Raw genomic sequence first — 72089 nt, forward strand, 5'->3', positions numbered from 1 at the left:
TTTATGATTTTCCGATGATACTTGCCTCACTGGACCGACAGGTACTCTCAAGATGAAACAAGCGTAAGTTCCTCTGCTTGTCGTTCCTGTATCGTGGTCCACCCATCGGCCAGGCGTATAATTGTCACCTGTTCCACCTCATCCGCTGGAGCCCTGCCTAAGGGACCCTTGACTTACCTTTCATGCCGAGCAGCCTGTCATGAAGAAAGGCAAGCATGTAGGTACCTACTACGAGAGCTACTGCAAGAGTCGGTTTAATTTTCATCATTTATGTACACCAACTTGGCTCGTTTTTTTTACGTTTTAACATTTTTATTGATATACCGCCTGCACATACTTGAATGATACATGAGACCTTAGTTTTGCTAGTGTAAATATTAACCGTCCGCTCTCGGAGCAGCGTTTTCTTTTGAACTGGTGGATTTATCCCGTACTGGGGACCTATTCCATACGTTTTGACGAAGAGCTGAAACGAGACAAGAGAAACATTTTCGCTCATCTCCGAAAAGCTACTTTTTGCATAACGATGGATTTATTTCATGCAAATATCTCCAGTCCCTAAATGATTTCACCGTACATTGTAACTCCGAGTGTGTTAAAGTGGACGTTTTACAGAATGTATTGTGAAAATTTCTCTTTTTTATTGCGTACATTGTATTGTAGTTGTGTCGATAAGGGGTTGGTATAAGACGTACAGTACAGTTTATAGAGGAAATTGAATACGTATTTAAAATTTTTTTCAACAGTAGTAAAAAGTTTTAACAATATTTCTTCTTTATTAATATTTTTTTGATAGGTGTAGGTACTTTTAAATGTTCTATGCTTGAATTTTTTAAGAACTCTACTTTTATTGAATTTGCAATTAAAAGGCTAGAAAATAACTTTAAATTTATAATTTTTCAAAAAAATAAAGCATTTATTGAGACCATGAGGAATTTTTCGAAATTGGAACCATACTAACAATTTTGCAGAATAACGAAAAATTATGTTATACTGTTGTTCTGTATTTCGGACAGAAATATAGTTATGCCATGTTAAGGCAAAAAAAAAACAAAAAATCTTTGTCTTCTACGACCTTAAAAATTTATTGTATCTACCAATAAGCTATACATCACTTAGCAACTAATAAGCAAGGCAATTACTTTTTTCCACTTATCATTACGAGCATATAGCTTGATGGGCAAGCCTGAACGTAGACGTGAGATTAATAGTTTTATGTTATCGTTATTTTAATTTTGGTTTAATTGCTTTTTAGTTTTTAATTTCGAAAAAACATTCCAAGAAATAGCTTGATAGCGTGAAAAATAAAATCAAGCAATAGAACAAATTGTCGTCATCGACAAAATCATCATGAAATTGAAACATTACCAATATACGTGCAACACAGCCATATATTATTAGTTAAATCGAATAAGAAAGAAAAACAACTAATGTTTGTTGTTTGTATGAGCAAACACAACTGAGACCATCGTCAAGCCGTGTCCTATAAAGACGTCAATTCTCGCCTTGGAAGTGACATACGCCCTTCTGATCCGCATCTACGGCTCGACAATCTTTGTTACAACATGAAGAAATGGCTAACCCCCCGGGAAATACTGCACTGAGCAGCTGTACAACTTCAAGCTTGCCGAAGAACAATCAACACCGAAGAAACAAAAAAGGCATAATACTAATCGGACTGCAGAGAAGGGCGCGAGGTGATCTCTTGCTGATGCGTACTAAAAAACGTTTTTGGGGTAAAAAAAAGGGACGACACAGGGAAAAATGAAAAAAATGACACTCAAGTACACGTACTACATCAAGAATAATGAGCATAAAGTGTTTCGAGGAAAAGGATACAAGCGTGTATTGTACACGCGTCAGGCACTCGGGCAACGGACCGTAGCTGGTTGTATTTTACGCATTGTTTTCAGCAAAAGGGCTTAGGATTCCCTCGATGGTCAAGCACCTACAGTAAAAAAAATGAAAGTAATAGGTACCGTGACCTTCTGACGGTTTTCACGAAAATTCACGGACAACCAGCCCCAGCGCCGTGACCCGAGCGTTCGATTTGCCTCGAACGTTATTATATATAAATACACAGATAGGCCGGGAGAGAGAAAGAAAAAACAATTAATGGTTCTTATTCTGATGCCCATGCACGCATACTCACTCTATATACACTTACTTCGATCTCACGTTTACCACTCTACGAGGACATGTTTCCTCTTTCTCTCGCACACGCAATATTTTTATTACTCTACTCTTTGTGACTTTTTTTCAATGAGTTAAAAAACACATGGGTAAGGGTGTTAGTATTTTTAATGGTGGCTATTTTGTTTTCTTAGTAATTACTTACTCATAATAATTATATCGTCATTGCTATGCTCAATCATCTTGTGCTACACAAGTTGAGCCACTCATATTGTTTGAGACTTATGATGTATTTGATCGGATTTCGCAACAAAGAAACAAGCAAATTAATAATAATCGACGGGACACGTATGACCTGCATCAAAACTAGCTGTATAAATACTTAATACATATTTTAATAGTTGATCTCGCTCTACTAAGGTCTTAAGGCATTTTCATCGCTCACTAAAATATTAAAATGCCAAAAAAAAAAAAAAAAAAAAGTATTATTGAGCTTTTTTTAACCTGTAGCACTTGACAGTCATTTTAGGTGTAGGATATCAGTTGCGTGCCAATTACTAAGTAAGGTGTAGTTATAACTGTTATCATCACAACAAGTATCGTAATAAAGTTCAGCAATTAGTTTTTATATTCTGTAAGCGGCATAAAATACGAGTATCACACGCAACGTGAGTCTCAGATGCGAGGCAACGACTTCGTGAAGCTTTTTTTTTAATTTTATTTTGAAATCGAACAAGTTACATTTTTCCGTAATTTTCAAGTACGACTTCTTTTCTATGGAAATGTAGAAACAACCCGTTGATAATACACTATTGTCAGTATTTTTTCTTGTTATGACCTACATACTTTACTAAACAGAACTACTTTTCGATGGAAATATTAAAGGTTAAAGCAACACGTTAACAATATACTATTGTCTGTTACGTAGTTCTGTGGTTCCAGTTTGGAAAGGTTTTTCTTTTTATTCTTATCTTATCTTACTAATATACAAAGCGAAGTTACTAATACCGTTGTAATCGCTAACCGTGAAAACTTCCGAACCAATTTTGCTGAAATTTTGCATACCGATTTATTTTTGACACTTCCTAAAAAGTTTTAATTTAATTTTTATTTTGGAAAATTTCATAACAATAGTAAAAAATAAGATCTAAGATTTGCGAAAATATGCCAGCTTTTCACGTTAGCTCAGTATAATCCGCTAGATGGCGTCGATATAAAACTCGAAGCTACCTACAGTAGAATTAAATAAGTGTAGTTATGATGCGTCAGAGCGTCTAGCAGATTTCTGCAGCCGTCCATCGGCAGATTAATGAGAGCTGCATCAACGATGTGGATGATAGCCGTGTAGCTAGGTATCCCAGTTACCGACGACACTTTTGTTTAATGAGTCATAGACATTGTACTCAAACGCTAATTTGCCCGCCAATTAGAAGATTGCCCATTGCTATGACAACATAGTATCTTCATTTACTGTTGAGATAGTTTTTGAGAAGATTCTTAAGAAAATTCTTGAGAAAATTTTTAAGAAATTTTTTGACAAAGTTCTTAAGTAAATTCTTAAGGAATTACTCAAAAAAACTGTAAAGGAAATTCTTGAGAAAATTCTTGAAAAAATTAGCGTTAAACATTCCCATTTAAATATGATACAAAGTTATATAAAGAGATCAAATGTGGATAGTAAATAGTTATCTATGATTTTTTTGGTATGGACAGTAGTAGTACTGCTGGTTTGTGCAATTTTTATCATGATCTCCAGTTTTGGATGATATTGTGGTCAAAGATAAAAATGGTACATTATTTTATTTCACGGAAGAACAGCAAAAAGTTTATTATTTTAAAATGTTTTAAGATAAATTAAAATTGGTCTCTTATATTAAAGGAACAGGTTTGTATTTTTTCAGGTTCTGAGCTTCTAGTTTTGTGATAACATTACGATAAAAATTGTGTTTTCAGCATGGCAAAGTTAGCAAATATCGTAAAAAAGCATGTTAATTCATTGATCGTTAATATAGTACATTAAGGATATTCGGTAGAGATAAAATCCTGTCATAAATCTTTTTAAAATTATAACCAGATATTATTATTGTTATTACAATGAATCTGTCAAAATTTCAAGAGGTTCGTCTGTTTCGTTTCCAAGATATTAAATTTCAAAGTTCAGTCATTTTAACACGACCGCTTATGGGGTACCTATAAAAATTCAGTTTAAATGGGTGTGGCAGTACACCCCCACACATAGGTGGTAAGTGGGTGGCCCCATTGACTAGGCCAGTAGTCTGTCATGGTAACCTGGAAAAAACAAAAGTTTTAGGTTATACTTACTAATGTGGATTTACTGGTCGGAAAAAAATTGTCTGACGTCAACGTATTTTTTACCGTAATTTTACCGTAATTGACAGTAAGGTATTTTTAGTTTTCTAATTAAGACAAACCGTAAAAAATTTTCTGACTAGTAATTGGTAAATTAACCTAAAAATTAAAGGAAAATTTTGTCACACCAGGAAAAAATACAGTGAGTTTGTGATTGACTGATTTTATTTATTTACTTAATACTTAATAGATCAACGTGTTTTTTAAATTACAGTGTAATATAATTATATATTACAAATTAAATACTAGTTTTAATTAAAATACTGACTTTTTTAAAGATCCTTATAAAATAATATAGAATAACAAAGTAACTATGTTTTTTGTTTTAATTAGAATACTTAAATTCTTTTTCATTTGTTGTTAAATGTTATCAAGAAGATTTACATTGGCTAAGCCTTCTTGGTTTATCATTCAACTTCATCTATCTCATCTTTATCAGAAGAACATGACGGGTCGGGCTTCAAAATTCTTAAATTATGTGCAACGTAGGTGATTTTAAAAGCTCTTTTATTTATTAATCGATTTCTTATAATGCTATGGATCCAGGCATGTATACTAAAAAAGCATTTAGTAGCCGCAAAACTACTTGGCAAATTCTAAATATTTACCGCAATTTCACCTTTAGAAGTTACTTTACATGTCCTCTTTCACCATAGTACATTTGGCAAAAAATTAGGAAATTCTTTTACGAACTGGAAATTCTTCAATTTTTCGTTTGGGTAAATTAAATTTTTTTCGCTACGTTTTGTCATTAATTCAGCTCCAAGTTAGTATTGCCTTTGATTTAAAAACTTGCCACGGAATTCGGGTTCCAATAAATGAGATCTAAAGCCATAATTACACGAGAAACTAATTTTAGTTTTAAAGTTAGTTTCTTTAGATTTCAACAAAGGTAAAAAACTATTTGACTCTCACGTATATCGATGCGAGAGTTTTACAGTCACAAAATTTTTTGACTGGTCAGCGTAAACTTGCGGCTGTGTGACATGGGCACCTGAACTGTTTCTAAAAATCTGCAAAAATAGCCAAAAAATTGCGCGTAATTTCCTCGAATTTTCGCGACTTGTTAAACAATTGCGCGTGACATACTTTTGTAGTAATTAATTATTACTTGCGGGTGCTGGGTAAATTTTCAGTCATCCATTACAACAAATCTATCACTCGCAGCTTAATTACAAGAACGCCATTAATTTCCGCGTAACATGCAGAATAAAATTGACTCTTAAGTTAATATAAGCTATTAACAGTTTTGTAGTGTGCAAATATTTATTTATTTACGTATTACCATATCAACTATACTATATCTATATGTTGAAATACGCATGCGCAAAAAATTCACTCCAACAAAATCGTCTGCATCTGGGATGTTATGAAAGCCTATATATATATATATATATATATATATATATATATATATGCAGTAATACATACACTGATAGGTATACACACTATAGTGTGGACTGTTAAAAGTTTTGGAGTTTGGACCTTGGAGTGTTTGCGTTTGGACGGTTTGGAGTGTATATTATACAAATAAAATAAATATACGGCTGTTGTCAAATTTCGGTTTTAATTAAATAATTTGTATTTATTATTGTGTCTAGCGCCAGTAAGGGTGGCATCACTCATACTGCAAACTGCGAACTGCGAGTCCTGTGTATTTTTGCCTGTAAGTCCTCTTATCAGTAGTATTGGAAAAATATATCTTGTATAACCCATATAACCTCTTTTCAGAGGACAAAGTTTGCCCACCGACTAAGCACCGCGTCGTCTCTATCTACCTATTGTTCTTGAAAAAAAAGCCAGTAAGGTATCGCTTAAGGCTTCGTAGACGACGGTCCTCCGATTTTCTTGCTCTCAGAGACCCGTACAGCGAGTTCAGCTGGCTACGTTGACGAATAGAAAATGAAGAAGTTTGGCCGCTTCGGGCTGCTTAAGCTCATGCAGGCTGATCCCACCCTGATCAGACGCATAATAACCCTGACTTTTGAGCTGCACATCTTCGAGGCTACTGCCAAGGATACCATTGGCATTGTATCTCACGACAGTGATACTGGGACCAAGTGCTGTATCGCCAGGACTGAGAATCAAGTAATAACGTATCTGAATCTATTTTAAAAATAAATTTAATCCTACTTGGGTTTACAATATCTCTGCGCACATCCATTTCATAATTTTCATAAAATGTGAAGTATAATTTTTTTTGTGTATAGTGTTGGCAGAGATAAATTCGCAATAAGCGATTTATCTCTTCTAATAAAAAAGTAGTACAAATTGTGCGATCTATGGTATGTATATTTTTTATTTTGTTTTTTAATTTTTCACAGTACAGACATCGATCAAACTATTTATAAGACTAATGGGTCTTAGATGTGACTAAAGGAGATGTGCGAAGATTGGAGACTGTTATTTCTAACAAGAAAAAAAAGCCTTAAGTTATGATGTAATAAGTTCAATTTTTATTCACAAAATAAGTACAAAAATATTTTTATCGACTATAAAAATGAACTTGTAGACAGCCTTGATATTTGTTTTAATAGGACTCGGAGCATTACTGATTTGTCCTGCTGTCAATGAAGAAGTAATCTCTTTGTATTTGAATAAGCAGAATAAATAATGTGAAGATGATTTAAAATATATTAATTATTTACCCACAGGTTCTGGTCCAGATGCTTGTGATTGTCCAGCTAGTTTTCCAACTAGCATATTATTCGTGACTGGATGTCTACCAGACTAGACCATTTGAACATCAGACTAGAATCATTGATTGATGCGTGATAAGCTAATATTTTTGCAAGTGAAGTAAAATACAAAATTCTAATTACATGTACCTATACTTCTTTTCCATTGCAAACTGCGTTGATCAATGCATTTATATCAGCAGGACTACTAGTCTGCATGTGCGTGGCTCTACTTTAAGTTTTATTTTCTATTTTTCTCTGTTTTTTTTTTTAGCATCTATAACCATACCTAACACTTTATTATGTTTCTGTAAATTAAAATCAATATTTAAATCAATATGGTAGTTTCAATTTATAATAATTTTTTCCAATTGCTGAGAAACCAACTACACAATTGTAACATAATCGCAAAATGATAAATAAAAAAAATACTTCAAAATACTAATGAGCAAATGGAACAAAAACCAAAAATTACTGCCAACTACACTTGCAGTATTTTACATTTAAATCGTAGTCGTATTTATAGTTAGCATACACCAACAGAAAACATAAAGTTGTATTGTATATTATTATAGCATAATCATCCAAGTTAAATTTTTTTTGTATCTTGTAGTGTACAGTAAAAACTGAACATATAGATGTAATATTTATTACACATGATATGCAATCAGTCATTCATACTGTTTTAATCTTTTCTATGCTTTTTTATGCAAACGTAATAAAAATAAACTTAGCCTGATCAAAATTTAAAGTATATTAACTTTTGCCTTATAGGACAGCAATTTCTGCTAAACCTGTGAGTCTGATTTTGTTCTTTAGGCGTTGACGAATGAGAATTTTGAAGTTTATTATAGATCTTCGCTATAATTGTTCCATTTTGATATTTTTTGTGGAAAAATTTCTTTAATGTTTTTAAAAATATTTATCTAGGAAACAAGGTTGGGTGATTTTGAAGTAAAACAAAAATAGGTTTAGCCAAACAAAATAAAGTAATTAGGTGGGTATGTAAGAGGAAGCTTTGCGCCAATGAATTGTATATAGTTTTTTTATTCGTATTCAATTCATATAGTATATTTACTTTCAAAAAAATAAACAAGTACATTTTTTGATAGAATAAGTAGACTCAAAATAAAAATTTTTTTAACATGGATATCGCAAGATAATCGTGATTAAAAAACTTTTAAGTTATTATCGTCGATATAAATAGCGAATATAAAAAATGGTTTGTTTTTACATCTTACAAGAAATATTCACTTGAAATATCAAAGTACAGTGAGAGTTTTGCTTTGAGAATAACAACCAGAAGTATAATATATATAAATTCAAGGCAAAATGATGTAAAAATACTCATAATTTGTTACTTTAAAAGTAAGATATTTACACTGTATAAATTATGCTCTCTTGTACAGAACAAAAATATATAATACGTGTTAGAGGTAGCATTAAATTCGTTTCTTAACTGACAATTGTTTAATACGTCTTTCATATATACTTTATAAACAGCTATAATAGGAATTCATAGAATGTATAATGATATCTAATTATGAATTTTATTTCTTAGGAACACTATGCATATACAACAACAATGAAACGTTTGTGATTTCTTTATTTTTACCAACGCCAAACACTTTCTTTCCTAAACTATCATATTTTTTCCAATGGCCTGATAAAAACTGGCAGTATGTTACATAATGAGTGTGACTGTATGTACTTTTTGGATGAATGTTACTCATAAAACCTGATAAAAAAAATGTTTTCTGTTTTATACAAACACTAAGTGGAATTTCAGACAGTTTCGTTGAGCTTTCATTATGTGTTACTATCATGAAAAATTTTTTTATATCATACTCAATGACTGTTTGTCCTGAACATGTATTACATTTGCCATGAGATTTTTTAAAGTTTAGAGATTCTAAAGTCTTGGTTTAAGTATGTAGAAATTTATCTATCCGACAGTAAAGTATGCGATCTGACTTTTCAAAATGGCACTTTTGACAAGTGGTTTTTTTTAAGAGACTAGAACAACCAGTCATTAAATTTCGTAAGTAATCAATAATATCATTATTTAAAGATATAGTGTCCCCGTTCAAAATACCGACATCTGATAATATTGATACGCGAGACTCGTACAAATGTTTTAAATGTTTTTTATCTACATACTCACATACTGATTTCAAGAAAACATTAGAATTTAATTTTAATAAATCGTTTACGTCTGACTGAAATAAATTGAAAGTATAAATGAAATGAGCCAACAGTTCCATCAAAGAATCAAAAATACTCGTGTTATTGAAGTAATATTCTCTATTAGCAATTTTAATTGGTAATTTACTCCCATTAACAATTAGCTGCTCTTTGTAAGAGTAAGTTTGTTTCTTTGCATAAAACGCTTTGAGTGTCGGCTGAGGGTCACAATATTTTGTTAATTTTTTCTTTCTACCTTTTTGATTAATTAGATCTTTATGTATCGGAATTCTGGCAGCATTCGATAATTTGGGCACATCTTTAATTGGTGTTGACTGAGATTCAAAATCATGAGCAGAAAAATCATCACCATTCAAAAAATTTTCATAGTTTTTACTGTAATTATGATCATTCAATTGTGACTTTATAAAAGTTTTCATGTTACCATTATTCTCTGAGCAATTTACACCCTCTGAAAATTCTTGATTTTCTTTGTCCGCTCTTCCTCTCCAATTTTCCACCAGATTCAAAAAACTGTAGTTTAATAAAAAATTTTCTAGCCCTTGTTCACTCAAATTATTTGAAGAAATGTAATCCCGACTGTCTTGTAATATTTGTTTTACATATTCGGAATGTTTTATGATAAACTCTTTTGGAGACGTATTTTGAGTTTTTACGGCTTTCTCAAAACTGTCGAATATTTTTAAGAAGTAATCTTTCGAGCTAAAAGATTCCTCTATTACATCAGTATTATTTGGCAACAGAGTACTAGTCCAAACAGGAAAAAAAGATATTAAATTCAGCAATGTTTTCAAGAAAGTCATACTTTTATATGGGTTTGGTAATTGAAAAATGTCACTGTTAGAAATTTTGTTCCGTATTGTATTGAATTCATCAATAAAATATTTGTATATTTCTGAGTCATCTTTACAAAACCAACAACTGAAATCAGGTTCATCGTTAAACTGTTCATATTCAATATTTTTTGTAAAAATGTTTTCAAAATGTTTAATGGAAGTGTTACTAATACTTTTAAGTACTTCTGATCTACTAACGTTAAACTCATGATTTTGATTTTTACTAAGCAGAAAAAAAGTTAGGTATTTACACATTTTCGTAAAAAACATCCAGTTTTTTAATTCGATTAAAACTATGACACTTTTATAAAAAAAAATCATTTACAAGTGAATTCGCGCAGAAACACTCATTGAGAATGATTTTCACGTGTAACAAGAGTGGAATAATATTTACTTTCAATACACATAAAGATTTCACGTTATTTTCATTTTTCAAAAACTTGAAAAATGAATTGCAGTATTAATTCAAAGAGCACAGATTGTATGCTGAATTAGTAGCTTCGAAAATTTGCTTCGCAAAAGGTATAATAATACATTTTGGAGCAGGAACACCTTCTTTTAACCACTCGCAAATGAAATAGCATAGAAAGTCAGTATCTGCACGGTTCAGAAGACCTTGCCATAATGGTATTTCTGTGTTATTGATTTTACAGACAAGGGAGCAAAAAAATATTGGATCAATGTCACAAAAGCATTCAATTTTTTTGGTAACAGTATTAGAAATAAAAAAATAAACAGGAACATCTATTGTTCGATAATTGACTTTCCATAAATTGATTTGCTCAGGCCATCGGTACATAGCAAGTAGCGGTTTTGCGTTTAATTCTTTGATAAATGGAATAAAGTGTTTATCAAGTAGTAATGATGAAAGGTCATCGGTGCTTTTTTGATTGTTGTCAAAAGTGACAGGAATTTCCATTAGCACTTTATCGATAGAATCGTCTTTTATTTTTAATATTAGTTTCGACAATATTCTATTTCTATTTTGATATAATTTTTGGTGAAGATTGTGCTTTGCAATTTTGTAATTGAGGATTTGACAAAAGCTTTTTCCCACACTGGATCGGATTCTGGTTTTACCAACAACTTTTCAGTATTGAGAAAAATATTGATACTACTTAGCTTTTCTTGAATGACATCATCTGCTATTGCTGGGGGTCTCCCTCTTTCTTTTAGTGATCAAATATTGTTTTTATCAGTTTTCTTATTAATTTGACCTTTTTTCACAAAATCTGTAATATGCCGGTAAAAATAAAAATGTACCTAATTATTAGGTAATGATAATTTTTTATAGTTAGGTTGAGTATAAAACAAATTATTTTTTATTACTTACACAATTTTTTTTTGTCTATTACTTTTGCTAATTCAGCACAAGGGCGTTTTTCTTATGAGGCTTTAATAGTATCCTGGAGTTTTGATTTTGTACACAGAGTAAAAATGCTTACTGGTGTTTCAGTGCTGTGCTTGATTTTTTTGCTCATGAGCCGTATTTCACTGTAATCCACAGATCTCTAAAAGGTAAAAAATAGAAACTCACTTTGCTGCTATATAAATTATTTCATAATTTTTCAAGAAATCGAAAATTAATTTTCTCTTTGTAGTAAATGTATAAAGTTTCCATGCAACTTAGGTATGTACATGCAACATTATTTACATCCATGATCGATAAATTAGGACTATACCTAACGATATACTTTTGAACTTGTCAAGACAAGCTTTTTTTATTAAACTCTCGATAGAGCTTAATGACAGAAAACGCTATGGAAAAAAATGTGCAAGTCGAGCACTGTTAATTTTTAGTTATCAGCAGTTTTAGTTTAAAAAACATTAAAATGGGTCCAACCGGTCGACCAACACAAATTCCTTTTTCCGAACGGTGCAAAATCTTGAAAAATTTAGATATATTTTTATCAAACGGCGAACTAAAAAAAGAAAAGGACAGTGTTTGGAAACAAGCATGTAGTCAACTATGCAACAAAATACAGGCACACACATTATATTTATCAATCATCAGTAATCAGCATGGGATTTTAAATAATTTGAGGGCTTCGAAGAAACTGAACATTCTTAAACATAATATTAATAGTGTAACTTATTCAAAGAAAGCAAGCAGACAAAGCAAAGAAAGTGATGATGAGAATGATGATAATCCCAATTGCTGTTATAGTTTGCAGTTAAGCATCGAGTTGGATGAAAAATCCTGGGCTAGTATAAAACCTTGTGAAAAGATATACAAAGATGGTAGAAAATACATGTATTTGCAAGAAGGATGGACTGATATCATTGCAATGGAAATTTTCTCATTGAAAAAATTACCATGCGCTTTCGCGTTTAAAACCAATCATGTTTATTCATCGAACTCGTCAGACTCGGACTTGTATCCTTTTTTTACATTCTTTGGGCAGTGCAAAGAATGCAAAACCTCGATCCATGGGGAATGTAGTAATTTATATTCCACTGCAAGTGAAATAGTACAAATACAGATTTCTACATTTGATACGAAAGACATCCCACACAGCAAAAAAAGAAAATTAGCTGGTAAAAAAGCCATTGAAGCCAAAAATACACTCAAGTACGTAAAAGCTAACAGATACAGAAAAGATTAAGCAAATAAACACATGGAGTATGGAGACATCGAACCCCCTTTTCTTCAAAACTCACCAGTGTACAGAAAAACTAGGCAAAGAGCCGTCGAGGAAGCTCTCAATATAACTGGCCCATCTGATGCTTTCACAAATTTGCAGCACATAATGTCGAAAAATCCATCTATTCGATTTGTTCAACAGCATCCATTCACTGTTAAATATTGGACTCCAGAACAGATTAAATGAGGGCAAGATGTCTCAAAACTTGGACGAGTTTGCATATCAATAGACGCTACAGGGTCGTTGGTGAGAAAATTAAAATTTCCATGGCGAACGAGTAGGCACATATTTTTGTGTGTTAGTGTTATCCAAATACTGGGAAAAATCATACCCCTCTTTCAAATGTTAACAGAAAAGCATGATACTAATTATTTGAAATTGTGGCTGTCAGATGGTCTGAGAAATGGAATACCGATTCCCGATGGAGTGGTATCGGATGGTGAGCCAGCTCTTTTACATGCTATTTGTCTGGCATTTAATCAATGCACATACAAACAATATTTGATTATTTGTTTTGCTTATATTTTCGATACAACAACAAAACTAAGACCCTGTTACGTGTGATAAGACAAAGCTCACGCAACTAAAAATGCCACAAAATGGAAATGCTTTCCTAAACAAGATACCCGAGTAAAAGATTTTTATGTCAGAAGTATCGCTTTTTCAATCGATATAGATGATTTCAAATTATTGGAAGAATTCTTAATGTCTATATTTGTAATATCAGAGATTACTGTTTGTGATTTTGATTCAGAATGTAGGCAACGAACTGAATGGCTGATAAAAAAATTTACAGACTTCAATATGGATGAGTATGAATGTGACGAAGAATACCAATTGAAAGAAGATGAAATTGAAGATTTTATGACAGATAATGCAATAATCACTTATATAAACTCTATTTACAATAATGCTCTGAAATTAAGCAGTACAACTGAGAATGCAACATCAATGCCTAACGTTTTTTACTGCCCTCTACTCAAGAGTCACATTTTTCATTTGTACGCTCCATTCCCAGCTTTTACCAATGTTATGCAGAAATATTATAAATCTCATACTGGTCCATCATCAGCTATTTCTGAAGCCTACTTCAAGGATATTGAGAATGCTAAACATTTTTCCTTGCCATATATGATAAATAAATTCGTGGTAAGTGATTTGGAGGCAATCAATAGAAGTATTAAACTTGCAAAAGCGTCATTGATTAAGGAGGGATTGCAAGCATTGCATCTAGGTATTTGTAAATATTCACCAGAAAAAAAACCTATTAACTGTTTGTGTATGGATGTGAACTCTGAAAATACACAAAATGATCTAGTAGATATACAATTGTTGACTTTAACTGATGAAATTGCGTTTGTCGCAAGTGTCGAAGAGATAGATGATAACAATAGTAATGACAGTCTACATCTATCAAATACGAAGAACAATATGAAAGTCGATGATAGCATGCTTGATCTTTCAAATGATGACAAAATAAGTAATTCAACTGTAAGCGAATTAGAAGAACAAATAAGTGAAGGGGAAAGCTACACCAAACGAAAGTACTTGGAGAGTTCTGATAGTTCTTGTGAAAATATATTTAGACCATATTTTTTAGCAACTGAGAAGAGTCTTATTCAAAATGGGTCTAAATTAGCACCTCAGTCAACGACTTTGTACGAAAAACCAATTAATATTTACAACACCTGCCCTATAGACAGTATTTTTGAACTATTCACTGCAGCTTACTGTTTTTTCAATTCTTTCAAGTATTTAGTAATGGATAAAGTTTTATTTAAAACAAATAGTTCAAAGTTTTTTCGAATGATTGATGAGTACACAAAAGATTATTTCAAAATAAATTATTATGACAGCAGAACGATTTTTTGCATAAATGAGTATAAACTTAAAGAAAAAAACCTTCAGTTAGAAGTTGATTGTCGAGATAATATTCTTACTCTATTCTCAAAATGCGTGGGTGATACATATTCTGTTAAAAAAATCTATCAATGCCATGCATGTTCATTTACTAAAACAAGAGAATATAAAACTTAAGAAGTAAATACTTATTTTACAAAAAATGCTAATTCTTTATCAGGTATACAAGACTATTCAAATGCTATGTATACGAACGATACCAAATGTTTTAAATGCAATGAGAGCTGTTCAGAGTTATAAACTAGGTTACTACATGTGTTTAGAATTAGAAGTTAATTACTTGATAGATAAAAGCAAGGACTTGAAAGTAAACTTGAAGAAGATACCTACAACTTTGAATTTGAAAAATGAACTGTACGTATTAGTCGGTTTAGTTGGATTTAACGAACTTCAAACAATATTACACTATTACACTGTAATTAAATTACCTAATGGCCAGTAGGAAGAAAGAGATAATTTGAAAAATATTTTTAAAATTAGAAATAAAAACAGCCAATATGAAGTGAAGCCTGCATTACTGTTGTACATTCGAAGAAACGTGTATGGGTAAGTATTACTATTTCAAATTATAATAAAAACTATCTAGCCAAAATTCACTAATAAAATGTACTTTTAGGAGCAAACTAACGAATATTTTATCAAAAAATCTTAAAGAAGATAACTGATAACAAGTGAAAAAAATTTCCAGTCAGTATCTAACTACGAAAAAACTCAATGATTTGTCAGAATGAAATGCAACTATGTAAGAGACACTAGTTAAGTAGAACAAACAGAATTTTCATAATTTACTAATGACCAAGGGCTTATTTAATTACCACTTATGATTATGGACAAGCACGAGACAGCAATTATAGTCCCTTCAATTTTAGTCCGAGTCTTCGAAGAAGCATGGTTTCAACAGGTCCACAAGCCGCCTGCGAGCTGCCAGTCGTTTATTCATACAATAGCCAAATTGTAGACTGCGTACAAGGTGTTGTGCATGTGTCGCGATTGTTTCCCTCCCTGAAAACAACTAATGATGGTTTTGATTATTGATTGCGGTTTCATAGTATAAAACAATTAAAAATAATTAAAAACACAACGATACTACACAATTTTTCTTATGAAGTTCGTAAATCTTTGATTACCCATGTGCATCTTGATATTTCTTATTTCCATTGAGCTTCGGGCAGCAACTGGAACTTTAAATTTATGTTAGTCATGACATTATACTTATTTAAATGTTAGATATACAAAATACACACTACTGTGAATTTACTCTTTCTTTTTCAATGCTGGTTTTATATTATTTTTTAAATACAGATTTTTTTAAAGTATGAATAAATAAAGTAATTCATCAATGTATATTAATTTTTGGTATTAATCGATGAATTTTTATAGAAACCATTAGGAATTAAACAGTTGTTAATCAGATATGCATCTCATGTGAATTTGTATATACATAACGAGCAACGGAGTATAAGAAATCATACAAGACTGATTGAGCGATACACCTACCGGTTCTTCTTCGCGGCATCGAGCTGTCTCCACCCTGGGTCGTCCCTGCTGAACGTGTAGCCCCTCTTCCACAGCGTCTTGGTTAGCATCTCAGCCGACAGTCCGACGCTCGCCTGGATCGCGTAGCTAGCCGCCACTGAATTGTGCAGCTTCTCGGCACAGATATAAACCTGACGATATCGGATGAACTTAACGTCGGCTTCGTATGGCGGGAGCCGGCCAAAGTGTAGCATCTAGTTGATGCGGGCGAAGAGCAGCAGAATGATGTCGCTGCGCAGGAAGGCCGCGAACTCCGAGATTCAGCGCTGGCGACGTACGCCGGATCTGCGTCGGGCACGACGCCCTTACCCATGAGCGCAGACAGGAAGGGCAGATCCGCATGTAGGCCGCGCCTCTGCCAACGACGACGAGGGTGATCATGTCGGCAGCCTCGTCGATGAGGCGCACGTCCGGGAGGACGAGGAATGCCTCAGGAATGAGTCGGGCCTAGGCGCCGTCAGCCTGCTTGAGCAGGATGGCGGGTAGGTCGAGGTTAGCTGCGCCTTACAGCGGTGGTGCACAGTTTTACAACGTGTGTACCATGTGTATTGCGTTTTTCCTTGTTCTTTGTTAATTAATATGTAAAGAATGCGTATATTTATACCTGGCCTATCATACGTGACGAGGCGTGGCCTTCTCGACGCGTAGAGGGATGAGGAAAGTGTCCAGACGGCGTGCTCGCAGTGCAGGTGGCTGGGCTAGACCTGGTTTGACTCCAGAAAATCGCTGATGCCCTCGTGACCCTACCAGTCAAAGCCACTGACAACCAACTATAAATAAGATTTGTACAACGTAGTTGTGTCAAATTCGTGGAAAAACGTGTTTAATTCTTTTTTAAATTATATTTTACACAGAAAATTTGAAATGTCGAAAAAAAAAATTAAACCTAGTTCACAGCCTGCTGTATATTCAATATTCTACAAAATATATTTTTGTCGTAGTAGAATTAATAATACTCTGTCAAAATGTCATTACCTATCAAAAGTTGTTGATTAGTTGGTCCCAACTGATGATACAAATGCCAACCAGTCTTTAATCTTCGCACATCTCCCTTAGTCACATCTAAGACCCATTAGTCTTATAAATGGTTTGATCGGTGTCCGTACTGTGAAAAATTGAAAAACAAAATAAAAAATATACATGCCATAGCTCGCACAATTTGTAATACTTTCTTATTAGAAGAGATAAATCGCTTATTGCGAATTTATCTCTACAAATTTTCCAACACTATACACAAAAAAATTATACTTCACTTTTTATGAAAATTATTAAATGGATGTGCGCAGAGATATTGTAAACACAAGTAGAATTAAATTTATTTTTAAAATAAATTCAGATACGTAATTACTTGATGCTCAGTCCTGGCGATACAGCACTTGGCTCCAGTATCACTGTCGTGAGATACAATGCCAATGGCATCTTTGGCAGTAGCCTCGAAGATGTGCAGCTCAAAATTTAGGGTTATTATGCGACTGATCAGGGTGGGATCAGCCTGCATGAGCTTAAGCAGCCCGAAGTGGCCAAACTTCTTCATTTTCTATTCGTCAACGTAGCCAGCTGAACTCGCTGTACGGATCTCTGAGAGCAAAAAAATCGGAAGACCGTCGTCTACGAGGCCTTAAGTGATACCTTACTGGCTTTCTTTTGAAGAACAATAGATAGATAGAGACGGCGCGGTGCTTAGTCGGTGGGCAAACTTTGTCCTCTGAAAAGGGGTTATATTGGTTATACAAGATATATTTTTCTAATACTACCGATTAGAGGAATTACAGGCAAAACTACACAGGACTCGCAGTTCGCAGTTCGCAGTATGAGTGATGCCACCCTCACTGGCGCTAGACACAATAATAAATACAAATTATTTAATTAAAACTGAAATTTGACAACAGCCGTATATTTATTTTATTTGTATACTATACACTCCAAACCGTCCAAACGCAAACACTCCAAGGTCCAAACTCAAAAACTTTTAACAAACCACACTATAGTGTGTATACCTATCATTGTATGTGTTACTACATATATATATATATATATATATATATATATATATATATATATATATATATATATATATATATATAGGCTTTTATAACATCCCAAATGCAGACGATTTTGTTGGAGCGAATTTCTCGCGCATGCGTATTTCAACATATAGATGATATAGATATAGTATATTTGATATGGTAATACGCAAATAAATAAATATTTGTGCACTACATAACTGTTAATAGTTTAAAACAACTCAAGAGTCAACTTTATTCTGCGTGTTACGCGGAAATTAATGGCGTTCTTGTAACTAAGCTGCGAGTGATAGATTTATTGTAATGGATGATTGAAAATTTACCCACTCTATTAAAAATAACTACGTGGTTTACCACGTAGTTTTTGTCTCAAAATGCCACATGGTTTTTAAAACCAGGTTTTGTAATACCACGTGGCTTTTTCACCAAGAAGCTTAATAGTTTTTACAAATATTATTTTCTTCATCCTAGTTCTTTTGATAAATTTTTTTCTTGTCTTGTTATATGCTATCGTTATAAATACTTTTACAAACAATTTTCTGAGCGATTTCTGTTCCTCTATTGAAAAAAATCGCGTGGTTTCATCACGTGGAAAAACTATGTGGTAAGCCACGTGGTCTTAAATCATAAATCACGTGGTTTTGTTTCAAATTAACACAGGGTTCTGAAAACCTCGTGGTTTTACTAAACCCATTGGGTGTTTTGAAAACCATGTGGTATTTTTAGACAAAATCACGTGGTTTATAATATAAAACTGCGTGGTTTACCACATGGTTTTTCTACGCGCTATAACCACGTGTTTTTTTTCTATAGAATCCTTAATTTAAGATTCCACTAAAGAGGCATTAAGGAAAGCTATTAGTCTAGATAATGACCTTTATATTTTTTCTGTACATTAATTGACTGAATAACGTACTAACGTAGTAGAAAGCTACGTATACTTTCTTATTATAGACTCTGTTTATTGCGCAAGGATACGTTTTTTTAATCTACGTAATAGAAATATCAAGCTATTGTTTACGAAATGTTTGAGTACCAACTCTTCACATTTTTTAATATCCGTCATCGTATGATCCACTGGAGGGTCTCTTTAGTTGTACAACTTGATTTTATGGATCCTGTTCTCGCAAGTTTATAATAGATGCTAAGGCATAAGAGTCTACACGACTATTGAGACATACTATTAACGTATGATTTACACTTTAATACGTATGTATAATAAATGATAGAAAGAATAGTATACAGTTAATAATTCTGGATGGCAAAAAACATTCAAAGTATTATTTATTACATAAAACATAATTATGTCTTATCAATTACATTTGACAACAACTATACCTTGGAGATGATGATAATTATTATTTTAACAGTAATAATAAACACTAATAAATAATAATATTGTCTTAAGTAAGAGAGTAAACTCTTAAACTAACGTTTGCCCAGAAAAAAATAATTTATAAGAACTTATATAAAATCTTAAGTAAGATCTTATGTCGATTCTTAGATACAAACTTATATTAGCTTTTCTTTGTTATTAATAAAATAAAAAACAAATAAACACTTGGAAGAAAATAATGCCTTTTTACCAAAATCTTCAAAAGCAAAAGAAAAATCTAGTTTATTAAAAGAATATTTGACTAAGACTGCCAAAAAGAACAATATAATTTAGTACGTTTAATTAGTTAAAGCACCCTCCACTGTCATATGATATAGGAGTAGAGATAAGTGATCCGTTGGGGGTGAGGCTGGAAAATGACATATACGAAAGTATTTAACATTTTCCATGATAAAACTCTATACGTAGAGCTCCTTTTGATGCATACGTCCAATAGAGGTAAAGGTACCTATCTCCGTAGCACGTACTAAAAATTCCAACTTAAATGCACCATAAAAAATGGTATACTAAAATTTTTTGGAATATTTTTTTTTTAAATCTTACATGATCTCTTACGGAATATTTAAAAAAATTTTATAAAGCTAAAACTGCAGTAGAATATTTTTAAAACGAATAAAAACGGTATGCTGGTATTACCGTGGTTGTGTACCTATTACCGTGTACGTATTACCGCGGATGTCCCAATCACCGTGTCCGTATTACCGTGGGTAAAGAAAGTTGTATTTGCGGAATATAAAAAAAAATGCAAATTTCACTTACATTTTCTACATGACTTATTTATTGTTTTAAAAAAATATTACTTTTTTTTGTACTTGCTTATTCGTTTAGTAGGAATCTTATACATTTTTGAGCACTCAGCAATAGATTTTTCTTCCTTTCTATAGTTTTCTTTATTTTGGTTACGTTAGATCAACGTGCTTACCTACTAATTGATTACGCGTTAACTGTCGTGCGTTCTGTAAGTATAGGGTTATGTTTACGTACGCTCACCGTGGAAATACGTACACAATCAGTTAATGAGCGCGTTGTACCGGATACCGTGGAATATAATTATTTACTCCAAATATACACAAATATTTCTGTTTGAATTGCATCAACGTTAACGCCATTTTAGATTATTAAAATTGAAAAATTATTTTATATGAAACATTTCTTATTTTAAGCAAGTTATCATCAGTTTTTTAAAATCCACAGTAATAGGGCAGAGCACGGAGATAGGTACACTTACCCCTAGTTGCATTAGCCTAGTACACTGAGAAAGAACTCGCGCGTCTGCTGCTCCACAAGTACAGCCGTTGCGCGGATTAACCAAGCAGCCCTTGACTATATCGGTCGCGTCAGTTGAGTAAAAGAACGTCGTATCTCGAAAATGTTTTTGAAAAATGTCCTATCTCGACTATATTTTTAAAAACGTCCTATCTCAAAATTACTTTGAAGATCATCTTATCTTGAAATTATATTTAAGAACGTCCTATCTCGAAGTTATATTAAGAAACGTCCTATCTCCAAAATTATATTGAGAAACGTCCTATCTCAAAATTACATTAAAAAACGTCCTATTTCAAAATTAAATTGATATAACGCCTCATCTGAAAATAATAAACTATCAAACGACTAGTTTCTCAAAACAGATTATAAGACAAAACTTATCTCAATGAATTTCTATTTTTTTTTTTCAAATTGACTTTGTCTAGTTTAAAATAATATTTTCTCACTCCTCTACATTGAGACAGTAAAGTGTAAATGATATGCTTTAACATCATTAAATAATTAATTTACGTAATTAGAACTGTTTAAAATAACGTAAGTAATAGTGGACTCTTAAAACATTATGAAAAGGCGCCTGATATAATTTATACTTTTAATTATTTAAAGTATTAATCTTAAATTATGTATAATTACATTTTATTTATTTTCAACAAAAATGATAGTTTTCGTACCTGGTGGTGCATGTCGCCAGGGCGAGCACCAGGCCCGAGGGACTCCTTGTGCTTGCCCTGGTTGGATGAGCACCAGGTGCCAACCCTTTTTTATCTACTGAGAGCGCAATAAACGTCCAAATGTTAAAAAAAACGCCCAAAGTAGGAAAAAGACAACAAGTCCAGTTCATTGAGCTCGGAAGAAAAGAAGTTCAGTTTGCCGAGATCGGACAAAAATAAGTACAGTTCACCGAGTTCAAAAGAAAGTTTTTCACAGAGCTTTAGGCTTTTATGTTGTTAAATAAAATAGTTTGGTAGTAATTTTTAGGATTCTTGATAAATTAAAAATGCTCTTAGGCAAGTAAGCATCAGTGATTAGAAACCCAACAGATTTTAGTATTATAAGTAGACTAGCAGCCCCCCGTCTCGTCTTCGCCCGAGACTTACTAAATAAAACACCGTAGTGTGTTGACATGTAGTGTGAAACATTTTTAGTTAGAAAATTTTACACATATTCCCGATACATCTCAGAACAAAAATCTTCTTATTAAAAACATATTTTTTCGAAATCCATATAGTTTATTTGGTCAAATAATAAGGTGTAAAAATTAAAAAAAATAATTATACTGAAAAGTACCGTGCGTTCTTCATGCCATAAAATAATCGATGGCTATAAGAAGTTGTTGATTTACAGTTTCTTCTGTGTAATTTACAAAAAGGGCTATTTTTTAAAGCTGTTAAGATTTTAAACCCCCAAAAAATTTATATTAAAAAAAAATTTTTTTTTCTCATATCTCACAATTTTATTACCAGAGCAACAAAGTCCTGGACCTTAAACTCAACATTTTTATTGCGACAAAAACAGAAATACATTTTCTACTTATTTAAAAATCTGAAGTAGGATCTTTAAAGATTTCAGAGATTGCTGTGAGGGTACAATGAAAAGCTGATCTCTCACGTAATGGACTCTTAAGTTGTCGATTTTGACGTTGCTGTTTCAATCTCGATAAATTTTCTGCGTCAGTTTTTTGACGCCTCAAATTGTATTCATTAGATACATTTGAAGTTTTCTTTCCTATATACCCTTTTGCGACTATTGGCATGCTAACGACTTTTATGACCCCTAAAGGCTATTTTCAGTCAACTTTGTTAATTTTAATACATTTGTTGGCAAGGTAGTTCGACGTTTGATGACCCTAAAAAAGACCGGTGAGCTTCTTAAGTTAACTCTTTTTTGACTGCAGTTAACAGCAATTGTGACTGCCTGGATACCTCAGGGTGATCTTCTCTGGCTTACTGTTGAAGACCCAGACTGATTGGGAGAAAAATTACAAAGTCCGAAGCTTTGGGGCTAGTTGTAGTGCTCTTTTCCAACGTCTCCCGGTATAACGTCGAAGACGTTGGTGTCTAAAGCAACTTTTTTATTTGCAGATTCAGTTGTTTTGGTGATCTTAGATGGGGAGATTGGTTAGTGATACTTGTCCAGTGGAGGCTGTCCCGTTGGCTCAAGTTTTTTTTTCCTTTATAGCTGTTATAGGTTTGCCCAGCACAGACCTTGGAGAGGATCAGTGATTCCTGGTTAAATGCTTAGAGTCAAGAGGTTAATATAGAGTCGTCGGTCACCGGGTTTTCCAGCCTTGCGAAGAACAACTCCGCAGGTGACGTCTGCCAGTGAATAGATGACTTGGTTTAATAGTGCCCGTCTTTAGTTAATATAGTCTTTTAGTCGACGAATCGCTTCCGGAAATGGTAATGAAAATGTATTTGTTGGCAAGGTAGTTTACACTTAGGTGGCCCCTAAAAAGAACCGATGAAATTGATGGTTAAGTAGAGAACGTAAATACTTATAATGGCCCTAAAAAGCGCCAGTGGTGAAACTTCCAGGCTATTCTTTATTATTATTCCTGATGATTAAGAGCTGGCTATGGGTTGCTTGATTCTCACCCTGGGAGTCTCGATGTACGGAGACTGTGATGGAGGGAGGTACGCCGCTAACCAAAGAATATCTCGTCTCGGGTCGTCCCCCGGATAACCAACTGCTCATCTTTAGACGGGAACATGTGGGTAAGCGCATTGGGGACGCGACGACCAAGAAGGTAGCCGTTGTGGCTTCCCGTGCCCCTCAGAGCTGTTTTCCCTTGCTTACATTTGTAGCCACAAATTTTCTAACTATACCAGGTGGGATGTTGGGACTGCCACACTACTCTGAAGAGTTGGTGCAGATTGTGCTCTGGCTAGATATGTCTCCTGGTATTCTGGCAGACGGCATCGGTTGGAATTAATTTTTTTTTTTTTTTTGCACTCATCGAGATTCAGGGTGAAGCGACACTTAGGTCTCTTCCCCTTAGAGAAGAGTGTTGTCCGTAACCGGGATACCCAGCTGCAGGACTATCATCAGCATTCTCTGTACAGCTTGTTGAGCTGCCGAAGCTCGACTGTACAACTATCGATACGCTCCGGCCTATTATAACCATACTTTTTTAATTCTGTTGCAGGTAGCTTCGATTTTATGTTGACGCCACCTAGCGGATTTTACTGAACTAAAGTGAAAAGCTGGCGTATTTTTGAAAAACTTTGAGCTCATTTATTGCTATTGTTATTAAATTTTTTAAAATAAAAACTATACTAAAACCATCTAGAAAGTATAATGAATCAGTGTGCAAAATTAAAGCAAAATCGGTTTAGTAGTTTTCGCGGTTAGCGATTACAACGGTTTAAGCGCTTCTGCTTTATATATTAGTAAGATAAAAAAAGCCCTCAGGCCAGTAAGTATCGGAGATGAAAAACTTAACAGATTTAAGTATTAATAGTGAATAAAACAAAAACTTAGACACGTAATTATCAGCGTTAGAAACCCAACAGATTTAAGTATTATTAATAAATAAAATACGATCTTAGGCAAGTAAGCATCAGTGATTATGAACTCAACAGATTTTAGTATTAATAGTAAATGAAATGATAACTTAGGTGTGTAACTATCGGTGATAAGAAACTCAACAGATTTTATTACTTTAAATGAATAAAAGACGATTTTAGGCAAGTAAGCATCGGCGATTAGAAACCTAACAGATTTCAGTGTTATCAGTAAATAAAATATGCTCTTAGATGAGTCAGCATTGGTAATTGGTAACCGAACAGATTTGAATATTAATGATGAAAAAATATGCTTTCAGGCAAGTAAGCATCAGTGATTGGAGACTTTATAGTTTTTCCTTTCGCCTAAGAGCTTATATTGTTTAACAGAAAATTTTAAAAAACTGTAGGGTTTCTAATCACCGATGCATGCTCGTCTAACAGTATCAAAATAATATTCATTATCAAAGCTAAAAAACTGTTGGGTGTCTAATCGCCGATTAAAGCTCGCCTAGAAGCTTATATTGTTTAATAATAATATCAAAAAACTGTAGAGTTTCTAATCTCCTATGCTTGCTCGCCTGAAAGCGTATTAATAATAAAATCGACATTAATAGTAAAAGCGTATTTTATTTATCATGAATACTTAAAAACTGTGGGGTTTCTAATCACCGATTCATGCTCGCCCTAAGACATATTTTATTTATTTATAATACCAGAAATCTAAATTGCCGATGCTAATTCGCCTAAGAGAATGTTATATTCAATATTAATAAAAAAAAAATGTTGGGTTTCTAACCATCGATTTATGTTGGCCTGAAAGTATATTTTTCTGCATACCCCTGCCGACAGTGCTTCATATCTGACCTGCTCTTAAACAGATAATCAGCTCTTTAGGCGAGGGTATGCAGAAAAATAGTATACGCACCACGTTTGGTGGTCGAGAAATGTCCTAGATTTCACGTTATCCGTTTATTTACGTGAAATCTGCGACATTCTTAACCTCGCTCACTAGGTGCGTAATATACGTACTATTATTTTTTAATAATATCAAAAATCTGATCGTTTCTAATCGCCAATGCCTACTCGCATAAAAGATTTAAAAAAAAAAAATTCCTAAATAAACAGTTTGGTTTCTAATCGCCGATGCTTACTCGTTTAAAAGATTATTTTATTTATTAATCCAATGAAAAACACTTGGGTTTCTAATCGCCAATGCTTACTTGTTTAAAAGATTATTTTATGTATTAATCCAATGAAAAATACTTGGGTTTCTAATTGCCGATGCTTACTCTTTTAAAAGATTTATTTATTTATAAATCCAATGAAAAATACTTGGGTTTCTAATCGCTGATGCTTATTCGTTCAAAGATTATTTTTTTAATTAATTGTCACATAAATAGTTGGGTTTCTAATTGCCAATGCTTACTCTTTTAAAAGATTATTCTATGTATTAATCCAATGAAAAATACTTGGGTTTCTAATCGCCGATGCTTACTCGTTTAGAAGATTATTTCATTAATTAATCTAATAAACAACAGTTGGGTTTCTAATCGCCGATGCTTATTCGTTCAAAGATTATTTTTTTAATTAATTGTCACATAAATAGTTGGGTTTCTAATTGCCAATGCTTACTCTTTTAAAAGATCATTTTATGTATTAATCTAATGAAAAATACTTGGGTTTCTAATCGCCGATGCTTACTCGTTTAGAAGATTATTTCATTAATTAATCCAATAAACAACAGTTGGGTTTCTAATCGCCGATGCCTACTCACCTGAAAGATTTTTCAAAAAATAAATTCCCAAATAAACAGTTGGGTTTTTAATCACCGTTGCTTACTCACCAAGGCAGATATTGCTAATTAATATACTGATAAACTATTGGGTTTCTTATCGCCGATGCTTGATTGCTTAAAAGGTTATTAAATTAAATTAAATTTTTTTTTGTGATTCAAGATTTATATCCTAATTGAATCGTCATTATGTCTTGAATCTTTAAACCCCGTGGACGGCCCCTCGAAAAATAGGGTTCGCATCTGGTGCGCATCCAACCAGGGCAAGCACAAGGAGTCCCTCGGGCCTGGTGCTCGCCCTGGCGACATGCACAACCAGGTACGAAAACTATCATTTTTGTTGAAAATGAATAAAATGTATTTACATATAATTGAAGATTAATATTTTGAATAATTATAAGTATAAATTATATAAGGCACCTTTTAATAATGTTTTAAGAGTCCACTATTACTTACATTATTTTAAACAGTTTTAATTACGTAAATTAATTATTTAATGATGCTGTTTGGTTTTCCCGCACCACACGCCCACGCCAGTGCCACCATCGCAGCGACGGAGCCTTTCGAGACTGTAAAAGGAGAGTGCAGAGCCTCGCAAGAAGCAGAGAGAGAGACAACAGCGTGTCAAGAGGAGAAGCGTCGTGATTTTCGATAATACCTATACCTTTAAGTTTATTACTATTATCTTTGTCTTTCGAGGGTCGAGCGCGACCCTGCTTTGATTAGTGTTTCGGACGGTTTAACCACCTGTATAAAACACAAGTAAGTTTTTCAAGAAAGTGTGTTCTGAGTTTCAATATAGGTGATCATTGCGCCCACGTGCATCTCATCCTCCCCCCACATCCGGCCAGCAAAATCAAGCAGATTTTAACAAAATGGTCCTTCGAGCCGGATCTGGGGGGAACGATCTCGGTGCTCGTGCAAAAAGTCCCACTCGTGGACGACAGCCAGGTTATGACACTCAGAGCAGGCTTATTAGCCCGCTTCTCTCTGCACCCCGTGAGCGCGCGATGGGATGCAATATTTTCTTTGCTCTTTGTGCTCAGCCACCGTTACGCTGCTTTGTTATCCTCGTGCCCCGAACCAGCGTTCGTCGCGCAGTGGTGTGTGCAATGAGTGCCCGTCCGAGTGCAGCGATGCGGAAACGCCCGGGCACCAGGACGTTAACAGTGCTCTATCCTGCTAGATTTTGCTGCAGGGCGCGATGCAGTTCGCGCTCTTTCTCTCTCAAAAAATCATGTATCATCCTCTCTCCCTCTCTTTCTCACACACATGTGTGTGTGTGTGTGCATCTATACGTGTGTGTCCGTGTGTGTACGTGCGCCTATGTGTGGTTATCTTACTACATTCTGCTGCAGGGCACGATGCAGTTCGTGATCTCTCCAATAATCATACATATCTGTCCCTCCCTTTTACACACACATGTGTATGTATGTGTGTATACATATGTGTACGTGTGTTTCTGTGCGGGCCGAGAGCTAAGAGTGGCTGGAGCACACTTTTCTCGCAACAGTTCTATTGAGGTAAGAACGGCTTCTTTTACCGTGTGACAAAGGGCTTACAATAGCCGCTTGCCGATATCGCTTCGTACATGGATTGGTCCCCAGCACGAGACCACTCGAATCAAAAATTACTTACAGCCCCAACGCTGTACGTGCAAGCATCAAAAGCAACAACTGCTTATTCAACAGGACCGCCTGGCCACTGCGGTCAAGCAACGACGCTTGAACGAAGGTGGTCAGGAGGTCATTGACCAACAACGGTCATAAAGCCATGGAACTTTTCTTTACCCGAGACTCACAGTTCTCTTCTTTCGAGTAACAACGCTCACGCAAGAAGATCGAACAACCCTGGTCGTTAACAGTCCTTCATGTTAACGATGCAACCCAAGACGCTGCTTGCATACTTGCAGCCCCTCTCTTACCGGTTCTCACTTCAATTGACTCAAGTGACTACTTTCAAAACCCTTGCTACAACGCAATTGATCTATTTTCAGAATCATAGACATGCTCAACTCTCAACGGGCTCTGAGTCAAGTAATTGAGAATACTTCTTGAGCGGTTCGAGATACTCAATCAGAACAGTGGACGGAAGGTCTCGTTCTCAGTCGACTCGAACTCCTTGAGGGTTACTGGGCCAACTTCACCGACACTCATGTCCGATTGCTGACAGGATCTGAAGCGAATGACGCACCGTACTTCACAGATAACAAGTACTTCGCTGTGGAGGCCCTTTACGTTGAAGCTAGAGGCAACCTATACAATGAACGTGCACGTTTCTTTCGAGACGACCCACCTCCCCAGATCCAACCCCAAGCGAACTACGGCACCTCAATACTGCCAAAGATCACTCTGCCGACATTTTATGGACGACGAGAGAACTGGGAGACATTCAGGGACCTGTTTAAGTCTCTAGTTCACGGTAAAGACACAATCCCTGCCGTAGACAAGCTGTACTTCCTCAAGACATGCGTGCTCGACGAGGCGAAGGCAGCAATCGACAGCCTACAGATCACCGAGTCCAATTACGCCGTCGCATGGTCCATTTTGGAGTCCCGCTACTACCACCAGAGACTGTTGACTCAAGAGCATATCAAAGCTCTCAAATCTCTACACCAGCTCAAGGAAGAGTCTGCCCACGGACTTCAAGCGTTGCTCGATGATCTGGAGAGACACCGCGACCAACTGCGAACGTTGGCTCGCCCCGTTGACTCGTGGGATGATTGGTTCATCTCTCTTGCTTCCGACGCCATGGATACAGCCACTCGGCGAGATTGGGAAGAAGAGCTGGAAGTGTCCGACAAGGGCTCCGGTGGTAGTGGAAACTTCTACCCTACTTTCAAGAACCTGGCCGATTTCCTCCGACGTCACTGCAGAACTCTTTTGTCTCTAGCGCCAAAAGTCGCACCGAGATCGACTGCTGCGACTTTCAGGGGCGATCCGAAGTCAAGCCCGTTTGCTCGTCCAACTCGCGTAGTGGCCGCGACTACAGCTGGCTCAGCGCGCTGCGTTGCGTGCAAGGAACCTCACTACGTTGGGCGCTGCACCACCTATAAACGAATGTCACCAAATGATCGGCATGGACTAGCCACCAAAAATCGATTGTGCTACAACTGTTTGCGAGAGGGCCACTCCGCGGGCAACTGCCCTTCTCCGATGTCATGTCAGGCCTGCGGGGCACAACATCACACGTCCCTTCATGATGCCTCCGGAAAGCGAACAAACTCTTCCACCGATTCCAATAGGCCTCCGAAATTCCCTAAGCTGGACACACAACCCAGCGAGGGTCCCTTGAATGGCTCCGAGTCATTCTGACTAGGCCTTCTACCAACGGCAATCATCAGCGTGGGTGGTAGCACTGGACGTTCCGGAAGAGCTCGAGCCCTTCTCGATCCTTGTTCAGAGTCGACTCTTACCACCTTACGACTAGCTCGAAAGTACGGTGACGGCTTAAGGAACTCTTCGATCGGGGTTGTTGGAATCTCGGGCGGTGTCATAAGCTCCTCATTGGCGTGCACGAAGCTAAGCCTTTCCAATGGGCAAAAGGTCTTTCAAGTTAACGCTCACGTGCTGCAGCATATCGGTCTGATTACTCCCTCCAGGAAGCTCAACTTCAATGCCGACGCGTAGTTCCATGGACTCAAACTGGCCGACCCAGACTTTTTGTCACCCAGACCAGTCGACCTGGTCCTTGGGGCAGACGTGTATGGCCGAATTCTTCGTTCCGGCCTCGTCAGCCGAGGGAGCTTCATCGCTCAACGAACGATATTTGGTTGGACGATCACCGGAGCTCAAGGCGATTCCCCGGCTCCTACCACATCAAGCCTAGCAATGCTGCAGGACACGGGACTCTGGAGTGAGTGCCTCGTGGGACTAATGCAGCGGTATTGGGTGGTCGAAGAAATACCAAGTATAGTTCGAGTCTCTCCGGCTGATGCCAAGTGCGAAGCCTGTTACGCTCAGCACCACTCGAGAGACAGCAGTGGTAGATATGTCGTCCCTCTCCCTGTCAAAGAAGACTATCTCGATCTACTCGGAGACGGCTTGAACCAGGCTAGAGCAGCCTTACACGCTGCACAGAGGAGAATGAAAATGGATCCTGACCTTCAAGAGCACTACGTGGCATTCATGAGCGAATACATCCGATTAGGCCACATGCGTCCAGTGTCGGAGCAGGAGATGGAGAACTGCCCTCAGAGGGTTAACTATATACCTCATCACGCCATCTGGCAGCGCAGTGACGGTGGGTGGTGCCTTCGCGTTGTTTTCAACGCCTCGAGCCCCACCTCAACGGGATACAGTCTGAACGACGCTCTCTATCCAGGGCCCAAATTACAAAATGACATTGTCAGTGTCCTCACTTGGTGGAGACTTTACCGAGTAGCCTTCTGTGCAGACATCAAGATGATGTTCCGTCAGATACAAATCCGAAAGGAGGACGTGCATTTACAACGAGTCATCTGGAGTCAAGGTGAAAATGAGCCGGAGACTCACTACGTCTTGCTTACAGTCACCTACGGAGAGGCTAGCGCACCTTATTTAGCGTTAAAGACTGTAACGCAACTGTGCGAGGACGAAGGAGCTGCCTTTCCTGAAGCAGTTGACGCTGTCCGCCGAAATCTTTATGTCGACGACTTCTTGACCGGCGCAGACGACGAGGACACGGCCAGAAAGCGTAGAGATCAACTGGTTCAACTTCTGAAGGCGGGCGGCTTCGTACTCAAGAAGTGGGTCTCAAACACGCCATCTCTCTTGCACGATTTGAAAGTCGAAGATTTGCTGCGACCGAGTTAGCTTCACTTCACCACGGATGGTCCAGTGAATAAGTTGGGAATTGCTTGGGATCCGAGTGCCGATTGCTTTCGGTTTTCCCCCCCTGCATTCAACAAGAGCGATACACTGACAAAGCGTCGTGTCCTGGCTGAAGCGGCTCGGCTTTTCGACCCTGCTGGCTGGCTGTCACCCATTATTGTCGTGGCCAAAATGCTTATCCAAGACCTTTGGAGGGCAAAGCTAACATGGGATGAGCCACTGCCGGCATCTTACGCTAAGCGATGGGAGTCATTTTACTCCAAGCTGTCTGACGTCTCCCTACTCACCCTTACTCGATGGCTTCAATCGTCCCCGGCCAGTTCGATCCAACTACACGCCTTTGCCGACGCCAGCAGAAGAGCCTTGGCGACGGCGGTCTACATCAGATTTGAGCAGGAATCTGGCACGGTAAATGTGAGTCTTATCGGCGCGAAGACAAAGCTTTCTCCGATCAAAAGTCTCGTTCCACCGGAGCGACAGAATACACGGATGACTATTTCCCGATTAGAGCTGAGAGCTGCTCTTCTTGCTGCTCGCCTACTCAGACTCGTGGATGCGAGCTTGACGATCTTGGATTGCACGTACTACCTTTGAAGTGACTCGAGCACGGTACTCAGCTGGCTACACTCCAGCGAGCCTGTTGGGAACGATCTTGTCGACAATTATGTCCATCACATTCAGGAACTCACAGCTCACGGTACCTGGCGCTACGTTCCCACCAGCGACAACCCGGCTGACACCGCTACCAGGGGTGCGGAACCTTCGACTCTTCAACACAACAACCTCTGGTGGACCGGCCCGTCTTGGCTAACAGACCCACCTTCTATGTGGCCCTCAACCTTACAGCAGCTGCCTTCTCCGACCGGTCACTACGACGGAGGCCGACACACCATCGCATCAACCACCTGCCTGACCATCTTGCAAGGAAGCCGCGATTTCATGGACGACTTTTCTAGTTTGCTGCACATGCTCCGAGTGCTCGTCAGATGCCGACGGTTCATCTTGATACTAAGGACTCGTATCGAGTGTAAGAAACTCATGACTGGTATCAGAATACCCGATTGCATGAAATCCGAAGCTCCAATCACGGTCGCAGAACTCCAGCACAGTTTTCTTTGCTGCGCTAAACTCAGTCAAGTTCGTTACTTTGCTGCCGACATCAAGACCTTGAAAAATTCTCTCCCTGTCAAGATCTCGAGCCCCCTCAGCCGGCTAAGCGCCTTCTTGGACGATGAAGGCATACTACAAGTCGGCGGCCGTCTTCGTCACTCACCACTTGCTTATTAAGAGAAACACCCACCAGTCCTGGATGCCAGATGTCCCTTGTCGAGGCTAGTGATCGACTGGGCACATCAGCGAGCCTTGCACGGCGGCTTTCGCTCAACGTACTCGCACGTCATGCGACGGGCTTGGATCGTTGAAGGAGCAGTGGAGATAAAGCGACGAGTTCATCAGTGCGTTGTGTGCTCGAAAGCACCAGCTCGACCTCTTCACCAATTCATGGCTCCCTTGCCGACAGCTCGCGTGACGCCCGCTCAGCCCTTCAGCCGCACTGGAGTAGACTACGCGGGACCTTCCTCCATCCTCCGATCCAAGGGTCGAGGTGCCAAGTCGGTCAAGGGATACGTCGCTGTTTTTGTCTGCATGTGGTCAAAAACCCTACACCTTGAACCTGTTGGAGACCTAACAACAGCGAGTTTCCTCGGTGCACTCACTCGCTTCATAGGCCGCAGAGGAAAACCAAAGGAAATCTGGAGCGACAACGCAACGAACTTCTACGGGGCAGATCACGAACTCAAGCAGCTGATGGCTAGGGCCAACCACGACTGGGATTCAGTGGCTGAGAGTCTGGCCAACGAGGGAATCGACTCGCATTTCATTCCGCCATCCGCCTCACACTTTGGAGGCTTATGGAAAGCTGGGGTTAAAGCGATGATAACTCATCTTCGTCGAGTGGTTGGAACTAGACACCTCACTTTCGAGGAGTTTTCAACCCTGCTTGCAGAGATTGAAATGATTCTCAACTGTCGCCCTCTGGGCCCGTTATCTGGAGATACGGAGGACTTGGACATGCTCACGCCAGCTCACTTTCTGATCGGAGGACCCCTTACTTCTCTGCCTGCCACCAACACTTCTGAAAACCTAGACTACCTGACCCATTGGACCCTTGTGCAAGACATGCGCAACGCGCTGTGGCGCTGCTGGACCCTCGAGTATCTCAACACCTTGCAACAACGGACGAAATGGTCCCGGCCCCGTCCCAATCTCGCCGTTGGAGACGTAGTCCTCGTTGTGGATCCAACGCTTTTGAACTCTATCGGGAAGTGGCCACTGGGCCGAATCGTCGACGTCAAACCGGGACCAGATGGGTCCGTCCGCGTTGTTCGGGTAAGAACTGCCTCGGGAGAGTACGTCCGTCCTATCACCAAGATTGCTCGTCTTCCCGTCATTGAGTGTGCTGATCACGCCACAGACGATCCTAGTCCAACCGGCACCGGGCTCACGGCGGGCGGCTAGGCTCATTATGGCCACAAATGAACCACGTGCAATCGTTCCTGGAACGAGGCGGGCGGTATGTTTGGTTTTCCCGCGCCATACGCCCACGCCAGTGCCACCATCGCAGCGACGGAGCCTGTCGAGACTGTAAAGGGAGAGTGCAGAGCTCCGCAAGAAGCAGAGAGAGAGCCAACAGCGTGTCAAGAGGAGAAGCGTCGTGATTTTCGATAATACCTATACCTTTAAGTTTATTACTATTATCTTTGTCTCTCGAGGGTCGAGCGCGACCCTGCTTTGATTAGTTCTTTGGACGGTTTAACAACCTGTATAAAACACAAGTAAGTTTTTCAACAAAGTGTGTTCTGAGTTTCAATATAGGCGATCATTGCGCCCACGTGCATCTTATCCTCCCCCCACATCCGGCCAGCAAACTCAAGCAGATTTTAACAGATGCCAAAGCATATAATTTAAACTTTACTATCTAAATAAAGAGTAGTGAGAAAATATTATTTTAAACTAGACAAAGTCAGTTTGAAAAAAAAAAATAGAAATTTATTGAGATAAGTTTTGTATTATAATCTGTTTTGAGAAACTACTCGTTTAATAGTTTATTATTTTCAGATGAGGCGTTATATCAATATAATTTTGAGATAGGACGTTTTTCAATGTAATTTTGAGATAGGACGTTTTTCAATATAATTTTGAGATAGGACGTTTTTCAATATAGTTTTGAGATAGGACGTTTTTCAATATAATTTCGAGATAGGACGTTCTTAAATATAATTTTGAGATAGGATGATCTTTAAAGTAATTTTGAGATAGGACGTTTTTGAAAAATGTATTCAAGATACTGTACCACTTGGGCCGACTGAGCGTCCAGTGTGGATCGTCATTACGTACTGTACATAGTGCAGCGACCAAATGTGTCTATAGTCCGTCAGCCAGTCAAACATACGGTACAGCACTTGGTATATGGTACAGCAACCAGTATATAAATACTTACTCTTTTTATAACTATTTCATGTAACGTATAGTGCTTCAGTATTTATTGCGGATGTACGTTAAATGAAAGATAGACCACTTCTTTTAAATATATACAGCATATTCCGATGACTTCATGAAGTTGTGTCATGATAAATGTCCTTTTTTTTAAACTCACATAACCTTATTTTTATTAGACAGTACATTTATATTAATATAATGTAAGTGATATTCTTTTCTTGCCTTTATTTAAATGAAATAACGGAAATAAGTTTAATTTAAAAAAATTAACAACTTTCACCTATGTTAACTATATTCATAAATCGTTTAGTATGTATTGCCGGGTTGACAGGAGAATTAAGATATAGTGAAATTTGTTTAAACAGTATACTGGCTACAATTATAAGGTAAACATTTTATTTTTTTTAACAGTCACCGTATGCTGGAATATTTGTTTTTTCATGATAAAAGTGGTAGTATTTGTAAAAAATATTCTAATTCAAATTTTTGATTAAAACGAACAAGTTTTTCAAAATGGAAAATGAAACAAAGTGGCTTTCTGAGTCACAATGCGTTTAAACTTTTAATCGACGTTTAAATTTTAATTAACGAATAAATACAGATACGATTTTATTCTCATGCTTAACGTATGGTACACTGTATGATGCAGTACTTGCGCTAGCCTAACAGCTCAACGCTCAAGCCAGTCTAGTGGTGCAGCTGACGCGCTAGTCTGGTGTCCCGTGCGTTCCAAACAAGCGGCAGCTCAACCGCGCCACCTTAAGGACGGATCACGCGCTAGGTTTCCCTCAGTGTATACACAGCAAGGTTGGGTATAAGACGAAAAAAGAAAAGGATTTGAACACGTTTCGTCCCATGCATCAAAAGGAGCTCTGCATATAGAGTTTTATTATGGAAAATGTTAAATACTTTCGTATACGTCATTTTCCCGCCTCACCCCCAACAGATCACTTATCTCTACTCTTATAAAATATATAATTTAGTGATTGTAATAGTAATTGATTGCTACAATTTGTTCAATCATTCTTAATCTGTTTAAATCTGTATATTTATCTTTTACAGCTTGTATAAATGATCATAATATTAGAGATCATTATATTCAATACTCATCATTTATCAAAGATTAGAATAATATTGTCTTATATAATATATTGTAAACAAAATGTAGCTACTTAGCACGATTTCCGTACATTTCTTTGCTGTTTATGCTCGAAATTTATAGTATTATGATTATTTTTTAAAAAGTATTCATATATTTTTCTTGATGTGTACACCGTTAAAAATTTTTCGGCAAAACTTTATAAAATGTCATTAATTTGTATTATTGTATCATTAAACTTTTTATTAATTCTGTAGATTAAGTATACTTATATATCGTAAGAGTTCATCAAATTTAACAAAATTCTTAGTAAATTTAATAACTTTTTCAACAGCGTACATTTAATTCGTATTGCAGTATAAGTATTTATATCAATAATATACGTTTCATTTGGTGCACCTTAATATTTTTGTTCTCCTGTAAGCACCACGCTTGCAATACCTTTTCTAGATTATTTATTTATTCAATTATATACTTAAGAGACCGTAGGTGGACCTTATTACAGATCAAATAACAAAAGCTTGTTGTCAAGGGCAGCACGTACAACAGTGTCTACAATGAAGATGCATGCTCCAGTTAATTATAGGTAAACTATGTATATATAATATGTATAGTATAAATAAAGATGTATATATAATAGTCTGTCACAATCATAACGTAAGTAAATGTTTAGAAGTGTATAAATAATTTATAGTTAAAAGCTCTGTGAAAATAATAAAATCAGTTAACTATCAATTATATAATGTAGCTTTAGTCCTATTTTTTGGTTTATTTTGCTTTCCCTTCAAGATATGACGTGATTATTTTTAAACTAAGTTTTGAAAAGTGTAAAAATTTTAAGCAATTCGTACATGAATGTTTCAAACATCTTTGACTAAAATTTTTCATTGTTTTACTATTGCATCTTATGACTTCAGCGTCTTAGTACACACATCTCCAATAGTTAATAATTAAGCATTAGCGTTGTTCGCATATGAGGCAAACTTTTTCTCAAAGTGTAATATCCTACTTACAAAAATCACGTGAATTGTCACGTAAGAAATCACGTGATTTATACTGTAATTAATCACACAATGCATCACATGATATTTTCGAGCAAAATGTCACGCTACACATCATGAAAAAGTCCCGTGATAAAACACGTTATTTTCGTTAAATTTACGTAATAAAAAATTTTATATTGTAATAAGTATCACAATTATCAAAATTATGATAATGATGAAGATAGAGATGATTACACTAGTGGTTATAGTTTTTATAAAGATTGTTATGATAATAATAAAAATTGGGTGATGTTTATGGTCGTGACGATTACAGTTACGAGTATGATAATTGAGATGACTATAATAACAATTAAGATTGTAGTGATTACGATCATGATAAATAATTTAAGCTATTGATATGATTATGATAATAATTAAGAAAACAAAATCAATGACTGTCATATTAATAACGATAATAATTGTTGTGATAAAGATGATGTTGACTATGACGATTATTACGCCCAATAAAAAAAACCATTTGTATTGATATGAATGTTTAGTATCGGGCGATGATTATCATGGCGATTAGAACAATAATACTATTGATAATTTCTGTAATTATAATTACAATCATCGCAATCACAAACATTATCATAGTCATTGTACGCCCGCGCGTGTATGTGTATGCATTTCAGTCGTAATAAATATTGTAATAGACATAACATTTATTTTAATCATAAACACAATCATCATTATCATTGTGATTCGTTCAATTGCATTCTTCTCATTTATTAGAATAACTATTATTACTATAAAAAAATCATAGTACTCGGTATCTTCATAATTTTATAATTATCATAATCGTTATTATCATTATCATACTCATTTCAATCATAAAAAGAATGAGCATGTTCATCATCATCATAACTTTTGTTACCACTGTCGTAACTGTAGAAATTATTACAATTATTATTATTATGACTATTATTATTTTGTTTTTATTATAAATATTATTATCATCACAATAATTACAAAATCAGAATAATCATAATTATCACATAATTATTTTAATGATGATTATAGTCTTAATTACGTACATGTATCCTAATAATCCTGGTTTTGAACGGTAATAATTGTAATTACAAGTAAAATCGTACTTATCTTAGTCCTGATAATCATTATCATAATTTTGATAATTGTAATACTTATTACAATATAATATTTTTTTTACGTTAATTTAAAGAAAATCACGTGATTTATCACGAGACTTTTTGCTCAAAAATATCATGCTATGCATCGTGTGATTGATCACAGTTTAAATTACGAGATTTTGTACGTGACATTTCACGTGATTTTTGTACCATATTAATTAATTATATAATTATCCTTAAAATAATGTAAGACGCTGTAATATATTATTTTTAAATATTATACATAAAATTTAATTAACTTAAACTAATTATAACTTAAACTGAAGTGTATGATTATTTTGTACTTTTACATTTGTTATGACACAAAAAACCCAAAAAAGACACTCTGGAATATAAAAACATCATTCTTCAACATGTATTAACAAGATTTTTAAACTACACACAACATGTATCTCATAGTGCATTATATTACAAGGGACAACTTCTCCGCTCCGGCGGTGAAGTTGCCCCGCGAGGCGAAGCCGAGAGGTAAACCGCCGGGACGCATTATTAAGTGACGTTCCGTGTAATGTATACTGTTTTTTTCTGCAGCTTCGGCCGAAAATTTGTGGTTCATTAAAAATCAGTAAATAATTAGCTTCAGTAGTGGTAGGTTATGTTTAAGGCAAAAGTAAAGAGCCTGTATCATCCAATAACATTTATGACCAAAGTGAAGCGAGGGTTGTTGGTTAGTGGATGATAACAGGCCCAAAATGCGAAAAAGTCGGTCAAAACAATTTCATTTTATTAAAAATCCTTCAAATTTTATGAGGTACTAAATGATGTCGTATAAATATTATTTTTGCTTATCAACAGTATTAAATCATTTATACGCTAATATGATTATTTCTTCGACTCTCGGCATTGGTTGCTGCAAAAGTCAAGAGTTAGATTTTAATAAGATTTTTTAACAATTATCTTATGATTGTTTCTATATTCAGATTTAGGTTCGAAATTTACTACGTTACACATTACCGAAAGAGATAACATGTATTGCACGTCAAATTTATGATCACACTCGAGTTCGACACGTGCTCCAAATTTTCTCACAGCTTGAAAAAAAATAAATAAACACTGCGTAGGTAAATACTTAATACTAATAAACATTTGCACTGCTGCTCACTCTCTCTACCTCTCTCTCACGCAAAGGAAAGTAAGAAGCAGGGAGCTTTTCTCCCGACCCCTCTATGTGATTTAAATGTCGCATAGATAGGGAAGGAATATCAGCTTTCGTCCCTATTTACAGCCACCGAAACTTGAACTTTCGGGGGAGGTAGTAAGAAAAATATTTTTTGTGATTGATGAACTGATTGCAGCTTATAAATATAAAAAAGATATTACCTTATTTGCTATGTTTGTTTGTCTTATCCGATATTTTCAAAAATAGAAAAAAACCACGTGGTTTTACCACGTAGAAAAACCTTGTGGTAAACCACGTAGTTTCATATTATAAACCACGTGGTTTTGTCTAAAAATATCACATGGTTTTTAAAAAACCACATAGTCGTAATAAAACCACGTGATTTTTAGAACCAAGTGTTAATTTAAAACAAAACCACGTGATTTATAATATAAAACTACGTGACCTACCACATGGTTTTTCCACGTGGTGAAACCACGTTATTTTTTTAAATAGAGGAATAGAAATCGCGCAGAAAACTGTTTGTAAAAGTATTTATTACGATAGTATCTAACAAGACAAGAAAAAAATTTATCAATAAAACTAGGAAGAAAAAAGTAATATTTGTGAAAACTATTGAGCTTCTTGGTGAAAAAACCACGTGGTATTACAAAACTACCTCGTTTTAAAAATCATGTGGCATTTTGAGACGAAAACTACCTGGTAAACCACGTGGTAAAACTATGTGGTTTACCACGTGGTAAAACCACGTGGTTACTTTCAATAGAGCAGCACCTGCAAGTAATAATTAATTCCTACAAAAGTATGTTACGCGCAATTGTTTTACAAGTAGCGGAAATTCGAGGAAATTACGCGCAATTTTTCGGCTATTTTTGCAGATTTTTAGAAACAGTTCGGGTGCCTATGTCACACAGCCTAAACTTGCGGTTAATAGTAGAAAAAATTGTTCATTAAATTGACGGTAATTACCATAAATCTACGTGTAAGTTTACCAGAAAATTTATAAACTCACACGACTGGTTATACTCAAAATACAAATACCTGAATAATCCTCCATGGAAGATTATGTAAAAATTCATAAATAATCCTCATTAAATTAAGTTGATTATAGTCTGTAGAAATAATTGTTGAGATTGCCTAGACAAAATTCTAACGTACAAATAAAACTTGAATTGAAAAAAGTAAGTGAGAAAGTTTAGAAAATTAGAGATATCTTAATTTTACTGTTTATTTATATCTCAAAGTACGTGTACAATGTTTCAAGTACTAATATTCAGTAGAAAATATTTGAGAAATGATTTGGTAAAAAAGTGTCATACTGCAGCACGTATTTTAGTTTATTTTTTTACTTTTTTATACCATAAACACCCAATCAGTACATTCGAGTGCCTAAACTATTTTTTAAACATTGACTTTCCTACGTGTCACTTTTTTCAAGATTGAAACGGTAATTTAAGTTTAATCCAAGTTTAATTAAGAAAAAAACCTGATTTTTTATTATCATTGTGTTTAATTTATAAAAGCATGAATGTCTGTAACTTTTTTTTTAGGTACCCTCCCTTTACTAAACTTTAACCCAGTTATTTTGACGTCTGAATTTGATAGTTCGTACAGTTTCATCGATATCTAAACCATAATTAAAGTACCGATAGTACTACCTCAACGACTTACGAATAAATATGCTTTTTTACGATATTTCCTAACTTTGCCATGCTTAAAACACAATTTTTATCGTAATATTGTCACAAAACTAGAAGCTCAGAACCTGCAAAAATACAAACCTGTTTATTTAATATAAGAGACCAATTTTAATTTATCTTAGAACATTTAAAAATAATAAACTTTGTGCTATTCTTCATGGAAATAAAATAATGTACCATTTTTATCTTTGAGCACAATATTATCCAAAACTGGAGATCATGATAAAAATTGCACAAACCAGCAGTACTACTACTGTCTATACCAAAAAAAATCATAGATAACTATTTATTATCCACGTTCGATCTCTGTATATAAATATGTACTTTTTTAGCTTGAGAATCTATAACGATAATTTTTTCAAGAATTTTATCAAGAATTTCCTTAATAATTTTCTTAAATATTTTTTTACGAATTTACTTAAGAAATTTTTCAAAAAATTTCTTAAGAATTTTCTCAACAATTTTTTGAAGAATCTTCTTAAAAACTATCTCGAAAGTAAATGAAGACACTATGTTGTCATAGCAATGGGCAATCTTCTGATTGGCGGGCAAAATGTCGTTTGAGTACAATGTCTATGACTCATTAAACAAAAGTGTCGTCGGTAACTGGGATACCTAGCTACACGACTATCATCTACATCGTTAATGCAGCTCTTATTAATCTGCCAATAGACGACTACAGAAATCTGCTAGACGCATTTCCGGTGCATTATAACTACAATTATTTAATTGTACAATTATCTAATTCTGTAGGTAGCTTCGAGTTTATGGCAATGCCATCTAGCGGATTATACTGAGCTAACGTGAAAAGCTGGCATATTTTCGCAAATCTTTGATCTTGGTTGTTGCTATTGTTATGAAATTTTTAAAGATAAAAACTATACTAAGACCTTCTAGGAAGTGTCAAAACTCGGTATGCAAAATTTCGGTAAAATTGGCTCGGAAGTTTTCGTGGTTAGCGATTACAACGGTATTAGTAACTTTGCTTTATATATCAGTAAGATAAGATAAGAATACAAAGAAAAATCTTTCCAAATTTTAAAAAAATTTTTTAGGAATTTTCTTAAAAATCTTCTTGAAAACTATCTCAAAAGTAAATGAAGATACTATGTTGTCACAGCAACGGGCAATCTTCTGATTGGTAGAAAAAATGTCGTTTGGGCAAAATGTCTATGACTGTTCACACTGATTACGTCTGTGGTACAATATCAGGAGGCATGTCTAGCCAGAGTACAACCTGCTCTAACTCTTCAGAGTTGTGTGGCAGTCCCACCATTTCATCTGGTGCTGTCAGACAATTTTTTACTCTAAATGTGAGCCAGAAAAGACAGCCCTGAGAATCACGTGCAACTACAACGGCAACCTTCTCAGTAGTCGTACCAACAGCATACCCACAGAGAAGGTGTTTTCTAGGCCCACTTTCCCGACTAACAAAGAGCGGTTTAATATCTGGGGAACGACTCGAAGACGAAATATTCTTTGGTTAGCGACGTACCTACCTCCATCTCGGTCTCCGTACACAGAGACTTGAAGGGTAAGAGTCAAGATACCTGTAGCCAGCTCTTTATTATCAGAAATAATAATAATAAGGAATAGCTGAAAGATTCACTACTGGCACTTTTTAGGGCCATTATAAGTATTTACGTTCTCTTCTTAACCATAAATCTCATCGGTTCTTTTAAGGGCTACCTAAATTTAAATTACCTTGCCAACTAATACATTTTTACTACGATTTCCGGAGACGATTCGTCAACTCGAAGACTATGTAAAGCCGGCCAATATTAAACCAAGTCAGTCATTCACTGGCATACGTCACGACCAGAGTTGTTTGTCCTAAGGTTGGGAACCTCAGTGACCGACGACCCTATATTACCCTTTCAACTTTAGGCATTTAACCAGGAATCACCGATCCTCTTCAAGGTCTGGGCTGGGAGAACCTAACAGCTATGAAGGAAAAATAATAAACGTGAGCCAACGGGACAGTTACCAACGGGAAAGCATCACGAACGTACCTTTCCACCTTAAATCACCAAAACAACTGAGTCTGAGAAAAAGGTGCTTTAGACACTGTCTTCGATGTTATACCAGGAGACTTTGGGAAAGAGCTTTACAACTAGCTCCAAAGCTTTAAACTCTGAGGTATCCAGGCAGTCACGTTTGCTGGAAACTTCAGTCAAGAAAAACTTAAGAAGCTCACCGGTCTATTTTAGGGCTATTGGACGTCAAACTACCTTGCCAACAAACATATTACAACCTGATAAAGTTAAAAAAAATAGCCTTTAGGGCTCACAAAAGTCTCAACTATTCCAGAAGTCACAAGAAGTCGAGTTAGAAGAATAACTTTAAATGCATCTTATGAATACAATTTTAGGCGTCAAGAAAATGACGAAAGAACTTATTAAGTAAAAGATCAGCTTTTCACTATAACCCTCATAGTAATTTCTTGAATTTTTCAGATTTTTAAATAGGTAGAGTATGTATTCGTATTTCTGTTGCGATAAATAATGCAGAGATTAGGTTCCAGGACTTTTTTGCTCCGGTAATAACGTTGTAAGATGAGAGAAAAAAATTTTTTAATAATAAATTTTTTGTGAGCTTTAAATCTTTACAGCTATGAAAAATAGCCATGTTCATAGATTGAACGGGAAAAACTGCAAGTTAACGGCCCTTAAAGACCATCGATTATTTTATAAATTATATAAGGAATGCACAGTACTTTTTAAAATAATTTTTTTTTTACTTTTAACAGCTTTTTAGTTGACCAAATAAATTGTATGCATTCCAAACAAATATGTTTATGAAGAGAATATTTTTGTTTTGAGAAATGTTAGAATTAGATATATAATTTTCCACTGAAAACGTTTCACACATGTCAAAACACTACGGTGTTCCATTTAGTGAGTATCGGGCGAAGCCGAGACGGGAGGGGGGGGGGCGCTTGTTTATAATCAAAATAAAAATCATTTACTTGAGATTATTTTACAGTTCAGAACTTATTTTTGATGTTAATTTGTATTTAATGTATATTAATTCATTTGGTTTGATTATAAATTAGATTGATAAATAATTTACTTATTAAAATAATTCAAGAAAAATGTTTTTTCAAAAAACTTGGAAATCAGTATATTTTAGTAAAGTATCTTTCCAATGTATTAATAAATATTTATGCCTACTTGTTAAATTTTTTACTTTTACAGTAAACAAATAACTGTTCATACAACTTCTTATATTTTATTAAAATTTTCAAAAATAAAAAAAAATGTTTCTTGTACCATACGGATAAAATAATTAGTTTTATTGTGTCTTATGCTTTTATAATTTTTTCATTTAGGATTAAAGCAATTTTTAGACTCAAGGTAGTTCTTTACATAGTGAGTGAGAGAAAAAATCAAAGAAGTGAGAAGAACTCCAATGTGTGCAGTCAAGTTAGCAATTGTTTTTCTCATGTGAATGTACTTATGTACATGCTTTTACGCAGACTTCATCTTCTATTTCTAATTTCATTTGAAAACCAACTTGTGGGTCTATTTAAAAATTCGAAAGGTTTATCTAAAAGTAATCTTTTATACCTAAAAAATTGGGAGCTTCCTACAAATGATACCAATGCCATTTAACGTGATTTTTTCATAAGTCTACATGTTAAATATCAATTTATTTAAATGTATCATATTGTTACGTGGGAAAGAAATTAGTACGGAGGTGCATTGTGAGAATGATATATACTTATTTCCCTGAAGACTTTTATTAAAAATACCACATTTATAAGGCAAAGTGGCGCGTGTCTGCCCGTTCTGTGCTCGTCGTGTCCTCCCGTAATTATCGCCCGGTGTCTTGATTTGATAACGCTCGAGTCCGTTGGTAACGTCCGACCTTCTTGATAGCACTCAACTGCCTGCTCACACGATTGCCTGAATTCCGCAATTTGAGGCTCGCTGGGCCTTATATTACCTTGTTTTCCTCCTGTCGATGCCCTCTTGCCAAAGTAGCCTTGCTGTTACCAGGGAAAGTCAGTATGATATGCCTCACATATCCTACATTAAAATATATAATAAAATGGTCTAGTCAAACGAGCTGCAACTTTGGTATATAGGTATTTTTTATGCTTTTTAATATAATTTTGATGTATAAATGATATCTGTTAAAATAACTGACGTGTGATAAACATCCTAAAGGGACAATGACTGGCATTTAATACTACCCTATTAAAGAAATTTATACTACAAGATGGTTTAGTTAATTTTCTATATACAATCATATTTTGGGTATAAAATATTAACAAGAAATAAGTGTAGGATCATACTTGATAGAGCGTGACATTACAGATGTTATCACCGTAGTATTTAATATTAATTCAAATCATACCCAATCAAGGTATACTTATTTCCACGATAATTGGCTCACCTTCATATACAATATTGTCTCGTAGAGGGTATTTTTATATTAAAAATTATATTGTTTGTCATATAATGTCATAGAAGTAAAACTCTATACTTGGGTACCCAAGCACCCTCTGTCCACTAGTTTTTATATTGTCTTGACACCACTCACATTTAAAGTTAGATTAGTGAGTACGTTTCTTCTGAGCACCACGAATTAATAAGGTCAAGTTATCAGACAATGGGAGCAACTGTTTCAGTTATTTAAAAATTAAATAAGAAAATTAAATAATCATTCACTAAAAATGCCTGAGGTAACTAATTAACCATTGCTTCTTCGTTACTATAAGTTATTGTGCGATGAAAAAATTTGACACTACCTTAATTACGGTTCTAAAAAAACACCTAATCGTAGAAGATCTTAAGTTTCTTAAAAATTATTTTTTTTCAACAATTAACACTTAGTTAATCTAAAAAAATAATCATTAATACGGAAGCATTTGTACACTGTAATTGGTATTAAAAAAAATGTGTTTAACAAACAGTTGATTGGATGGTGGTGTACGAGTACGGTTAAGATTTTTCAGAATCATGGGGTAAGAGCCGCAGAAGAAGCTTGACAAATTCGATCGACGAAAAAGTCAAACTCCCGTGCCCCAAGGAATCCTCGTTCTCGACTTTGTTGATATAAGACGTACAGCAATACGCTTGATAGAGGGAATTGGATATATATTTTAAAAATTTTATTTAATATTAAGAGAAAACTTCAACAATATTTCTTCGTAATTATTATTAATTCATTATCATTTTTTTTTTATAGGTGTAGGTACTTTTGAATGTTTTAAACTTAAAGTTTTTTAGAATTTTATTTTTATTAAATTTAAAATTCAACAACTGGTAAACAAACTGAGATTCATAATTTTCAGGAATTTAAATCATTTAAACTTTTATTAGGATCATAAGGAATTTTCCGAGACAATGGAACCGTACTAAAATATTCTCAGAATAACGAAAAATTTCGACTATCCAATTTTCATTTCACTTATGCCAAGTCAAGGCAACAAGAAACACCTTTGTCTCGTACAATCTTAACAATTTATTTTATCTAGCAATAGGCTTTATTATTGAAAAAGCAACTAACGTGCAGGGTAATAAAATTTCTTCACTTATCATTACAAGTACATAGCCGAACGGCCAAACCTGCACGTTGATATGAGATTACTAGTTTCATGTTATCGTTGAGTGAATTTTGGTTTAATTAATTTTTAATATTTAAAAGACATTCCAAAAAACGACTTGAAACCGTGAAAAAAAAAATCGTTCAATGAAAAAAAATGACGTCATCGACGAAACCATTATGAAATTAAAAATCTTACCGATACGAGCAACATGGCCATATATTATTGATTCAATCGAATAAGTAAAAAAAACCAACAGATTTTCATTATATGTATGTGTTGGTTCTGATCCTCATCTACGTGTCAACAATTTTCTGTTACAACACGAACTAATGGCTGAACTCTCGTATAATAATGCACTGAGAAACTGCACAGCTTCAAGCTTGCTGGGGAACAATCAACACCAAAAAAAAGTTAATGGAAAAAAAACTAATCGGACTGTGGGGGAATGGGGTGAGTTGATCTATTGCAGGTGAATAACATTTTTAGAGTGAAAAAAAGGGGATGACACAAGAATATAACAAGGACGATGAGCAGGAGTGTTTCGAGGAAAAGGGTACAAGTGTGTATTGTAAACGCGTCGGGCGCTCGGGTGACAGACCGTAGCTGGTTGTATACGTGGTCTTCAGCGAAAATGCTAAGGATTCCCTTAGTAACCATGCATTGACATCAAAAAGATTATAAATAATCGAGATAATAGCCTTCTGAAGGTTTTTACGGGCAACCAGCCCAAGCACTGTGACCCAAGCACTAGAGCTGCGTAGTACGTACGCTAAGAGAAGGATTTGTTTACGGTTAACGTACAAGTATGTTAACAAATAATTAGCTTACATATTCCTTATTACTATTTTAATTTTAACTGACACACACAGCATGTTAATAGTTAACATTGTATGTTAAATGTTGAACCTACGCCACCTTAGATGGCACCACGTGGAATAAGTACATATTATACGTAAGACAATAGTCAATTTATAAAGTTAATTATCTCTCATATAAAAACACAAACAGGAAGGAAAAAATATTAGTGGAAATTTTCCTTAACCTTATGGACGAATATTTGTTATGTACGAATTCTTTCTTTCTCTCCCACGTCCAATCTTTTTTACTACTCTACTCTTTACAGCTAATTTTGATCAAGTTGCAAAACCACACAAGGGACAAGCATCAAAACCATAGGTGACGGACGATGGCTGGGCAGTGAACACGCTTGCATCAAAGCTGACGAATTACATCTTTAATAAAAGCTTTTTTTTTATCGTGATTACTTGCTTATATTATATCGTCGTTGATATGCTCAGATTGAACTACGCACATTGCTCAAGTCCCATGGGGTATTTGATCTGCTTTCACGTCAAATAAACAAGCAAATGAATAATAAGTAACTGTAAAAAAAAATGTATCATTGTGCTGTTTTTTAACCTGTTGTACTTAAAAATCATTTTAGGCATACAATATTAGTTGATCGACAATTATTAAGTTAGGTACTTTCATAACTGATATCATCACTACACGTATCGTATCAAGGTTCGGCAGTTAGGTTTTGTATTTTGTAAGCAACGTAAAATAAAAGTGTCATGCGTACGGAAGCCCGGTAACGACATCGTGCGTGCATGCTTGAAAGCTAGCAAGTTGCAAGATTGCATGCGTGAAAAGTATCGAGTTGCAAGTTTGCATGCATGAAAGGTAGCGAGTTTCGTTTAACACGGAAATCTCCGTGTGTTGGTACACCTCCGGCCATATATATAAATTTATATATATATATATATATATTTATATGTCTAGTTTTTGTTTTGCTTAGATGTCAAACGTCAATAAGAAGGCTCTAGTCTTAAGAAAAATGTATTTTTATTAATTTTTATTTGTCAAAAATGCCCAGAATGATGTCATGTGTGCAGGCTTCAAAAATATTTTGAGATTGATAGTAACCTACATCCATTAATGGAGCTACATTTTTTTTCTGTTTACATCCAAATATTCCAAAGTATTAATAAATTAAACAAATATTTACAAAATTAAAATTGATTCTCTATAGAAACATTTTTCTTTTGTTCGTTCGACAAATAAAAAGTAAAATAGGATCCACATGCACTATTTCTTAAACTAATCTTTGTATATATTTCTAATAAATATATTCCAACTTGAATAGATTAAATAAAATATAAATTTTCTGTGACAGTGTTATTGTAACAGTAATGAATAATTATACTTGAACTTTAATTTCATAGTGTTGACTGTAGACTTAATTGTCAACTCTACTTGGGACTCTGCACTTTTAACGTCTCTTGATTAGATTTATCTTGAAGCAAAAAGGTAAGTTTGGAATAAGTTTATGCTTTAATTATTAACGAGAAAAAAAAAGGGATCTAATATTTTAAACATGAAAAACCAAATCAGGTTTCAGAAAAAAAGTTTGAAGGTTATGTACTGTATGAATACTTAAAAGGTTAATAATTTAATTTTTCCTGTTTCAAATATAAGATCCCTTTTTTTTCTCGTTAATAATTAAAGCATCAACTTATTCCAAACTTACCTTTTTGCTTCAAGATGAATCTAATCAAGAGACGTTAAAAGTGCAGAGTCCCAAGTAGAGTTGACAATTAAGTCTACAGTCAACACTATGAAATTATAGTTAAAGTATAATAATTCAATACTGTTACAATAACACTGTCACAGAAAACTTATATTTTATTGAATCTATTCAAGTTGGAATATATTTATTAGAAATATATACAAAGATTAGTTTAAGAAATAGTGCATGTGGATCCTATTTTACTTTTTATTTGTTGAACAAACAAAAAAAAATGTTTCTATAGAGAATCAATTTAAATTTTCTAAATATTTGCTTAATTTATTAATTATTTGGATATGAAAAGAAAAAAAAAAATGTAGCTTCATCAATGGATGTAGGTTACTATCAATCTCAAAATAACTTTGAAGCCTGCACACATGACATCATTCTGGGCATTTTTGACAAATAAAAATTAATATAAATACATTTTTCTTAAGACTAGAGCCTTCTCATTGACGTTTGACATCTAAGCAAAACAAAAACTAGACATATATATGTATATATGGCCGGAGGTGTACCAACACACGGAGATTCCCGTGTAAAATGAAACTCGCTACCTTTCATGCATGCAAACTTGCAACTCGATACCTTTCACGCATGCAATCTTGCAACTTGCTAGCTTTCAAGCCTGCACGCACGATGTCGTTACCGGGCTTTCGTACATGCGCAACGTAAGTCTCGATCGCGAAAAAACTGCTACGTTAAGTATTTTTCCATTTTATTTCAAAATCAACCAAGTAACATTTTTCCATAATTTTTAAGTAAGACTTCTTTTCTACAGAAATGTAGAAGCAACCTGTTAATAATACACTATTGTCAGTTGCACAATTGCAAGGTTTCAGTTTAGAAAAATTTTTTTAGATGTTACTTAACAGAAGTGATCTTTTAAAAAGTCCGAAAAACGTAGTGACCACGGCAATAACTTGAGCAATTCGATTATTTCGCTATGAACAAAGTGAAATGATTTAAGCGAAATGATTTTACTCAGCTACGCATCAAATCTGTTATAAGGCCCACAAGCCTTGTTTGGCTTTGACTGAATGTAAACGTACACATAAGGTAATAATACTAAAAGTTTTTAAAGTTATATTAATAATATTACGTATGATCTTCTTATTAAAAGCATGTAGAACTCGCAAGTACGGAAAAGCGTTTAGGTGCTTGCTCAAATGCGTCTAGCACGCGTGTTTTTACGTGATTTGGTGTTCTCACGTAGATATATATTCCACTTCAACTCTACATACTATTTTTCGCCCTCGGGTGGTCTTAAAAGGCTGGTACTTCTTTAGAAAAAAAAGCAGTTTTCCGAGACTCGTTCGAAAAGTCTCCTTTATGAACCTCGTTACGGACCTCGCCTGCGGCTCGAGCCACAAACTTCTCGGTTCGCAAACTAAGACTTTTCAAATTCGTAGGAAAACTTCTATTTCGCAATAGTGTGCGGAAAATGGGTGTTTTCTGCACTGGTATTAGTGTAGAAAATCGACTTTTCCTTTCAGTGTGCGACAAAGGTGTGCGGCAAAAAATTTTCTATACAGTGTGCGGAAAAGGTGTGTGGCAAAGGTTTTTGCAGCACAGTGTGTGGAAAAAGTGTAAGGGAATGGTTTTGCCACACACCGGAAAAAATTTTGCTACACGCTGGTAATCAAAATTTATACCTTTCATGTACCTATTTTCCTCACACATTGACAAAAAACTTATACGCAACTCATGCGGGACGATTACCCGTACTCGTGTGATGGACTCGCACTCGTGGCCGGTGACGGTAACTAGTACCTTGCGATCACACTCATGCTACCTACGCACTCGTGTGCTCAACTGGTACTCGTTCTCGACAACTCCGGCCACTCGTGCGAGTCAATCACGACTCGTGCGGGAAATCGTCTTTTCCGCACTTGTTACGTAAATAACTATTAACCTAACAGGAACTTAAGGCTGCATAAGCCACTGGGTTAAATGTGTCTTTATTATTACTTGAGAAACCACAGCTCCAAAACTATTGATTTTTTTTTCTATGGCTTATTATTATAAGTAGATGATTAGCCTTCAAGATTTGCTCACCAAACACTGCCAACAAATACTATTCTTAATGAAAGTTTTAAATACAAAAAAAAATTACACAAACACAAAACAGTAAAACATGCATTTAAAGGGTTTTCTCATTCCTAAAACTTAATAATAGTAATGGAACTATTACAATTTAATGCAATGCTTTATAAAAACATTTATTCACAGTTTGCGTAGCAAAAAGTAGCAAGTGCAATTTAAGCTGGGAAGACATACCAACGTGTAGAAAAATTTACATGGTATACTTGTTGAAACAATAAGGGGAAAATCTTAAACTTTCAAAGAAAAAACTCTCAAAAAAAAGTTGTAAAGTCATGTAGGAACTGGGTTAATATATTGTTGTTAAGATCGCTATGTGATCTTTTATAAACACACTTTTCTATCATTTAGTTCTATTACTATTTTAAGGTTAAGCCAAGAATAATTTTTTATCATTTTTATCAGAATTAGGTTATAAAGCCATGAAGTATTCGAGAAATTATCAGTAATTCTAAAAATGAAAAAAAAAAATTATTTCGGCAAATTTTTTCAAATGAATATTTTACATCGGTGATTGATTATTTAATATTTTAAAAGAAAATATATATACTTATACGTCAGGAAAATAGATAATATTTTTATTATTATATTCAGGTTTTAGAACATTTTGTTAATTTTTATTCAAACTTTCTTTATCCTTACAGTCTTTTCCTTAATAAAATAAGACAAATAACAATGTATAATTATATCCAAGGCTGCCACATAAAATATGTTGGGTGCATATATAAATCTGTATGAGCCAGCTGACTATTTATTCTTTTACTTAATTTTTTAAATTATATTTTCAGACTGTGCTGTTAGAAAATTTTTATTACCATACGGATTTTTATATTTAATACAATGATGATAATGTTATCTTTTATATACATTTTTTTTTTAAATTGATAGTACTTAATTTCTAATGAATAATTACATACACTTTAAAACTATTTTAGACATGGTCGTACATCTTAAAATAACAATTTTATTTTTATATTAGTTTATGAACACGTACAAATACAATATTATAATAAATACAATATATATTTCTATTTACAATACAGTATTTTATTACCGATACAATAATACAATTATATCCTACTTTTTTTCATATTACTTACTAACTAATAAATACTTGCACTGTACATATTCTGTAGGCACGGTTGTACATTTTTAAAATAATCATTTTATTTTTGTTTTGAGTTTATGTTTACGTACAAATACAGTAAAATAATTAATACACTATGTACATTTTTATTTACAATGTAGATTTTCGTACTTGATACAATGATACTGTTTTATTTTACTTTTTTTACAATACCTATATACTTACTAATAAATACTTACACTATTAACATTTTGTTAGCACGGTCGTACATCTTAAAAATAATGATCTCATTTTTATAAGAGTTTATGTACATGTACAAATACAATAAAATTAACACTACAATATATATCACGGGCTACTAATGATTTTGCGTGTCCATTGAGTCACTTTTGGGCTTGACCAGGCAGAGTGGGGCCTCTTGTTCTGGTCCATTCACTTCCTGGGTTGATTTTACAACCTCAGAGCGAATTTGCTTGACAGGTGGTAGGTACCAAGACGAGGTTGCCAATCGTCGCTTACGTGACTTCATCCGTGCGGGCGGTGGGGAATCTGGGAGGCTATCCTGTTCATTGCCTACCAAGGGTAAATACTGGCCCAGGTCGGAAAGGGCCACGAACGGCGTTCTCAAATCGAGGGCCCGCTCGTCGGTCTCCTGGGCCAAGACTGGTCGCTGGTAAATGTTGATATTCATGAATTTTCCCCACTTACGACGATTCGTACATTGTCTTTTTATTTTGCCTTCAATTTTTTCCATAAATTTTTCATTTATTTTCTGGACATCAAGAATTTTTAATTTAAAAATTGAGGCATGAGGCCTATGTCTCTCAATATCGACACTTGCGACCTGTTTTCTTACTTCGCTGTCCAGTGAGGACATGCCTGGCATAACTGGCTGACGATCGCTACTGACGAGCTCGTTGTTATCACAAGCCCGCTTGTGCCCGCAGTTAAGGAAGTTTTCTTTTTCTTCGAAAATCATTTCGTCGAAAATGCTTTTTCGTCTTTCATTATCGACTTTCGAGGGAGGAATTGGGATCGGGGATTGACTACTGTTGGTAGACCCACTGCTCGAGGTCAAAATTGTGATATCTACGCTCGACTGGCTTACTTCAAGCGTACTGCTTATAACATTTTTGTAATAAGAATTTTGAGGGCGATATTTCTGCGGCCGTCGTCGCCAAGATGAGGGTTTGCTCCTAAGTGCTTTAATAATGGAAATGTCAACGTTTAAGGCTTCCATGACTTCTTCAGGCATAGTTGTCGATTTATTATTAATACTCAAATTACAGTCCTACTCCACAGGTCTCTTGTAACTTTAATAACTGCTTCGATGCTCAGTTGGGCGTACTGCAAAGTGAAAATTTTTTTTGTAAAATTACAAGGAAACTGTACAAATTGACTATATATCAAATAATATACAAATAACCACCGAACAAACAATATTACAAAAGTTTAGTAAATTTTGAAAAATGTTTGTAACTTTGCAACATTAAATAGTAATAATAAATACGACCCATATCAAATATCGTGGATTTACATGTGAGGTTTTTATATATTTTACAAGCAACTTAGTAATTTTAACACGTTGCAATGGTAAGTTTACGTTTCGTGTCGTTAAAGTGCTAGTATAGTGATCTTGTGGTCTACAGAATACCTGCGCATTTCACGCAAAATAAAATAGAAACTGCGTCGAAGGCAAAGACACGTGGATTGATCTTTTATATTTTAGTCTAAGGTTTCTTTCAATAGTTTACTATCTAAGCTCTGTCTCATTTTATAATCAGTTATTGATCTTGTTGGGTAAGTAAATTTTTTTTCATACTATCAGATATAAGTTGTAATAAGCTGTTGTGTTACAAAGTGAGGTTGGGGATTGTTTATAAGGCTTTAATCTACTTTTGACAATTGACAACGAACATTGATAATGCATAAAAACCGATATCTGATTATTAGGTTAATTCAATATCAACGGGATTCATGACATTTTCTTAATCTTTTTTATCATGCTACAAAAACATATTGATTTTTACTGTTTTTGCAAACTGCCATCGTCTTGGTCCAGTTAGTATAGAGAGGGATGGTCAACATAACAAAAAAATTTCATCGTTTTTATTAGATTATTAGTACTTTACTTGCACTGTGCAGGTAATTGCAAATTTTTTAAAGCTAATTTGTCAGTATATAATAGTTTGTAGACATCTCGTTATACTGATAGATACGCAACTTATTTTTTGTATGGTTAATATCAAGGGGCTGTCTGTAATTCACAAATATTAAATTTAAACGTGATTCAAATCTTTGAATCGCAAAACTTTTTTTTTTTCTAAAAAATTATTAGTAAAGGTTTTTTTTGCAACCATAGTATTCTTTCACAATCAATTATAGAATGATATTTTTATGAAAATTTTTCAACCTCGTTTAAAGCTTAAGGAACATAATAATATATATAATATATATATAATATTATGGGAATCATAAAAATCATAGTCGAATACTGACCTCAGAAAATATGTAATGTTTAAACTGCATAATCGTGCAAGATATATTTTTTTTTTCCTTACTTTTATATAGAAAAAAATTAGTCGATAGTGGGTGCTTTGGTACCCAAGTAGAAAGTTATACTTCCATAAAATAATGTGGTAAATAATACAATTATATGTATAAGTATACCTCGTATGAAACGATATTATATACGACGGTGGTATAGTTATCGTTGAAATGAGTATACCTCCGTTACTTAAATGTGGTTCCGACAAAAATTCAAATATCTAACAACAGAACAATTATAAACGATATTTCATGGCGCACTAAAATATAACCAATAAGGTTGTTGGCCAGTAAAAAAACTATGCTCTTTCATCGTATCTTCCAATGGGTTAAAAACAACTTTATAAGAAAGTAGGAAATTCCCCTTAAAAAAATGGCAAATCGTTTAACTGTACCCTTTTTTACATTTTTTATTTGAAGAATTTTCAATTTTTTTTTTTTAAGAAATTAGTTTACAGACAAAATAAGAAAGAAAAATTAAAAATGTGTCGTATGGTGTAATGGGATAATGTTGTGTTGTGTGGTGATGTGATGTTGTGAGGTGTAGTACTAGAGACCAGAAGTACGTCAAAAGCGGTGGGGCAGAGGGGAAGAATTAGAGCAAAATCCTTTTTCATTACACTATTTTTCAAGGTGTTCAATGGTAGACTCCTGGAGCTACAAGAAGGACGGGACGATGAGGATGCCCTAAAGTATATAGGTAAAATAAGATCGCTAGTCTTTCCTATGTCTTTGATTGCAAATCACGTGGGTCTCTGCTCACCACTATCCTAACGAGCGGCAAACGCATAAAACATTTTATAAACATAAAGACAGAGCTGACCCCTAGATCCATCCCAAAGAAAAAGTCAAGATGTTGCAACTTTGATGGTTATCCGAGGGCATATGCTCAACCTCTATATAGAGTCTTGACTAGCGCGAGGAGAAACCAGCAGTAGAACCACAACTAGTTAAACTTTTGGGGCTCTGTCACCAGAAAAGAGGGGAGGGGTAGCAACAGAAATGTTCTTACACCTTTCGTCACCACTACTTACTAGCTCAGCAGTTTAAACAGTTTCAGATCGCAGCCAACAAAGAAGCATTATACGCAGACGTAGCCGCAAAGATCAAGGCGATAAAATAGGTTAAAATTGATAAAAAACTTGAGTTCTACAGAGATCATAGGGCCCGCATGACATCCCATACATTTATCTTATCGGTCATAAGGGGATTTAGGCTTGATTTTCTACAGGAACCTTTCTAGCCCTATATTCCCCCGTCCAGTTTCGTTAATAAAGACTCGCAAAGCAGTACGGCTAAGGCGATAAAAAATCTGTTATAGACAGAAGCAATCAAAAGGTGTAGCCCGTCGCCCAATTAAATTCTTTTATCAACGATTGTCTTTAATTTAAAAAAACTTAAACAAGTTTTTTAACTTAGTGCATTTTAAGATGGAAGACACGCATACAGCGTTTAATTTATTAACTAAGGGGGACTGGATGATAAGACTAGATTCAAAAGAAGCGTATCATGGGGTGCCTATTGAGGTCAAAGATAGAAAGCTACTGAGATTTTAATTTACGAAAAAAATTTATCAATACGCGGTACTGACATTTCGACTAGCGTCAGCCCCTCCGCCTTTTACCAAGATTATTAAACCAATTCTGCACTGCATGAGGGAGTGAGATATAAGAGCAATCGCTTATCTAAACAATTTCTTGGTATTCGGTATATCGTTAGAAGAATGTAGAAGGCACGGTAAAACACTCTCGTCAACGTTAAATGCTTTGGGGTTTAATATTAACTGGAAGAAAAGTGTCTTAAGGCCAGAGAAACGAATAGTGTTTTTTGGGTCAAGTCTTAACTCAGTTAACAGTTATGCGTTTAAGTTTGCCAGAGGAAAAAAGAACCAAGATTAAGGTATATGCGAAAGAGCAAGTCACCTACAGTTTTATTGAAACGGTTGTCTAAGTTTATAAGTGTGCTTGTAGCAGCATGTCCAGCAGTGGCTTATAGTTGGCTGTTCTATGAGAAATTAGAACTTTTAAAACAAGAAACTCTGCTAAACTCGGGTTACGATAAAAAGCATGTCGTCAGTCTGTCTTCCAGAGCTATCGTGGATCTAACTGGGTGAAAGATTAATATTTTAACAGTAGATAACGAGACTTGATGCTTTTCTTCTGACAACATGATTTTTTCGAATGCGTCAACCTCCGGTTGGGGCGTGACTTGTGGAGAGCTTACAGATCATGGGTTCTGGTCAGCAGCAGAAAAAAGCAAACATATTAAGTTCCAAGGGAGTAAAGTGGCCTTTTTTGCGTTAAAGAGTTTCGCAAGCGGATGGTCAGGGCGTCAGGTGCTGCTGCGAATTGAAATTTAACGGCTTTTGCTTACACCAACAAGATGGGAGGTACGAAATACCAGAACCTTCACGAGATCACCAGGGGACTGTGGCAGTGTACCTGTGGTGCATGTGGCGGAGACTTTGGGTTTTTGCGGAATATGTGTCCTCAAACGACAATCTGGCAGACGAGGGGTCCAGGATCAAAAATATTGACACGAAATGGGAGCTGAATGAAAGGGCGTTTACAGAGATTTGTAAGAACTTCGGCACGCCTTTGATAGAATTGTTTAAGTCCAGAATAAATAAGAAGTGTGTGGTATACTGCTCTTAGAAAAGAAATCCAGATGCGTGGGTGATTAACGCCCTAACCATTTCTGGGGTCAGTAATTTTTGGTACGCCTTTCTGCCGTATGCACTAATCGCAAAGATTATAAAAAAGAATAGAGATAAGAGGTACTGTGGGGTCTTATTTGTCTCCTTATGGCCACCCCAACCGTGGTACCTGGAGTTTTGTTGGCTGCTCGTGAGAAATGCAATAACTTGGAAGCCTTATAAAAGGCTTCTTTTTTACCATGCAGGACAAAAAACCATCCATTGTCATCTTTAAGTGGAAGCGGGTACTACAATATATGTATATCCTCGTACAAGGTACTCGTATAACTATTATTGAACTTATCTAAAGTTCGTATCATCATCAATTTTAATCATAAACTTAATTTTTCAGCTTGTCATTGTTACGGAATCGGAATAAAAAAATTTAGTTGAAAGCACGGGCTCAAATGTCAAACAAGACGTCATACAAAAGTGTAATTTTTGTGGAAAAATTCTATTTTTACTGAATATAGGATTTGAAAAAAAATAAAACTAACAATATTGATTTAATAAGTCTATTAACTCAAGCGTATTATAATCAAAGAATAGTTGTAAGAAAATTCGGTCAATAAACAGGTTTGGAAGTTAAGTGAGAGGTCATATAAAGGCGTTTTTTTATTAGAGTTCTTTCTTGAATTTAAAAGTATAAAAAAAAAAAATTAATTTGGAATATCTGCTAAAACTATACACTTTACCTTATTAATATCAGAAAATTGCTATAAACTAACACTAGTCAATGAACAGTTTCAGATGTTAAAAAAAGGCTCAAAAACAAGGGTGACTTTAACACAAATATTTAATTTTTACTAAATTTCAAGTCATAAAACACGTTTAAAAAGTTTTACTAGCTAAAACTATCAACTTTACTTAATAACTATCAGGGAATTCATATAAAAACTTTAGGTAAATGGGCAGGCTCGGATGTTGAGCGAAAGGTCATAGAAAAGTGAGACTTCATCGCGAAAACTCGATTTTTTCCCAATTTTCTTTTATTTAAAAAGATTAACCATGTTCGTAAGCTTGGACTATGATCTAAAGCTCATTATTATCAGAATATCAATAAAAAAAAATTGTAATAACTGACAGGCTATATCTAATAAGAGGTCACAGGAAGTGTTATTTTTTTGCAAAATTTTCACTTTTACCAAATTTTGAAGTAATATAAAAAAAATATAAATATTTTCACTTGCTGGAACTGTAAATTTTACTTTATTATTATTAAAAGATCTTTTATTTTTTTTTTCATTCATTTTTTAATTTTTTTTTAAATAAACAGGCTTAGACGTGAAGCAAAAGTTCATAGAAAACTGTGATTTCATCGTGAAAACTTAATTTTTTCCCTGTTTTTGTTTTTAATCTAATGATGTTTATTATTTAAGATAATAAACAAAGCCTATTGTTTTAAGAGTACTGCTATCATAGAATTTTAATTAATGAACAGGTTAAAATTTTTAGCAAGAATTCACAAGAAAGATAAATTCTCATTTTTAATTGGCGTCTGGTGAATCAACGTTTTCTCAAAAAAAATGAATTATGTTACATCACGCGAAATTTTATATATACTGCTGTTGCCATATTATTGATTAAGTAAAATTGTATAAGTAAACGAAAAAAAAAAGGATATAGCAAGTGTCTACTGTTTTTTAAGGTGTTGCAAAAAATGGCTCGGCTACTACTAAATTGTTTCCTTTTTAGACAATTTTTTTTTTCTTATGTACTTGTAAGAGTACAACATTAAATTCATTGAAAGAGCTTTTTAATTTTTTTTGGATAACTCGCCAACATCTTAGCTGTGATTAAGAATTATTCAATTTTTGTGGATCATTGAATACTTTTGTTAATCCATTGTGAATTAGTTTTATTTTATTTTCTGTTATTTGGTTACGCACAACCGAGATATTATATTTTTTATACGAAATATTTTTCTTTACTTTTATATGATCTCAGATAAAATCTGATACCCGCAAGCAGAAAATGAGAGAAAGGCTGAGTTGGCTCTATTTATAGTTCACGGTTAAATAAAGAAACCTTATAGAAATTCTTCTTGGCCGAGTCTTATATTTTATTTGTGTTAAGGATTAGTTATAGTAGCAATATACTGACGCTTTGGAATGCTACAAGCTCTTGTTAATAAACCTATTTATGTAATAATCGATTTCTATTTTTAACGAAAAAATCACTTATTAATTCAATCAATTATTTAAAACAATTATTATTTCATCATACTACGTACTCAGCAAGTACCAAATAAAAATAAAAATACGATGTCTTTTGAAAAACTAACAAAAATTTCAGAAAACTATTTGGAACTTTAGAAAACTAATGAAAAATTAAAGATACGTTCTAGAACTTAAATTGTTTAATAGTAGAAAACCCTACGTCTACGTGCTCCTGTAAATTTATTAGTTGTGTTTTTATTATTTTTGCTTATTTTTATTTTTTATTTTCGGGAATACACTTATATTACTATTATCACCTATGATATACTTAGTACAATATTTTAGTTCTGGTTTCCGAGATCAGCCCATGATTTCATGCAAGATTTTATAGTTGAAGGTAAAATCGGAATAGAACACGGAGTTTAGGTATCAAATAAGAACTATGTACTTAATATCAAAGGATTTATACGTGATACACCGGTGAGAGCTTTTTCAAAATTTTGTAAGGGTCACGGTGGTTTTTATGCTTGCGAGAAGTGTGAGATAAAAGGCGTTACTATCAATAAATAAATAAAAACCAAGCATCAGCAGTGTTGACTGTGCTATGAGAACAAAAAAATCGTTTTCGCTTAAAATTCAACCTTGACACCACAAAGGAAATTGCCCGTTGGTTGAGATTCCTGAATTTTATCCTGTAAGGCAAGTTTCTCTCAATTTAATGCAATTATTAAGTTAAGGTATTTCTAGAGCTTTACAAATTTTTAGACTTATCTAGCTCATCCAAATTTAACAAAAGCAGAAAAAAATTAAGTCATTTTTTAGAAGAAATAAGCAAAGATATAACAATAGAGTTTCAACGTAAAAAGGTTTATTTAAAGGTATTCAGAAACTAGAGAGCAACTCAATTTTAATTCATTCTATTGTGCGTTTTGCCGCTTACATTAATACAGATAGTATCAACTGGTCAGTATAAACAATTAAAACTATTGTATGTTGGAAGTAGAATACTATTTAGTAAGCGTATGTCTATGACACATACTAATTATACTGATTCTTTACTCAGAAACTTTTTTGAATTGATGCCTACAATCTACGGAAGAGGTACACAAGTTATAAACTTTCATCACTTAATTCATCCGTCTGATGACGTAAAATATAAGGTAGCACCATTGTCCTTATCTTCAGAGTTTCCCTTTGAAAACTATCTAGGACAAATGAAAGAACTAAGTAAAACTCCAAAAAATCCATTAGTGCAAGTTAGCAGGTGATCACATGACATGCAATCTGAAACTTTAAAATAATTTAAAAAAAACTAAACATTTTGTGGAATCATAAAAAAAGGATCTTATTATCCTGTAACTTTCTTGAATTACGAGAACGATTGGAAAATATTAAAATTAAAATTTAGACAGTGTTATACTAACTTTGAGACCGGATAATATTATTTATAAGTATAATCAAAAACTATTAGAATTTATTAGGTTGTTTTCCAAAAGTCAAGAATTGCAAGGGTACTATTGAGATTATAAGGCTACTTTTGATTATCGTTGTGATTCAATTGATGTAGGATTAGTGCAAACTATAAAATGTTCGAAAAAACTAAAAATATTTGATTGTGATATGATAGACAGCAAATGTTTGAAGATAAAAATTTGTAGTGTTATATATGCGATAAAAATGTTACATGTTAATTATTAATTTAGAATTCGCTGTAAAATAAATTTTATAAGTCTTTTACGAGTTTTTTTTTTTTTTTTTTTTTTTTTTTTCAAAAACAATATTTTAATACAACGTATTACGAATTGACACATTGCATTTACGAAAAGAATAATTGGGAGCCCACCTCACCTACAGAATAAACATTTTTTTCATGTTCGGCCAGCCTGCTTACTCGTCGCGAGGGAGCTACTCATTCTTAGTAGAAAAACATAACGCTTTCATTTAGCTTAGATTTAGCCTAACAAACAAGAAGCCCTACGGTGGGCGAGAAAGATACCCCATTTATCTTTTTTGAATAGTTTATATTGATAATTGCAGTAGACAATTATAAAAATTATAAATCGTGCTCTAAATGTAATGTTATAAGAATTTTTATAAAAATTTGAATTCTATTTGCATGCAAGTGATTAAAAAATTTGGGTGATTAAAAAAACAATCGATGTATAATTGCAACTAATTGGCAACGAACAAAACAAGGCAACAGAAAAAAATCGCAGTTTAAACGCACAATCGAATATGTCTACAAAAAAATACTAGATTTAAGTGTTTATTTTTGAAAATTACAAAGCAAAGAATAATAAAAAAGCCGTAGAATTAGTTCCAAGATCATGGATCAGCGAATTCGAAGGATCGGTTTCTTGCAAATATCTGTCAGAGAAAGAGTACCATTCGATCTCTATGTGGGTCTAGAAAGAGAAAAAGCCCAATGATTCATTTAAAAAGTTTCTAGTGCGGATACACTATCCGAAGCCAGTGAGTTTATCTTAGAGTATTATGTAATTGAGATACTCGTATTTAGTAATTAATGAAAGATACTGTAACCTAAAAAACGGTACAACAAAATAATCCATTTTTTGACGTATATATTTGATGAGTAAAATAATTATTATACATATTTACAAAAAATTTGGCAATAGGAATAGAAAAACTGACAATGACATTTGAAAAATCTAACTTATCAAACTCAGGAAATGGCACTAGTTACGAAAAAGACAAGTCAAACAAAAATACGAGTGCAGTGATACCTATATTAAACAGTAAAAACCTTCAGCAAGAATTAAATGACATACCACTGATGGATAAAGATCAACTCAGCACAGCAGAGTCATCGATAACTAGCCGTCATCAGAAAAATAAATAGGCATAATGAGTCCTGTTATATCGCCAACACCAAAGTCGAATTGGACTCGCATGTAAAACTAACAACCGTTAAAGATTCAAACAAACTTTATAAAAAGATCAAAATGGACATGCGATCGTTAAGAAGTAACATCCAGTATGATATACGTCAGAATCGTAACATCGTAATGGCTGACTTGAAAGCTGTAGGAGCTTCATTAGATACTGATGATGCCTTGAATGAGTTTGTATCATTATTTTCAATGAACTTTGTTGTTGAATTGAAAGATTTTTATAAGATACTCAAAGCGGATAAGGCAAAACAAAGAAGTTTGGATAGTAAATAAAAAAAATTTCATGTATTCCTCATTACAGGATTGACTAATTTTATAAATTTTTTTTTTTTTTTTAATATGCAGACTTTGTGGATAAAAGAATCATCGATAGGTATGGAAACCTATAAATTTGCAGTTGGAAAGGTATTAAAGTCTTTACTAGAAAACACTGTTCAAACAGAGTTTTCTGGTTGTAGCCGTGCGGTCAGAGGACAGCAAAAAAAAGAACTTCAGTATAATTCAGTCTTACAAGCAGATGAAAAGTATGGGAAAAACTATAGTCTGCCGATTTCGTGCATACCTTTAATGTGAATCATAAATTTTTTTGTGAATTTAGTAATTGAGAGAAATTTTCAATGTCAGAGAAGGTAATTCTAAGCTATATACTTCGCGGTAGATCGGGATGGAGGAAGATCCCAAACAACAGCAGCCCTAGATAATCGTAACTGATATCTTGTTGTAACAAATTGATATTTAGTAATATATTTTAATGTATTCAATATCAAAATGCATATAATGTAGAATGTGATGTGTTTCTTTGGGAGAACGTAAAAACTTCAAAAACGGAAGACAGATTTTTCATTATCACTGTACAAACTCATTTTAAAGAAAGAAAAAATCCCTTGATAAACATAGTTTGTACATACGTATCCGTAAATCATACAACGCTGTGAATAAAATAGTCATACACATACATTGGGTTATTGTACATCGAAGCATCGGATTGATATTGTATACGGTACAGTGACAGTATCAGAAATGAGCATTGGCTTGATACAACCATTTTTGTACTTATATCTAGTCGTCATTGATAGGTCATGACGTATTTAAAGGAGCTATGCAGTTCAAATTGTATCTCACTATCAGCTATTTTGTAAAAAATAAACGGTTAAATATTGGTTCGCCTAAGTAATTATAGATTAAATAATGTAAAATACGTTACAAAAAACAAGTTGTATGCTTCAAAAACAAAAATAAACAAAAATCAAAAATTAACTAGTTGTGCCAATCATATAAAAAAAATTATTTACAATTTCTTTGGCAGCTATCACCAATTTTGTAAAAAAATTTTTTTTTTTGACAGAGCGAGAAAGAATTTGAGAAACAATTATTTTTCGGAAACTGTACTAAGATGTAAACTCGAGTTTTTTGAACCACCAAAACACACGTTCAGATCAAAATGCGAAAGTAAACACACGTTGTTTTAAATTGTAATTCGACATTTAAAAAGTTTTAAGCACATTTCTATAACAGTGGCTGAAAAATACAAATTATCGCATAGAAGTGTCAATGGGTCTTACGCAAATAACATTGAATACAAGCACATTAATTCGTTCAATCCCGAGAGCTTTGATTCAGATAAATATGACATGATTAAAAAGCATGAGTTTTTAGGTAACATGAGATATTATACGGTTGATGCTTTTTTTTGCAGTGTACGTTATTCAACATTATCTTGGATTACAGTTGGAAAGTTGGGATTTTCTGTATCGTAACAAGAAGTGTAGGCTACACAAGCGCTTGTTGAATAAGGATAACGTTAAATATTTATTTTGGTAACAAGAGTGACATAGCTACTGGAGCTATTTTTTAACCCAAAGAACCGTAGGGTAGCCCTGGTTAGATGGTACCTGAGAAGCAAATCCTGCTTTTTCTTCAGAGATCGCAGTCATTATCTGAAAGTTCCGAAGTCCACCTAAGGAAAAGTGAGGAGAGAAAGGAATATTTTAGCCTTAGGGTTGAAAGTACTGCTTGATGGACAGAAAAGTGGGATTGTCGGATTTTTGTGTTTGAGTTGAGATTAATGTTCGTTCTATTAAAGGTGCAAAGTAATGTTTGACGCGAAAAACTATTTTGTGCCCTAGGGTGAGATAAAATTTTGTGCCTGACGGGCAAAAATGTTTCTTACCGCCCATAATTGCAAAATATGCCCTAGAGCACAAAGCACTTTGCCTGAGGGTCCAAAAAAATTATTGTATGATGGTTTTTATGTAAACGCTTTATTCTGAAAGAACATATTATTGACACCGTGGGCGGAGACTGCCTTTAGGATATGCCTTTTTAGGATCCTGGACGAAGACTACTATGCTTTTTTTCGATGTTCGGACTAAAATTATGCCCTTTTGTCTGTTCTAGATGCCCGTTTTTTGGTCCCCGTTTTTTGGTCCCCGACGAAGACTATGCCCTTCTCCGAAGTTCGGACGAAAACTATGCCCTGTTTTGGTTTCCGATGAAGACTATGCCCATGTTTTTTGTGTCTGGACGAAGATATTGATGTTTTCTGGAGCCCAGATGCAGTACAATTCATTTAAGCTCTCCTTACATTTGTGTTTGTAATTAGATATATATAGTCAAATATACTTATATTGTGGTTGTTGTTTACATTTATATAAATAATTGTGAATAATAATACACCATTATGAAATAATAATACAAACTCAGGAATGTTTTTATAAGCATGGTAATTTGCAACAAATAAATATGAAAGACTCTTTTAGGTTTTGTTTTCGAATTTAATTTTTTCTACATCTCGATGTAAAGATAAAACTTATATCGATATAAATACATACATAAGTATCGAGAAAACTGAGAATGTTAAATCGTTTTCAGACGGTTCGTATTCGTGAGCTTCTTGCAACGTACTAGTAGCTAGTAGAGGGGTGAGTGAGTAGATAATATTGGGGTGTTTTTTAATTAAGTTTTTGCCTGGACGCGAGAAAAAGACATATTTTTAGCCCAAACTCAAAAAAAATGGCATAGTTTTCGTCCAGACTAGGAAAAAGGGCATAGTCTTCGCCCGGGTGCGAAAAAAACGGGCATAGTCTTCGTCGGGGACCAAAAAAGGGCATAGTTTTCGTCTGGGCTTGAGAAAAGGGCATAGTCTTTGCCCAGACTTAAAAAAAATGGGCATAGTCTTCGTCCGGACTAGAAAAAAGGGCACAGTCTTCGCCTGGGACGTCGATATGTTCCCTCTAATTTAATCTACTATTAATTTTTTTTCCAGACAATATTCAAAGTGATGTTGGATTGTTAAAATAATAAATTTTTTGTAAAAATAGTTAATAAACATGATCCTCTGCATTGTCTGATCACAAAAGCAAATATTAAATAAAAAATCAACTGAACAACTATTATTTTAGAAAGCAATGGAAAGCCGGTTAATGACAGCAAAATTGGTTGAGTTAAAAAAGGAGGCATTGATATTTTCAAAAGATAACGAGAAATGCACTACAGTATTTTTACCATCAGAAAATTAAATAATCATCACCGCAGAGTCTTCTGTTTCTAATCACAATAATAAAACACAGCGAACCCCATCCCCACCACTAGTTTTGATTACAGCGTCTTCTATTAGAAATTTCTGTGTCCCGTGACATTTACTTAAATCCACTCCGCTAAATATTATATAAAAAAAAAAATTTGCAAAATGTCGATTAAAGAAAATTATCGTGTAAGGAAGTTGTGAATACAACAGCCGTGGAAATGTGAGTAATCAATAAACACGCCAAAGAGATCGATTTCAGAAAAATCGCCTATCAACTTGAAAATTTGTATCCTCATGTATTCAAAAATCGTTAGAAAAACGTGAAACGAATTAGCAACGGAACCAAAGTCATGTTACAGATATTAAAAATACCAAATATAAACATGAATAAACTGCAGCAACAAAATGCTTTGATAAACGTCTTAACACCAAGTACATTCCATGTTTGCAAGCAAAAGAAGCTGAATTCTTTAAAAGGCAGTTGTCCAAAATTTCAGCTGACTTTATACTCTTACAGCAAAGAGCAAACAATCGCTAAAGAACATCGTCTAAAACCACTTAAGATTAATACTCCACTTAGACTATACAGATACAGTTGCTTTTAATTTATATGTATCACCCTTCACCAAATCTTATCCACTTCAACGATTCTGTAATAATATTAGTAAAACCTATCTCTCGGACGAATTTGTGTTGACGTGGCCATGCCTGTTACATAAGTACTTCATATACACCCACTTTTAAATTTTAACTGGAAAATCAATCCTGGACTTCTAAACTAGATTACTAGTAAAATATCCAGAACTACTATAACATGAAGGGAAAAAACAATTCATTCCCATTGACGCAACTATACGGAATCCGAACAAATGGAGTGTATTATGTGCATACGAGTAATAATCATTCATTTCAACGAGAATCCAACAGATATATTTTAATCAATTGAGCTAATTCTTTTTGAAAATAACATAAATTCTTTAACGGAACAAGAAAAATTAAATTTGCTTAAGAGCTGTCTTTTATGAACGTATACAAATCTTGATGTGGTCAATTAAAATTCAAAAACATTCAAAAATTTAAAACTCTGTTATTTGAACCACGAAAGCTATCCAAATTCACTTGATACTTCAACTTTTCGAACTATTTCACAAGTAACAAATTTAAATACTTCCTTTTTGTCATAAATACCTCATTTATTTTAATCAATTGTACATATTAAAGTATACAGCGACATTTTATTTTTTGGAAGGAGCTGATCCACAAAACTTTATGATTAAACATAACAACCTACACTTAGCTATCACAGATAATTTAAAAAAAAATATTTGTAACGACCAAAGGTAAGTCATCATAAGATCTGTGGAAGATAAACACCAATAATTTTATTGTTTTATTTTAGTCGATAATTTTGAAGAAGTGGATTTCTGAACATGCCTAAAAATCTCAAAATCTACAGAGTTTTACTGGTTGTGGGTAAGCATATACTGAATAATAAATTAATCAATATTTGATGTTTCAGGATTACTTCTTGCTGCTTATTTAGTGTTTTATTGCATACTTTCAGACACAGCAGCATACTTTTTACTGTTTTTACAGTTCAGGTATTTAAAGATTGTTCCAAAAAATGCTTACAAGGGAAAAACAAATAACCTTATACTAGAGTCGATGCCCTTATTAATATTTGAAAAGACTTAAACTGGTGATGTAAGAAGCAAGACAAAAGTTAAGAATGCAAGGCAGAGTACGAATCGTAAAAACGCATTTGTTTTAGTTCTAAATTGGTTCTACTTTTTTGTGTATTTTTTAAAACTATTATAGTATAAAAAATCAACAACGATTAGCATAAACTAAGTCAAAAATATGGATAAAAAAATTTTTAATGTATATATACGTATATTTTCTTGTGTTACTTAATTTTTGGGGATGAAGTAATAGACGTAGATTAAATCAATTTATGTACTATTGCTAACTATTTATTTAATGTCTAAATGATATAGAGGTAATTTTAAGAATATCTGTTTTGTAATAATAAAAAGTAAAAACGTAAATATCGCTTACAAATTTAGGTACAACCTTGTCCAAAGAATATCAATCAAAATGTATTACTGTATAAATACAGAAATAAGTTAGAACAGCTACTACGGCGCTTGTAAAATGTATCCTCTATAATTTTTAATCTTACTATCTGCATCTTACTTTCACTACTAATGTTGTATAAATATAGTACCTAACACTATATTGCTTAGTACGCAAAATTACAATCTACCTCGTGGATTTACGAGTGATATTGTAAGGTTACAATTCTATTTGTAAAAATAAAATTTGAACACCTTTTTCTTTGGTATTACGAATCAGGTAGTAAATTAACAAAGCATATTATAATATATATAATTTTTTTATAAATCAACTACATTTAATATGGGTCGCATGTATTTCTAATAACAAATGTTGTAATTTAACAAAAAAAAATTTTACTGCTTACGATAATGACTCACCTTATCGAATATCTTATGGACTGTAGAGCAGACGGCTGAAAACGACTCACTTTCTTGAACTTCTATCGAGCTGTACATCTGACTACTAACTGACTAGCTAGTTGCACCAAGCATGAGTTTCTTGAAATTAAAAAATTTGAAGAAGCTTTTTTCTTTGTCCCCTACTCTACCTCGGCCTATTATCACTGCGGTGGGGGAGTGCGATTACAAAAAAAAATGTGAGCACGCAGCTTTATCACGGCATCGCTGTATTTTGTGCTTCGGCAATTTTTCATGCCTCTCCCGAAAAAATGAATACTACCAGCTTTTTCTTCTATCGTTTTTCTAAATTTCTCATTTATCTATTTATTTCTTTTTTCTTTTTTTAAACTTTCTCAAAACCATTTAAGAAAATAATACGATAATTTACATGATATCTAAAAACTAGTGCGTCAAAGCTACAGCTAGCCTACGTGACAGCCGGCATACTTGAAAGCGCTGCTTTGGTTTGGTCGTGATCTTTTTTGTTTTCTGTATTTACAGGTAAATACGTTTTCCCAAAGTACCAAGTGCATGTTTTTTATGATTTTCCGATGATACTTGCCTCACTGGACCGACAGGTACTCTCAAGATGAAACAAGCGTAAGTTCCTCTGCTTGTCGTTCCTGTATCGTGGTCCACCCATCGGCCAGGCGTATAATTGTCACCTGTTCCACCTCATCCGCTGGAGCCCTGCCTAAGGGACCCTTGACTTACCTTTCATGCCGAGCAGCCTGTCATGAAGAAAGGCAAGCATGTAGGTACCTACTACGAGAGCTACTGCAAGAGTCGGTTTAATTTTCATCATTTATGTACACCAACTTGGCTCGTTTTTTTTACGTTTTAACATTTTTATTGATATACCGCCTGCACATACTTGAATGATACATGAGACCTTAGTTTTGCTAGTGTAAATATTAACCGTCCGCTCTCGGAGCAGCGTTTTCTTTTGAACTGGTGGATTTATCCCGTACTGGGGACCTATTCCATACGTTTTGACGAAGAGCTGAAACGAGACAAGAGAAACATTTTCGCTCATCTCCGAAAAGCTACTTTTTGCATAACGATGGATTTATTTTATGCAAATATCTCCAGTCCCTAAATGATTTCACCGTACATTGTAACTCCGAGTGTGTTAAAGTGGACGTTTTACAGAATGTATTGTGAAAATTTCTCTTTTTTATTGCGTACATTGTATTGTAGTTGTGTCGATAAGGGGTTGGTATAAGACGTACAGTACAGTTTATAGAGGAAATTGAATACGTATTTAAAATTTTTTTCAACAGTAGTAAAAAGTTTTAACAATATTTCTTCTTTATTAATATTTTTTTGATAGGTGTAGGTACTTTTAAATGTTCTATGCTTGAATTTTTTAAGAACTCTACTTTTATTGAATTTGCAATTAAAAGGCTAGAAAATAACTTTAAATTTATAATTTTTCAAAAAAATAAAGCATTTATTGAGACCATGAGGAATTTTTCGAAATTGGAACCATACTAACAATTTTGCAGAATAACGAAAAATTATGTTATACTGTTGTTCTGTATTTCGGACAGAAATATAGTTATGCCATGTTAAGGCAAAAAAAAAAACAAAAAATCTTTGTCTTCTACGACCTTAAAAATTTATTGTATCTACCAATAAGCTATACATCACTTAGCAACTAATAAGCAAGGCAATTACTTTTTTCCACTTATCATTACGAGCATATAGCTTGATGGGCAAGCCTGAACGTAGACGTGAGATTAATAGTTTTATGTTATCGTTATTTTAATTTTGGTTTAATTGCTTTTTAGTTTTTAATTTCGAAAAAACATTCCAAGAAATAGCTTGATAGCGTGAAAAATAAAATCAAGCAATAGAACAAATTGTCGTCATCGACAAAATCATCATGAAATTGAAACATTACCAATATACGTGCAACACAGCCATATATTATTAGTTAAATCGAATAAGAAAGAAAAACAACTAATGTTTGTTGTTTGTATGAGCAAACACAACTGAGACCATCGTCAAGCCGTGTCCTATAAAGACGTCAATTCTCGCCTTGGAAGTGACATACGCCCTTCTGATCCGCATCTACGGCTCGACAATCTTTGTTACAACATGAAGAAATGGCTAACCCCCCGGGAAATACTGCACTGAGCAGCTGTACAACTTCAAGCTTGCCGAAGAACAATCAACACCGAAGAAACAAAAAAGGCATAATACTAATCGGACTGCAGAGAAGGGCGCGAGGTGATCTCTTGCTGATGCGTACTAAAAAACGTTTTTGGGGTAAAAAAAAGGGACGACACAGGGAAAAATGAAAAAAATGACACTCAAGTACACGTACTACATCAAGAATAATGAGCATAAAGTGTTTCGAGGAAAAGGATACAAGCGTGTATTGTACACGCGTCAGGCACTCGGGCAACGGACCGTAGCTGGTTGTATTTTACGCATTGTTTTCAGCAAAAGGGCTTAGGATTCCCTCGATGGTCAAGCACCTACAGTAAAAAAAATGAAAGTAATAGGTACCGTGACCTTCTGACGGTTTTCACGAAAATTCACGGACAACCAGCCCCAGCGCCGTGACCCGAGCGTTCGATTTGCCTCAAACGTTATTATATATAAATACACAGATAGGCTGGGAGAGAGAAAGAAAAAACAATTAATGGTTCTTATTCTGATGCCCATGCACGCATACTCACTCTATATACACTTACTTCGATCTCACGTTTACCACTCTACGAGGACATGTTTCCTCTTTCTCTCGCACACGCAATATTTTTATTACTCTACTCTTTGTGACTTTTTTTCAATGAGTTAAAAAACACATGGGTAAGGGTGTTAGTATTTTTAATGGTGGCTATTTTGTTTTCTTAGTAATTACTTACTCATAATAATTATATCGTCATTGCTATGCTCAATCATCTTGTGCTACACAAGTTGAGCCACTCATATTGTTTGAGACTTATGATGTATTTGATCGGATTTCGCAACAAACAAACAAGCAAATTAATAATAATCGACGGGACACGTATGACCTGCATCAAAACTAGCTGTATAAATACTTAATACATATTTTAATAGTTGATCTCGCTCTACTAAGGTCTTAAGGCATTTTCATCGCTCACTAAAATATTAAAATGCCAAAAAAAAAAAAAAAAAAAAAGTATTATTGAGCTTTTTTTAACCTGTAGCACTTGACAGTCATTTTAGGTGTAGGATATCAGTTGCGTGCCAATTACTAAGTAAGGTGTAGTTATAACTGTTATCATCACAACAAGTATCGTAATAAAGTTCAGCAATTAGTTTTTGTATTCTGTAAGCGGCATAAAATACGAGTATCACACGCAACGTGAGTCTCAGATGCGAGGCAACGACTTCGTGAAGCTTTTTTTTTAATTTTATTTTGAAATCGAACAAGTTACATTTTTCCGTAATTTTCAAGTACGACTTCTTTTCTATGGAAATGTAGAAACAACCCGTTGATAATACACTATTGTCAGTATTTTTTCTTGTTATGACCTACATACTTTACTAAACAGAACTACTTTTCGATGGAAATATTAAAGGTTAAAGCAACACGTTAACAATATACTATTGTCTGTTACGTAGTTCTGTGGTTCCAGTTTGGAAAGGTTTTTCTTTTTATTCTTATCTTATCTTACTAATATACAAAGCGAAGTTACTAATACCGTTGT

General features: G+C 34.4%; 3 protein-coding genes across 3 annotated transcripts; 2 read left to right on the top strand and 1 right to left on the bottom strand.

Annotated features, from left to right (window-relative positions):
* Positions 1-11572: 11572 nt before the first annotated feature.
* Positions 11573-16517, bottom strand: LOC149374875 (2-hydroxyacyl-CoA lyase 1-like). The gene is made up of 4 exons (XM_089590681.1): positions 16285-16517; positions 15915-15968; positions 15603-15799; positions 11573-11733 (listed from the first exon to the last, which is right to left on the bottom strand). The coding sequence occupies exons 1-3, from the start codon at positions 16515-16517 to the stop codon at positions 15724-15726; spliced, it is 363 nt and encodes a 120-aa protein (XP_089446807.1). The 3' UTR covers positions 11573-11733; positions 15603-15723.
* A 10668-nt stretch (positions 16518-27185) lies between these two features.
* On the top strand, positions 27186-31103 carry LOC149374876 (uncharacterized). Its single transcript, XM_089590682.1, has 6 exons — positions 27186-27398; positions 27951-28055; positions 28307-28346; positions 28390-29595; positions 29713-29935; positions 29984-31103. The coding sequence occupies exons 1-6, from the start codon at positions 27186-27188 to the stop codon at positions 31101-31103; spliced, it is 2907 nt and encodes a 968-aa protein (XP_089446808.1).
* A 189-nt stretch (positions 31104-31292) lies between these two features.
* Positions 31293-33638, top strand: LOC149374877 (uncharacterized). The gene is made up of 3 exons (XM_089590683.1): positions 31293-31535; positions 31803-32369; positions 32412-33638. The coding sequence occupies exons 1-3, from the start codon at positions 31293-31295 to the stop codon at positions 33636-33638; spliced, it is 2037 nt and encodes a 678-aa protein (XP_089446809.1).
* Positions 33639-72089: the final 38451 nt, after the last annotated feature.

Source organism: Copidosoma floridanum, unplaced genomic scaffold, assembly GCF_036245765.1.
Source record: "Copidosoma floridanum isolate Cflo_tuat_1 unplaced genomic scaffold, Cflo_Japanese_pri ptg000013l, whole genome shotgun sequence".
Lineage (NCBI taxonomy): Eukaryota > Metazoa > Arthropoda > Insecta > Hymenoptera > Encyrtidae > Copidosoma > Copidosoma floridanum.

Bases quoted from the DNA above. Each gene is read 5' to 3' on its own strand.
- LOC149374876 (XM_089590682.1), top strand. From the start codon at position 27,186: ATGGTCCTTCGAGCCGGATCTGGGGGGAACGATCTCGGTGCTCGTGCA. The intron at 27,399-27,950 runs GTTCGTCGCGCA...AATTACTTACAG, and splicing joins TCCTCGTGCCCCGAACCAGC to CCCCAACGCTGTACGTGCAA. The intron at 28,347-28,389 runs GTAATTGAGAAT...ATACTCAATCAG, and splicing joins CTCAACGGGCTCTGAGTCAA to AACAGTGGACGGAAGGTCTC.
- LOC149374877 (XM_089590683.1), top strand. From the start codon at position 31,293: ATGCTTATCCAAGACCTTTGGAGGGCAAAGCTAACATGGGATGAGCCA. The intron at 31,536-31,802 runs GTGAGTCTTATC...CATCACATTCAG, and splicing joins AGGAATCTGGCACGGTAAAT to GAACTCACAGCTCACGGTAC. The intron at 32,370-32,411 runs GTCGGCGGCCGT...GCTTATTAAGAG, and splicing joins ACGATGAAGGCATACTACAA to AAACACCCACCAGTCCTGGA.
- LOC149374875 (XM_089590681.1), bottom strand. From the start codon at position 16,517: ATGCTACACTTTGGCCGGCTCCCGCCATACGAAGCCGACGTTAAGTTC. The intron at 15,969-16,284 runs GTAGGTGTATCG...ATAAATTTAAAG, and splicing joins GATGCCGCGAAGAAGAACCG to TTCCAGTTGCTGCCCGAAGC. The intron at 15,800-15,914 runs GTAATCAAAGAT...AACCATCATTAG, and splicing joins AAATATCAAGATGCACATGG to TTGTTTTCAGGGAGGGAAAC.